Consider the following 60,948-nt stretch of genomic DNA (forward strand, 5'->3'; position numbering starts at 1 on the left):
ATCAGGCTTTGAGGGCAAGCCTGAGCTCTCCAGGTTAGCTATAGCTTTGCTTTGTTTTGTGGATGTGCACATGAACAACTCCAGCAGATCAGCTTCCTTTCCTTATCCACACCATTCTCTGCAGAGGTGCACAGGCCTGTGGCTATGGGCTTCTGGTAGAGTTCCTTCTTTTCAGCTTCTAAGACAGAAGATTCCTCGAGACACAAAAACCCAATCAATTGGGTACAAATCATTTGTTTTCCATGGAATTTGCAAAGGAAGCAAAATGTCAGTCTCTGGAATCTTTAACATGCATAGAGGTTTCTAAAGAGTCATCAGAAGGAAGCATCCATGGGGAAGGTTAAGCATTTGCCCTATAAAGTTAAGAATCACATATTTTGTAATTGCGTAGATCACATGGTTTACCTTGCCTCAGTGGTCAGAGCACATCTAGAATGAGCTTAGTGAGGGTGGTATGCATTCTGTCACGATTTGATCTTTGCTGTTCCAGCCCAGTGTCCTCAGAGTCACCCTGCGTGACTTGAAGGATTGCCTCCACAGATCAAAGGCCCTGCTTCTGGCCCTGAAAAGGCTGTTGACACTAAGCAAGTTTCAAATAAATGGCTGATAAGATCTTATCTCCGTTTCCTACTGGCTTTTGAAACACACAGGCAGACAGAGGGGTCCGGTCCCAGCATTTCTGTCTTGAAATCACAGAGGCACATACTTCACCATCCCAACAATCACACAGGTGGAGCCCTTGGATGAGTTCCTTTCTCAGCCTTTTCTTTAACTCTGCTGCATCTGTCACACACGAGGGTAGCTGCACAGCAAAGATCAAGGGCTCATTTTTCTTCTTAAAATCATCAGACTTGGGGGCCTTTCAACTTGTCAAAATGGTCTCTGGCTCTTCACAGCATTCAGTGTGGTACTATTATCTCAAGTACTGTCTGGTCTCTGTGCTGTACCATGTAAGGTCTGAAGAAGTAAGCTCTCAGTGTGGGTCCCTGGGAGCAGCTCACTGTAATGTCCTCCTGAGTAATCCCTTCGAGGCAGAGCACATCTTTCTTTGAGGAGCTGACTATGAGAGAGGATCAGGCGTGCTCTGCCATGCATGATGCAAAAACACAGGCTCTGAAGCCTGCTGTAGTTTATGTGGGGCCCATGTATCCTCCCAATAAATGGCAGCCACACCATCTCTGTGGTTTCATGTGTTCTGAAAGTAGAAACTGATGGTCAAAAAGTTCCTTACCAGACACCCCCCAAGGCAGCCATGTTCATAATATATCGGGGTCTTAGAACAGATGTCCTGGGGGTAGCACCCCCAATATATTTTGTTTGCTCTCTCATAGTCTCTGCCCACTAGGAAACCACAAGACCCTTCTATTCATGGTAGCTTGATGAATATACAAGCAGAATGTATTTAGATTACAGAACATTCAGCCTCAGAGATTTGCCTGGTTCTTAGAAACATTCCATTTATTCCTACAGCACATGCAGCCCACACCAAGGCTTTCTGAAACTAGAGGGGTTGGATGGTAACGTTAGCCTGGGTACCCTAGAGATGTATATTAACTTTGACTTTCACTGTCATCCTTGGGCACTATCTCCCCACCCTTTTGGCTGTAGGAGAAAGCAGATGGCATTTATTCAGTGTCCCCTAAGAGGAGCCGTGGGTTCTGAAGACAAGCAGAGTTTCCTCCTGCCAGGTGGCTCCTGAGAGAGTGGGACCAGTCCTGAGCCTGACTCATTTTATCAGTGACAGTCTAGTGGCAGCTCTGTAGCCTCCCTTCCGGGATGTGAGGAAGAGAATGATCTTCACAATCATGGTTGCTTTTTACCACTGACCATCATGGACAACACTGATTGGGAACCTCAGCCCTCAGACATTCAGAATGGAATGGTTGGGTCCATGCAGAAGTGGTGTGTATTGAAGAAAGAAGTTCCTCTGCCTGTGAGCCCCTCACCCAGTCTCTTCTTTACTCAGAGAACTCTTTACTAGTAGGTCAACAGTGGGCCTCCCCATGCTTTGCAACAAGGAGGATTTTGGCAGCTTGGTGTGTGTGTTGGCGGTGGCCCTGTTGACAATGGTGGCTAGCTGGACCCATTTCTGCCCACCATCCTTGGACTCCAGGGTCCCGTAAAGTAAGGGATCTGGTTTGAATTTCCCAGATCTGTCATTGCATTCAGTGTTCTGCCAGTTTTACATGGTGTCTTGGTTCTTTTAAAGACTTGTTGACTCCAGGCATGGTGACACACACCTTTAATCCCAACACCAGGGAGGCATAGGAAGGCTGATGTCTGGGATTTTAAGACATCTTTGGTTTACATAGTGAGTTCCAGGCCAGCCAGAGCTACACACCGAGACCCTGTCTGAGATAGAAAACCAAACCAAGCTAAAAACACACATTGAACACTTCCAGAAGGGACTCCAGTTCCACACAGCCCCTGCAGGATCCTCAGCTTTTAGTCTATGACTTGGGTGGGCGGAGCTACAGGAACCATCTCCCTAGCCCATCCCAGGACTATGATACTATGATACTTTGTTCAGCAGCACCCTCTCAGGTCTGGGAACCCTGAACTGTATGGTTCAAAGAAGTTCACTAGCAGCCCTGCAGTCAAACTCTCAGGCCTGCCCGACACCTTCTTCCTTACCCTCTGCCTTTCCCTCTCCCAACCTGACTTCAGAACCTCTGCCATGCTCTGTGGAGCTTGTGTTTCTAGCTGCTGTTTCACTACTGGGAGCCTCTGAAACACATGAAGATGGATGGCCATTTTACTGTGTCAATACTACTGCAGCTTTGCCATTTTAGTATTATGGGATGGGGTTTGTGCATAATTGTACTGCTAATAGTAGTCAAAATAATGAAAGATCAGAGTTGAAAACTTAAGAAAGCATTTTCAACTATTTAAAAATATGTATTTATGGTATGAAATTTTCTTTTAAAAATATTTTGTACAGATGCCAAAAATCCACATGTAGGTTAACCTTGACATTTTAAGATAGATAAGTTATCATTTGGGAGAAAGTATTCAGTACTTCATACAGTGTGTGTGGATGGCAACCTTTCAACTGTTACCAGATTCTACACCACATATAAGGATATGAGAGAAACAGCTTTTTGTTAAGAAATTGATGGCATTCTAAATGTGTGGTTTTAAAGCAAACTTTTATTGAGGGGAACACAAGATTCAAGCCTTGTGGCCCAGCATCTTCACAGTGACTCAAACACCTAGACACCTTCCTAGTTCCATTTCCCCACTTTCTGCAAGAGCCACCTCTGTTCTCTTACCACGATGCTCCAGAATATTGTGGCAGCTGCCTGGGGTTGACGTTCCCAGGTGCTTGGGACAGGGAGCAGAAATTGTCTGCTTAGAGAAATAAGGTGCAGGGCTGCTCTGTGCATCTCTGTGAATAAAATCCTGAGCTATGGTGGGACTTGGTTACTTTTCCTTTACAGAAATCTGCAAAAGTAAACAATATTGGATCCAGAGTCCTGCACCACAACCCTTAATTATCACAGGTTATTTTTAAAAAGAATCTAACACTTAAACAGCAGCATAGGCCAAGGTCCATTTGCAATGTGTACTTTGTGAGTTGCCTTTGACCTCTTAAGCACACAGCCCTCCATGGTGACTTTCTAGTGCTGGAATTCAGGAAAGCTAATGAATTTAAGATGGAAGAATGCATATTACAATAATTTTAAAATCACTGTATTCTTCCACAAATATGTGTACCAAAACAAAAACAGCTTAAATTGTTTTAATCCCCAAAGTCTATTTCACTGACAGGTCTTTCATTCCAGCAGCAGATGTCCCCAGGAAGAAGAGCATTTCCGAAGTCTGCCCACATTCTTAGCCTGGTCTCTCCATTGGTCGTGAAGAGTGGCTAGCTACAGCTGAGTGTGTCCTTTGCATCGTGAAGGGCAGCAGTTTGTATTAGCATTTACTGGTCAGGAAGCAGGGTCAGAGGGCACCCTTTACCTGTTTGCTCTGGGGCTCCGTGACAAAATAATTTGCTCTTCATTTCCAGAGCACCTTTTCATAGCGGGTCACAGGAAGCACTCCTCTGAGGAGATACCTCTTTGCAATTAGAGATCTGGGCTATCATAACAGAGCATTGAATCAGCTTTGTACTAGAGAGAAACGACACGATCCCTTGCTTTCTGGGTGACCTTGTTCACCGGTAGTTTTAATTACCTCTTGCATAATGAAAGGCCCATATCTGTTCTGTCTAGCCAGGGACTCTTAGAAGCTTGCCATCTGTTCACTGGACCCAGCATGTCTCATTCCCACACTCTAAACATCCTCCAATCACCCTCCAGCCAGAGCCTCCTGTGTGCACATGTGGGTGGCTACTTCAATATGGTTTCAATTCACATCCATCATGAAGAGGTCTCTGTCTTCTTACCATCCAAAGCCCAGGCAGAGAGATGCCATTTTCACATATAATTTTCAGGGTCACTCTACACAAGATATCAAAGCAGAGGACAAAGCAGAGAGTACAGATTTGGCCTGGAGCTACGTTACCAACTGCTACTAAACATTGTCATCTACATAAAGTCAGCAAGCTGGCCTGTCTGAGTTACTCTGTATCTCCTTTTTGAAGACCTTTGGTTCAAATACACTCAGTCTTCACAGAAAAGAAGGACTCTTCATTTAAATCTGCTAAAGGTTCTATTTACTTCAAACAGATATCAGAGAAAGAATTCACTAGATTCACTAGGTGTTCCATCATTAATGAACAAAACCATTAAGTATATATCAAGTAGTGTGGTCATTAATATTCAGTTTAAAGAGTAAGAAAGTTATGGGTTTATTAACTACAGACTTAGGGGGTACATTTAGGGCGAGCAAAACCCAATTTAGTTTAACAAATATATTTAACAGCCCAAGTGAACAGATAAAGTTTTCTAAGTAAATGTTAAGCAAATTTTGTAGTTATAAGAAATGTGTGGTTAAGGTTTACAGTGTTGTGAAAGTAAACGAAAAGTTCACAGTTGGATAGCCAAGGACCTTGAAGGACCAGGTTGCTTTCCAACAGCCGCACTATCAGCTGAGAGTAGAAGGACTTGTACCAGAGATGCATGCAGAGACTCCCCGATGTCAGCAGGCATTCCAACAGGGAGTCCGTCATGGGGAAAGACCCCAGGCTAGATTCAAAAGGTCAATAAAACATGAAGGCACAAATACTAATAGAAATCAAAGGTGATATTTACGTAGATGCTTCAGAGAGTAAGCGACACAGTGTAAAAAGATACAGAACTGTACAGATGGATAAAACAACAGAGAAGTGAAATTCATCAAAAGGAATAAAACCTCCAATGGAGTGAAAATCACTTAGCAGATTTAATCAAGTAAGAAAATCTTCCCCCACACAAGCTTTATTCCAAAAGCAAATTATTTTTAATATTTAAACTGAAAAAAAAAGAGGAAGAAGGAAGAAGAAAATGAGAAGGGAGAATGGTCCAGCTGGAGAGATCGTTCATCCTGTAAAGTGCTTGCTGTGTGAATATGGGGGCCTCAGTTCAGCTCCTGAAATCTGGGCATGGGATGAGGGCCTATAATACCAGCACTGGGGAGGCAGAGACAGGAGGCCAAATAATGTAAATGGTGTGCTGAGGAATATCACTCAAAACTGACCATTAGTCTTCTTCCCACTCATGGACACTTTTATCTGCACACCTGCAAAAACATGAACATGCATGTATGCATGCATACATCCACACATAAAAGAGGATGAGAAGAAAAATTAAGAGAGTTGGGTAATGGGAAATAAACCATCATTACTGGGGATAATGAATACACCTGGAAATCTAAGTGCAGTTGCTAAAACAACTTAGTTTCTTAAATTAAAAATGTGTGAGTCATGGTTCTATGTAGTTGATAGAAATTACATTTTAAGCAGCATCCTTTTTTTGAGATGGATGAGGGTAATCAGGGGCAAAACCAGAGCTGCCTGTATCTCTACATTTTGAGGAGCTCTCAAGTGGAATCACAGGTTATATTCTCCATACACTTTGGAGAGTAAATCAGTATAACCACTGTTGGGGCCCCTGACATTCATTCCACTCTGGAACTTCATGGCTGCCACAGCCCTGGATGGCCCAACCACGGGTCTCCAGAGCGGAGTGATTCTGCCACCAGCAAATGTCTACAGGATGGCTCCCCTATGTCACACTCTTATGTCAGTGAGCCTGGTGGTGGAAACCATGTGACAGGTGTCATAGCCACAGAAGATACTGGAGAACCAAAGCTTCTGGACTTGGGACTCTATGTGTCTAAAATATCTTTGATAAACATTACAATGTCTAGGACTCTGTGAGGAAGGATAGTATTACCAGAAGAAGTGAAAGCAAATCTACATAAATTAAGAAGTACATTATGATTAAATTCAAAGAGTTGATATTGTTAAAATGTAAAATTTCCCTGATTTGTTTAGACGTTATTATGATTCCAATAAAAATCCCAAGTAGATTTGTTTTGTCGAATTCAATAAGATGGTTTCAAAATTTGTATGGTAATTACTAAAATCAAGAAATGATCAAAATCTGAGTTGGAAATATTTCTTTTTTAAATCTTAGGCAAATGGATCCTGAGTGAGGTAATGCAGACACAAAAGAACACACATGGTGTGCACTCACTCACTGATAAGTAGATACTAGTCCAAAAGTTTGAAATACCCAAGAAACAATTCACAGACCATAAAAGCTCAATAAAAAGGAAGACCAAAATGTGGGTGCTTCAGTCCTTCTTAGAAGGGAAAAACAAAATCATCATGGGAGGAAATACAGGGACAAAGGGTGGAGCAGGGACTGAAGAAAAGCTCATACAGAGACTTCCCTACACGGGGATCCATCCCATATGCAGCCACCAAGCCCATTCACTATTACTGATGCCAAGAAGTGCTTCCTGATAGGAGCTTGATATAAATGCCTCCTGAGAGGCTTTTCCAGGGCCTTACTGATGCAGATAAAGATGTGTGCAGATAACCATCAGACTGGGCATGGGGAGCTCAGTGGAGGAGCTGGAGAGAGAACTGAAGGATCTGAGGGGGTTTGCAACCCCATAGGAAGAGCAACATTATCACCCCCTCAAAGAGCTCCTAGGGACTAAAATACCAACCAATGAGTACATATGGAAGGACCCATGGTTCTAGCTGCATATGTAACAGAGGATGGCATTGTCTGGCTTCAATAGGAGGAGAGGCCCTGGGTCTTGTGAAGGCTTGATTCCCTAGTGTAGGAGAATGCCAGTGTGATGAGGTGGGAGTGGGTGGTTAGAAGTGGGAGGATCTTCACAGCAGCAGGGGGGGTGGGGAGGAGGGATGGGAGAAAGGTGAAAGGGGATGACATTTGAAATGTAAATACACAAAATATCCAATAAAAGTAATATCCCCCCAATCAAGACTCTTTTAAAAGATATTCTGGTAGAACTAGTTTGATTTAGCAAATGGGTAACTATAAGCAACCTTCTAACTGCTATACTGGGATTCCTTTAACAACCTGTGTATGTGTGTGTGTGTGAGGGGCATATGTGTACATGTTTTTGTGTGTGGATGTGGGAACAAAAATGTAGGTGCCCATAGAAGCCAGAAGTCTAACATATGTTGCCTTCCTCAATTTCTTCCCACATTATGTTTTCAGACAGGGTCTCAATGAACCTGGAGCTCATCAATTTATTCAGACTAGCTAGCTGCCCAGGGATCTCCTGTTTCCCAGGAACTCATAGCAGTTAATCCCCAGCCCTATGCAGTTAAGGACTGAGGATTGAAAGTTCGAAGCTAGCTTGGGTTACATAGAAAGACTCTATCTCATTAAGAATGAAAACATAGTATTTGAATAATTATGGGAAACATTGCATTCTGACCACTAAAAAGATAATGATGGCAATTCTTATAGCTTAATGTTTATGCCAACTTATAATTGTGTCATTAGCATATATTCTAGAGAAGTAATGACTGTCTACATTACATGCCTATTTCCTTTCAAATTTTTACTTTGAAGACATTATATATAGAAAACCTAAATGGATAGAACAAATGCCCAAACTCCCACTAAGACTTATTTGCAAGTCTCATCTCTCTTTATAGACTGTATTCCAAAGTGTTCTGTACCATGAACACCACAACATTCTATCCCTTCCTACTGAAGCCTGCATTGCTGAAAACTCATTAGTCAGCTCATCTCAGCACCACCATCACCACAGTTAATGTGCCAACACTGACCAATGCCTGCGTTATATCCCTAACACTCCTCTCGTGGTCTCCACTTCTGGATTCTAATGAGGTTTGTTTCATTACCCTTGGTTGTTATGGTTTTTGAATGTTATGAATCCTTTAATTTAGAATATTTCTTTCACCCCTTGTTTCTTTTTATGTCTTCATTATCTGTTGTTTCTTTAAACTGGCCAGAACCAACCATAAATATCCATGTGCTGTTTCCTTTGGTTATGAGTTTGGGGATGTTTCCTTCCTCTGTCTAAGGAAGGGCCTCTTGTGATGAAAATTGGCACATGGCCTGGAGATACTGTATTGAAGGCTTGATGGGGCAGTGGCATTGCTACCAAGGTCCCTGACTCCAAAGTCTGGCAAGTTAGTTCTGACTTTGATGGGAGCTATCAGTTCTTCATGACTTGAGCCTTTCTGTGAGACTTTCAGCACTGTGATCAGCTTCTTCAACAGAAACTAATCTATGATAACGTGAATCAGCAGTCAATGTCCTTCCTACAGTCTAGCCTTGGAATAGCTCACAGACCACTCCACAGTACCCTGCTAATGCATGTAGTAGCCCTAGTCAGTGCTGGTAAAGTGTGTATAAGGCACTGAGAGGCTAGAATACAGAAACATCATCTGAGGTGTTCGCCAATAGGACACTGAAATTTTGTTAGACAAAGGGTCCTATGTCACGGGCTATGCTATGTTCTGGAGTTGTGGGGCTGCTTTATCCTAAGGAGGGTGGTGAGTGCTTCCAGCATTTCACCAGGAGATGCATAAAGTCTGCCCATCTGTTGTTGCACCTCCCTACTTAAAGTCAAGTCTAGCATGTATGGATAGCTTCTCTGTGCACAGCACAACATGGTGGACTCCCTTTTCCTAGCAGAGTTTCCTCTTCTCTGCCTGATCTGAAGAGACTGACCCCCAATCTTCTGCCTGAGAAATGTCACATAGTCCTTGGCGAACTTACAAGTTCAACTTCCTCTTTCCCAGTAAGAATTCACCCACCAAGTACCTCGGGTTCCTGAAATGCTTCTCCATATAAATGAGGCATTCACAGTATTTCATAGGCTAGGCAATGATTTCATTCATCTTGAAACTTTCTTCCCACTCTTCAAAGTTCATGTCCAGCCCTTGTCCACCTTTAGCAAAGTGTGTGTGTAAAAGCTCACTCAGAATAAAGGTAGACATTCAAGCCAATCAGACCACAGTCTCTGGTTGTGCTGCTCTGTGAAAGAGGCATAGCCTACAGTTTTTGAGTCATTATGTGTCCTCAATCCCTTAATCCCACATGCAGGGTTTATTTTGCAACTTTAATACAAACTAGAGCCATCTGCAGCCGAGAGGAGAGGCCTTCAGTTGAGAAACTGCCTCCATCAGATTGGCCTATATGCAAGTCTGTGGGGCACATTGTTGATTAATGATTGATGTTGGAGAGTTCATTCCATTGTAGATGGCACCATTTCTGAGAAGCTGGTTTTGGGTTATATAAGAAGACAGGTTAAGAAAGCCATGAGGAGCAAGCCATGGTAAACAAGCCAATAAGCAATGTTTCTTCATGGCCTCTGCTTCAGTTCCTGCCCTGCTGAACTTCCTGCCTTGGCTTCCCTCAGTGGTTGGTTTTGATCAGGATAGGCAAGCCAAACAAACCCATCTTTCACACTCTTAATCACAGCAAAAGAAAAAGTAAAGAAGGGCATCTGCTTTTTTGGTGTACTCAGGTATTGCAGGCTGGCTTCAAATTCTTGATACAGCTGAAGAAGAATTTGGGTTTGAGTTCTGATCCTTCTGTCTGGACCAAAGTGTTGGAATTATAGGCATGTACCAATAAGACCTGTTTTATAACTGTTATGGGCACTGAACGAAGGGCTTCATGCATGTATACCAGGCAAAGACTCTATCATCTGAATCACATTCCCAGCCCCACTGTGCCTTCTACACTGTCTTTCTGGGGAAATATCAGACCTGTAGGTTGGTGTCTCAGTTTGATGCCATCAAAAGGTCAGAAACTTGGAGAACTAGGGACATTATTCTCACTTTTTAAAAAATAACAAAGCCAAACTATCATCTTTCATGAAAAGTAAATGTACATGGGTTCCTCGTAGTCTGACTTCTGCTTGCTTTGGAGACGTCATCTTGCTGTCTTCAGCCCTGTCGTCTCCAGGACTGTGGGTCCATACGGTCTTAATGTAACAGTGCCCTAAACCTTAGTAGGTCCCCAGATCTTAGCACAATTGACCCCAAGATGGAAGTACCATTCATACTGTAACACACTCAACATGCAGATAGCACCACCTTGCAAAATAAAACAAAGGCCTAATCCATCAAAGCCCATAGTCCTGGGAAAGTCTCTGAATGCACTAACCTTGCCTTTTAGCTACTGTAGTTCTGCTTCTGGCTAAATGTTCTTGTTAACTGAAGTATGTCAATTCAGACCACGTTTCTTTTTTGTGCTTAAAAGTGGACCCCGAGAAAGGCACAGTGCTGCTCTGAGATCCCGAACACGCCACGTAGTCACGTCCAGCTGATAAAGGCTTTCTATTGGCTCAAACCCACATCTGAGCAGTGTTGTCTCATGAACATCCCCAGCACTAATGTGTGGTCCTTGCATGTCTCAGAAGCTCATCTCCATTAGAGCCATGCCAACCTGAGCTCAGGCTCTCCCTAAAAGTTGCTTGGGTCTGGCCTGCATTCTGAATCCATGTTTCCTTTTCACAACTGTTTTTATCAATTGCTTCCCAGACATCTAGACTTTTCTCATTTTCTTCATCACTCTAGGAAGGAAGAAAGACATGGAACTATAGTCTTGTCCTGATGAGGAAGCGCTGTAACTAGAACTCCCATGAGCATCTGAGCTTGTCTCTGCTCAGTCACCTTCTCGTTTGATTTTGTTTCCAGGCGGTATTTCTCTGCTATGTTGATTCATGAGCTCTCCTTCCTGCTTTCATGGACCCGTGGTAATCTGCTCCCTGGTGAGCAGAGTAATTAGAATGAAAGGTTTTAAATGCACTTTTAAAAGATAGAGCGGGATGTAGTGGACACTGTGGGGTTCAGGGCACCCCTCTTCCAGCCCTCCTCTGGCTAGTGTCTGAGTACCAGCTGAGCCAGGCCAGCGCACAAGGATGCACCTTTTCTTCTTCTGACATGTGCATCTAAATCCAGTAATTGGGCAGCCCAGACAGGGAATGGAAAAGAAGAATGAGAGGAACAGATTTAACCAAGAGTAGACTGTCACTGGAACTGAGCCAGACATTGTCCCTACACTACCTCATGAGAAAAGTGCACATGGCCTGAAGAAATTGCTGCAGACTGAAGGCATCCAGTATGGTGCAGGGACTGGGAAAATTCTTTTTCACAACTTTAGTTTCTGTACTTCCACTGTTCACAACGTTAGTTTGATATTTCCTGACCTGGCTTTACTATCCACTCTTCTCTGGGGCTAATAAAATTCTGTTGTGCATATGTACCATATTTTAAAACCATCCACTGATGATGAACATCTAGTTTGAACATCTCTACCTTGGCTGTTGTGCTGCCATGGGTGTGGTGACCAGGTGTCTTCTGTACTGTTGGTAAGAGTGGTGTAGCCACTATGGAAACCAGTATGGATATTCATCAAAAAGCTAAAATTAGATCTACCATATGGCCCAGACACTTGGGAATATACCCAGGGAAAGAGTTAAAAGGCTACTTATTTCCCTGCTCTGAAAGCAGTTCTTCCTCTACGGCGCCTCTTCCTTTAGGCTGGCACAAGAGACCTTCATCTCCAGCCTGTTTCTTCTCCAAATGCACTTGCCACATCATTTACTATGTGCTTAATTTTTATATTAAATATTATTACAATAAATGTGAGGCAGCTTAAGGCTGCCTTCATATTCGAATCTTTATACAGCAAACTACACGTAGCCTGTGTTTTTCATCCAAACACCTTTGTTTCAGGCAGTTGCCGAAGCTGACTCTCGATAATCCTAGCCTGGCATCTGAACTGACCATATACCATGGAAGGCAGGTGTCTCATGTCATTTGCTCCACGGAGGTAACTGTTCCAAAGCAGCGGATGGGACAGTGTGGGAACATAGTGCAAACAAAGGCACATTACACACTGCTCTCTGGTTGCTGCTCATGGTGGTGCATATCTGCAATCCCAGCACTACAGAGGCTGAAGCAGGAGGACCATAAGCTTGAGGCTAGTCTGGGCTATATAGGGAGGCACTCTGAAGATGAAAACCAGAAACAGATGACAAAAAACAAGCACCCTTCCCAAATACCCAACCAACAATAAAAAAGCAAGTGCTGTAATTATATTCAGCAGGAGAGACCACAGATGATATGTTAACACAGGAAAGAACTGTAGCAACCCTGCCTCCACTCTTGTACCTGCCCCCAGTGTCTCCCTCTCAAACATACAGAATATTTAAGTATTGTCAATGTCTATTCATGGACATTTTATGAGGCATTCTTGTACTAGTCAAGGCTATCCAGGAAAACCAAGCCATCAGGGCACACAGGAAGAAGTGGATATAAACAAGTATTCATTGTAAGAGTTGACTTATGACATTTAATTTCATTCTTAATTCTTCAATACTATTGTTTTTATATTTACCGTGTGTGTGTCCGTGTTTGCTGTAGCACATGCGTGGAACTAAGAGGTCAACTGTGGGAGTCAGTTTTTTCCTTCTATCTTGTGGGTCCTGAGGTTCAAACTCAGGTTGTCAGTTTTGCACTAAATGCCTTATCTCTTAAGTCATCTCACTGCCCCAGTTCATGACATTTTAAAGGTTATTGAGTTCCACAAAATGCCACATGTAAAAGGGCAAAAAAGGGAAGCGAGTGTCATAATCCAGGCTGGGTCAGAAGGTCTGTAACCCTGCAACTCTTAGTCCGAAGCTGAGAGAAACAGGCCTTTCTAGGAACATGAAGTTCTGATTTCCATGGGTTGGGGAAGAAAGATGTCTCAGCTCTAGACGAGAGATGCTGTCCATCCCATCTTGCCCCTTTGACTAGTGCAAGCCTCATGGATTGAGGTGGTGCCAGCCCACGTTGCCTAAAGTGGATTCTTATTCACGGCACTGGTTCGCCTGCCAGTCTTTCCGAGACGCACCCCCACAAACAAATCCAGACTATGCTTGAGCAGTGGTACAAGTGTCCAGTTATCTCAGCCAAGTCTACAGCACTGTGACAAAATACTTATATTGATTCCATTTTGTTCACATTACTTGTAAAAATGGTGGTTCAGCAACCGATACTCTTCATGTTAAAAACCATGGCTCACCTGAGTGTGAAGATCCTTCCCATGATGCAGCAAGTGTCTCACGCTGAACTGAGAGACTAAAGGCATTTCTATCATGGCAGCCATGTGGCTCTCCTCATGACGAGCTCACACCAACTTCAGATCCAGCCAGGAACACCTCAGAGGACGGGCTTCCCGAACTGCTGCCCTACAGGAGCAAGTGTAGTTGTAACTTGTTGGTAGTCGGCTAGGCAGAAGGGAGAAGTGTGTGCCTGTCTTCCTTGATTTTGATTGATGCCTAGTTGTTGGTGTGGCTTTGGGAGGTTGTAGAGCCTTGATTCATTTCCTCTTCTCTCTCTCTCTGTCTATTTGTCTGTCTCTGACTGTCTTTGTCTCACTCTCTGTCTCTGTCTCTCTCTCTGTCTCGCTCTCTGTCTCTGTCTGTCTGTCTCTCGCTCTGTCTTGTTCTCTGTCTCTGTCTGTCTTTCTCTCTGTCTGTCTGTCTGTCTCTCTCTCTCTCTCCCTCCCTCTCTTTCTCATTGTTCCTTCCCTTTCTCTCCCCCATCTCCCTAACACCCTCATCATGTATATGAATGATAATGCACTGAGTCGGCTTCCTGTTCCTGCTGCTGCCTTTCATGATGGTCTTTATCTGCCTGGGACTGGGAGCCAAAACAAACTTGATTTTAAGGACATTTTATTATAGCAACTAAAATAAGTATGAAACAGCATCTCCCTTTTTATCACCTCAGCTTTGCCTTACACCCCCACCCCCGACATCTGGGGGCGGTTGTCTGCCTCTGGACCTCTGTGATTCAGGACCCTTCTTAGCTTTGCTGCCATATCCCATGCTTACCAAGGACAGGAAAGGCCTGTAGTGTCAATCATCCGGCCTCACCCTGTACTCCTGGGTGCAATCAGACTTCTCAGTGTGAGAGAACACAGTTCAGAAATGACTAAACCCAAACTCCACAGAGTATGAGAGTACTAGTACTTCTGCCATTGAAAAAAAGCCTTGACACGTGCTCCACTATGTTCATAGCAGCCTTATTTATAATAGCCAGAAGCTGAAAAGAAGCCAGATGTCCTTCAACAAAGGAATGAATACAAAAAAATGTGGTACATTTACAAAACTCAGCTATTAGAAACAATGACTTCATGAAATTCTTAGGCAAATGGGTGGAACTAGAAAATATTATCCTGGTAACCCAGTCATAAAAGAGCAGACATGGTATGTACTCAATGATAAGCTAATACTAGCCCCAAAAGCTTGGAATACCCAAGAAACAATTCACAGACCTTATTTTATTTATTTTATTGGATATTCTCTGTATTTACATTTCAAATGTTATCCCCTCCTCTCATCCACCCTTCCCCTCTACTTGCTTCCATGAAGGTGCTCCCTCTCCCAACCACCCTTTCCTACCTCAGTGTGTTAGCATTCCCCTACACTGGGAAAATGAACCTTCACTGGACCAAAGGCCTTTTCTCCCATTGATGCCAGGCAATGCTGTCCATGAAGCTCAAAAAGAAGGAAGATCAGAATGTGGATGCCTCAGTCCTTCTTTGAAGGGAGAACAAATCACTCACAGGAGGAAATACAGGTACAAATAAGGAAAAAAAGACCGGGGACTGAAGAAAAGGTCATCCAGAGACTGCCTCACCTGGAATCCATCCCATATGCAGCCACCACACCCAGTCACTATTGCTGATGCTGAGAAGTGTTTACTGTCAGGAGCCTGATATGCATGTCTCCTCAGAGGTTCAGGATGCTTGCAGCTAACCATTGGACTGAGCATGGGGACCCCAATAGGGGAGCTAGAGAAAGGACTGAAGGAGCTGAAAGGGTTTGCAACCCCATGGGAAGAACAACATTATCAACTAACCAAACCCACCACAGCTCCCAGGGACTAAAACACCAACCAATGAGTTCACATGGAGAGACCCATGGCTCCAGGTGCATATGTAGCAGAGGATAGCATAGTCTGGCATCAGTGGGAGAAGAGGCCTTTGGTCCAGTGATGGTTTGTTTTCCTGCTATATGGAAATGCCAGAGTGATGTTGTGGGAGTAGGTGGTTGGGAGTGGGAGCATCTTCATGGAAGCAAGGGGAGGGGAGAGGGGAAAGGGAATAATATTTAAAATGCAAATACAGAGAATATCCAATAAAAATAATAAAAAGAAAAATAACCTCGATCAGTTACATAGTCCAAATGCAAGATCATGTTACAGAAATAAACAGATACTGGCCCCTTTTAGAAAAATATTTTGTTTTCAATTGCAGGTAAGTGTGTTTGTATGTGTCTGCGTTTGGGTATATGCACATGTGTACAAGTGCACATAGGGGCTAGAAGAGATGATTAGAATCCATTACAGGTGGTTGTGAGCCACTTGATGTGGGTGTTGGGAAGTGATCTCTGGTCTCTGGTCCTTCAATAATAAACAGGAGCCCCCAACCCCGGAGTTACCTCTCCAGCTGCCAGATTGCTGTTTTGAGTGGAAACATTTGGTTAGTTTGACAAAGAATTTGAATTTTGGGTGCCTGAAACATTTCCTACTACTTGAAAGGGAGATGGATATAATTTACTCAGGACTCTGCCCACGTTTCTCCTGTATACACTGTGACTTCCTCTGGCCCACCTCTCAGATGAAGTAAATGAAGAGAAATGATGATGTATCATATCTCCTTCCCATGATTCCATTGTTCCTTATCACAAGCAATTTATATGAATACTGACACTAATTAATTCCAGCTTCATTTATCATGTAGCTCAATGTTTAATCTAGTCCTTTGAATTAGATAAAAAATTTAATATTCCGAATTCTTAAGTCCTTCCCTTGAGTGATAAAGGAGGTCATAAATCAGCCCTGCAGTTTTCATTTTCCCCGGTTCTCCATCATCTCCAAGCAGGTATGATCTTCAGGAGAATCCAGGAAGACATTGGGGATTGATGAGCTCGCCATTAATGTGGAAGTGTGTATCAGCTTCATCAGTGTCTTCATCCTTAACGACCCTCCAAGTATTCAGAACAAGAAGTCTACTCTCTGGGATGTATATCAGAAATTCTAGAAGCTGTCATGTTGCCTAAGTGCTATTTTTCATATCTCTTTAAAATGTGCATATTGTATTTTTTAAAATATCTTCCTGTAAGACCACATATGTTCTGAGGTGTTCAGCCTTGCTCCTGACATTGGAAGCCACTTCTCAGTTACATCAATTAGCAGTGTTACCTGCCTATTTTCCTTTTGGACCGTATCTGACTAAGCTGACAACGGATGGTCTTCAGGTCTGTTACCTGGTCCTCAGGTGTCAGTGGTCAGCCCGGCACCCACAGGCATCTTCCAGCTGCTCTGAAGTTTGTTTGGCCATAACCATAACTCTCTGTTCTTCTAGGGAAGGAGTGGCCTCCAGACAGTGCTATCAAGGGAAGGGAGGGAAGACAGTTAGAAAGGAGAGCTGAGGCTAACTTGAGCCAGAGAATTACGGTGACATCTACACATACTAGTGTGGGATTTGGATGTTGTGACAGGATGGAGGAGTCAGGAAGGCAGAAAAGGTGAATGGCGGGTAGGAGTGGGGTGGGGGTAGGGACGAGATGAAAGTAATCAAGTAGAAGTTTGAAGTTAATTTGTATGTGCTGTATACTTGGGTTGACACCAGTTCCAAGACACCAATTTCTTGCTGTGATAATGAGACCAGAACTCCTGATGCTTCTCTCAAGCTTCTGTCACCTTCCAGTGTAGAATCATTTCTACCTTCGACTCATTGCCAGGCTAAGAAGCATTGTCTGTTTATGTCTCAACTCTAATACAGAATGAGATTCCTGTGCAAAGTCAGGAATCAATCCAGATGCAGTCTACATTTGTGTCTCCTCTTCCTCTGGTAGGGTATCAGAGTATAAGTAACAACCAGGCAGGAGCCCACCACACTTCAGATGCCTCCACACCACAGATCTCACACCACACCACAGATCTCACAGCACACCACAGATCTCACACCACACCACAGATCTCACACCACACCACAGATCTCACACCACACCACAGATCTCACACCACACCACAGATCTCACACCACACCACACCACAGTTCTCACACTACACCACAGATCTCACACCACACCACAGATCTCACACCACACAACACCACAGATCTCACACCACACCACACCACACCACAGATCTCACACCACACCACAGTTCTCACACCACACCACAGATCTCACACCACAGCACAGATACTTCACCATACTTGCTTTGGTGCACATCTTCATTCTTTTCTCTTTTTCCTCTTCTGGGGTAAATGTACTCCTCCTCTGAGTGAGTTAATATAGTAAAAGTTATCTCCAACTGAAATTAATTTTTCAACACAATATTTGGAAATGTTGACTGGTTACCAAGCTAAACATCAGACAATAATGTAAAAATTTAAGTACATAATCAGGTGTCATATTTTTTGAGAAATATTTGGAAAGTTGTTGTATGACCTTAGAAACCACTAAGGTACCAGGACACAAAGGGTCTAGAGCACATTTAGGGCTGGGAGATTCATGAACTTTGAAACTTTCCCTTCTTAATTAAGAAGAGGTGGAAGAGAGCTAACCCAGTGAATGACTTTCCTCAGTGAGTTACTTCACACTGGGATATTCTAGAAGGAGGAGGAGAAGAAGGAAGAGGAGAGTGAGTGGTGAAGGGAAAAGGGGGAGGGGGAGAGGGAGGATAGAGGGGGAGGGGGAGGGAGGGAAGGGGGGAAAATAAGAAAAGAACAGCAAGAACAACAACCATGACAACAACAAACCAATGTGGTATGATTGTAGGTCTTGATTGTCACTTGACAGGATCTGGGCTCTCCCAGAGAACATACTTCAGGACATTTCTGTGGAGATATTAATTGAGAGTATTAATGAGCGAGAAGACCCAACCTGAATGTGAGCACCAGTCTGCAGTGATCAACCTAGACATAAAGAGGTCAGAGGTACAAGCAGTGTCCCCACTGCCTTTGCTTCTTCTTCAGTGAGTTGCTCTCCATCACTATCTTCGGCTGCTGTCAGACTCCACATTCTCTGTCCACCCAGCAAGACCCAAACTACCAGTAACAACGCAGGAATCCTCCAAATTTCTCTTGCAAGCTCTTATACCATACAGACAGGGGTTAAAATGACTTATATAGTCCATCAACAGGTCATCTTGAAGGTCATCCTCCTCCTCCTCTAATTCTCCCTCTTCTCCCCCTCCTTCTCCTCCTCTAATTCTCCCTCTCCTCCTCCTCCTCCTCCTCCTCCTCCTCTACTTCTCCTCTTCCTCCTCCTCCTTCCTCTTCTCCTCCTTCTCCTCCTCTCCTCCTCTAATTCTCCCTCTCCTCCTCCTCCTCCTCCTCTAATTCTCCCTCTCCCCCTCCTTCTCCTCCTCTAATTCTCCCTCTCCTCCTCCTCCTCCTCCTCTAATTCTCCCTCTCCCCCTCCTCCTCCTTCTCTAATTCTTCCTCTCCTCCTCCTCCTCCTTCTCCTCCTCTAATTCTCCCTCTTCTCCTCCTCCTCCTCCTCCTTTTTCCTCCTCCTCCTCCTCCTCCTCCTCTAGTTCTCCCTCTCCTCCTCCTCCTCCTCCTTCTTCTCCTTCTCCTCCTCTAATTCTCCCTCTTCTCCTCTTCCTCTTCTCCTTCTTCCAGCTTTTCTCCGTCTCAGCAGTGGGCAGATGACTTAAATAAAGAAATTTATTTCCCTCAGTTTTGAAGACTAGGGAGTCTGTTGCAGTAAATATTAAATAATAGATGGGGTTTAACTCTTTACCGGCCCTGAGGTCTCACTCAGGCCTGGTTTTAGCTCTGAGTCATGTACTTCTCTGGCACCAGGTACAAGCTGCCAACACGGCCCAACTTGTCCCCGAAACTCCCTTCCCTTGATGGTTTTTTACTGCCTGTTTTCCACCTCTGTCCCGGGGTATTTCTATACTCCCAAATCCCGAACAAACACAGCTCTACAGCCCGATAGCTTTTCATACAGGTTTATATGTTCAACTCTCAGTACACAAACCCTCTACACAACAAGATTGCATCAAATAGACAAAGATACAAACTGCCCTTCATATGAGATTCCAGACCTATAAAATTCTTAATGTTCATAGCTTTAACACCAATAAATAACACCTGGGTCTAGCTGGTCCTTGGGAAGTTCCATGTTGCCAAGATCTTCCCCTTCTGTCCTAGTCCCCTCCTATGCCCTCCTCCCCACTCTCCACTTCCCTTGCCCCGCCCAGTCACTGGCTTTCCTTTATTTTACTAATTAAAATGGGAAGGTTCAGTTGGAGTCCTGTGACTGGCCAGCCCTTCTTGGGGGAAGTGGAGTTAACATTAAAATACTAACAGCTTCAGGAAAACTTACAGGAGTCTAAGACCAATACCCTTGAAGAATAGAGTTTGTGTTTGGTAGGAACCTTCCTTTTGGTATCCAGCTGACCAGCTTCTTGCATACTGAAATAGTATAGTTCCCCTGGCCCCTTGTCTTAGAGTTTCTAAGCTGTGAAGAGATACCATGACCAAAGCATTTCTTTGTTTTTCACTTTCTTTCTTTCTTTCTTTCTTTCTTTCTTTCTTTCTTTCTTTCTTTCTTTCTTTCTACTTCTCTCTTTCATAGTTCTTTTAAAAATTTTTATTGGATATATTTTATTTACATTTCAAATGTTATCCCCTTTCCCAGTTTCCTCTCCACAAACCCCCTATCCCATCCCCTATCCCCTGTTTCTATGAGACTTCCTTTGTCAGTGCAACTAATCTGATTCATTTTACCTTAGCCTTAGCACCAGCCAGACTCTTAAGACAAGGGCAAAAGGAAGCCATATCCTTCAACAAAATATCACAAAAACATTCTCTTGGCCACACACTAACATTCTTCTCCTTTGAAACCTTGAGTCAGGCCCCCACAGTTCAAATCAACCTCAACAACATATTCCTTCCATATTTCTACTAGGATAGTCTATTAAGCCCCACTTAAGTACTGCACAGATTTCCAAATACAAAGTCCCCAAATCCACATTCTTCCAAATAAAAGCATGGTCAGGCCTATCACATCAATACACCAATCCTTGGTACTAATTATGTCTTAGTTGGAGTTTCATTGCTGTGAAGAGATACCATGACCAAGGCAACTTTTATAGGAGGCATCATTTAATGGGGGCTGGCTTATAGGTTCAGAGGTTCAATCCATTACCATCAAGGCCAGAACTTGGCAGTATCTATGCATGAATGGCACTGCAGGAGCTGAGAGCTCTACATCTTGTTCTGAAGGCAAATAGAAGACTGCTCCCATGCGGCTAGGAGAATGGTCTCATACCCACCCGCACAGTGACACACTTCCTCCAACAAGGCCACAGCTCCTAATAGTGCCACTCCCTGGGCCAAGCATATTCAAACCTCTACAGACATTCATTCTATATATGAGAGTTCCTCCCTCATACTGAATTATCTCCCTGGAGATACCATTACATAGCTGTTGGTCCTTCCATGTATGGATTTTGGAGACACACATAAGTTCAGACCATTTCGCCTTTTATCAGTTGCTGTTCCACAAGCATGAAAAGACCGTGCCCCGTGCCCAACTTTATCAGGTCAGGCCTATTGTACCTGTTGTTCTTACATGATTAACAGCATCTCCCTTTCATTCCTTGAAGTATTTGTTTTGTCTAATCTTTCATTTTAGGAAGGCTAAAGTTTTGTTAATGCTGTAGAGCTACCTGGTCAGAAAATTGCATCTGTGCAGAGGGCATATCATTCCTTTTCTCTGGACTGCAGTGGGGCTGTGTTCACATGAACTATGCACATTTTTTTATCACAATAAAGATGGTAATGGGTTCCAGGTACACACAGTGGTTACCTCCATGAACTGAGTTTCCCGGAGCAGGCTGCAATTTCTTTTCACTAGGTGAAGAAGAAAGTGATAGGATCTGCAACTCTTACCCAGGAAAATGAACAGCCAAGGGAGGAGGGGGTTGAGGACGTTCGTGTCCACACCAAGATCACTTTTCCCCCATGACAATACTTTCTCAACAACCCTGGTCAGCACAGTGTGCAGCTCAGTCTGTGGCCCATTAGCTGTACAGAGCCTAATTTGGTAATTGCAATTTGGTCAAACATTAAGAGGGTTCTGTTTCTCTTCTATGTGCAATTAGAACTGTGTTGTGCCTCTATGGCTTTTAGAGGACAGTTCCCTTCTGTTTAAGGAGTGCTCAGGAAGAGTCCCCTCTGAGACACTCCAATTGGGCATCACAGCAAGGTAGGTCTGATGTGCAGGGAACAAAAATGCTTGGAGACAATGTAAACAGATACAGATATATTGTGAGATTTTGCACTTTGGGCTTTCCTAAGTAGTCCCAAGTCACATCCTAAGGGACAGATGTCTTACGACTTCAGTGTGAACACCAGCTGTGCAGTCAGGTGTGATTTCTTTGCTCAATGACCAGGGAGGGTGAGAGCCACAGGGAGCCCCGCCTTCTCACTGAGTTAGAGGTACTTTCATGTGTGAATGCAGGGAAATTACTTAATTTGAATTCCCGTTTTCCTCTGCCTCTATGAAATTGTCACCCAATTAGCTAATTACTGAAAGAATCGGGATGATAATGGGTTCAAAGCATCAGTGCGAGCCTGGCCCACACAAGCAGCAAGCACCAGTGCTGATTCAGTCACGGAGGCCCTCCTTGACCCAAGCTCACAGCACAGCCGGTTGTCATTACCGCCAGCTTGCCCACAGCTGTGGCTGGAGACCAAGCCAGTCGCTTGGCCAGTGGGAAAGCCACGCCTTTCCTTTGTGTGTGCTTTAGAGAGATTCGGAGGCTGTCCTCTGAGCGTGGCCCATGTGTGATCACGTCTGTCAAACACCTGTCAGCCATCTTACGGTGCCCACTGCAGGTGAGCTGTCATTGGAACTGTGAGGTGAAGTCTCTGACTTGGCACAAAGCACACACGAGTCTCAGACCTGCAGCTGGTGTTGAGAAATCTCTCTCCAAGCTGGCTTGCTTGCTGAATTGGCACACTGGCTCTGTTGCTGGCCTGACTTCAAGGGAAATTAGCTACCAGGCACAATCTGGCCTGGCCCGAGAGCTTTACAACCAGCTAGCCAATTTCCAGCTTATAACTTAATGACCGTGGAAGACACAGCCCCCGTGACCATGCACATGCTAAGGACCCTTGGAAACATAGGATTTCCCCACAGGCAACACTGAGCAGTGTCACTGGGTATTCTTTATAACTTTATATCTATACACAGTTTAATTTATATCTACGCCTTCAAAATCCTTCCTCCCATACATGTGTGGTATGTGCACACGCATGTGTGTGGAGGCCTGAGGTGGTTGTGGGCAATCATCTTCATCAGCCTTCTACTGTATTCACTGGGGCAGGGCTTCCCAATCAAATGCAGAGCTCCCTGCAGATACGGCTAGTGTTACTAGTCAGCTTGCTTTGGGGATCCCTGGAATGAGACAGGAAGGTTGCCATGCCTACCTGGAATGCATATGGCTTTCTGGGGAATCCAAACTTTGGTCCTCTTGTTTGCCAGAAAATCATTAAGCTATGTCCTTAGGCCTCTTTCATAGTCTCTAAAAGTCCACCTTTCATATGTCCATATTTATCGCTTACATTTTTATAGCTAACCTATATCCCTTATGTAATAATTCCTAATGTTTAAAAATCTTTCCGTGTTACATACTGGAAGAGAAGCTGAATAAGCTTAATAAAGTCTTCAGTTTGAGAATTAAATGTAGTGTCCCTCAGAAAACTGCAGTTTGAAAAAGATATATTTAGCCACCGAATCTATTTGCTATATCTGCTGAGTGAATCTTTTACACTTACTGTTCTGCCACTGTACACACTCAGTGGCAAATGCCTAGTAAAACACACACTAAACTTGTACTTTCAGGACACCCCCCTCCCCCGACAAATATCCCTCTTGGGAAGGTGGGCACTTCATTCACCCAATGCTTAGGGACCTGTCTTGGGGGTTAGAAGTCAGTTCATAAAACACACCGGAAAACAGCCTCTCCTGACATTCAGGCCTTAGTGGCATGTACTGAGCTTTAGCAGGGCGTCAGTGATGGCCCTGCCATAAGCTAATAATGCTTCTGAAAATGTGACTATTTCTCCACTTCTGTTTCCATTGCTAGTGTGTAGAAAAACATTTAGTTTCTGCATACAGATATTTGCATGATTCAACTCGACCAAATGTAATGTACTATTGTAGTTTATTAGTTCTAATGTTTGTGTGCTTTCGGGTTTTTCTCTTCCCAAAGATGTGTTATCTGTGAGGAGAGAGCTAGCTTTAAATCTTCATTTCTAATGCTGAGGCTTTTATTTCTTTTTCTTGCCTTATTGCTATAGAGGGGACTTCTAGTGCAGTGCTGACTGAGGGTGGGAATAATGTACCTAATCCTAAAGGGACAGATGGTTTTCACTGTAGTGTACCGTGTCGGCTGGGATCCTGTTATATGGGGTGTTGTCAAATTGTAGCACTCTCTTCACATTCCTATATGACAAAGGTGCTAAGAAGATGGAGAAAGGAAAGGATCTTCAACGGTGGGAAGACTGGGTATCTATATGTAAAATGGTGATATTAGATCCCTATATAATATTAATAAGCATATATATGTACTATAAATAATGTTATGTGTTGCCAGTTTTTCTTTTAAAAATTATTATTTTATAATTTTATACATGAATACACATTTGGATCAATTCTACGTCTGACTTACTCCCTTCCCACTCCTCCCATGCAGCTCCAACTGCTCTTTGCATTCCAGCTTAATGTTCTCCTTTTTAAATCCACTGAACTCATTTAGTGCTGTCTTAGTGTAAGGTGGTTGTAGAGCCATCCATTGGCGCATAGGTAGTCCATAGTGGCTGCATCCCTGAAGAAAACTATCTCAGTAGCTGTCAAATGCCAATAGTCACTCAGATAGGCTTGAGGTTTTGTGACTCCTCCCCCCATCCATGCTGGAATTTTGGACAAGTTAACATAAATGGTTTTGTTATGGTGTTTTTACACATACATGCAGTTATCTTGTTCTCATTTGTATGTTTGTGTGCCTCCCTCATTGTTCCCTACTTGCTGGTCCTTTGCTGCCCCAAATCAACCATTTGTTGGTTTTTTTTTTTTTTTTGTGTCATTTATATTCTGTCTTGCACTTCTCAAAGAGCTCTTCGTCACTGTCACTGCTGTCCTTCATGTTTTAATAACCTCTCCACAATTAAAGCTAGAGTCTGCACACAACAGAAAACATGCGGTATTTGTCTTTCCATATCTGGTTTATTTCATGTAACACCATAAGCTCTAGCTCCACCCACATTCCTGCAAATATTCTTTCACTTTGTTTTATGGCTGCATAAAATTCTATTGTATATAAGCATTTCATTTTCATGTTCACTCTTCTGTTGATAGACACCTAGGCTGATTCCACTTCCTAGGTGTTGTGAATAATGCAGTACTAAATACATATGAACATATATTTCTGTGGTGTGATGGCTTAGAGTTTATTGAGTGCATACTCAGGAATAGTGTAGCTGGGGCATAGGGGAAGTTCTGATGCTAAGGTCCTGTTTTCTAATTGGTTCTTGATCGGTCAGTAAAGAAGCCATGTGCCAATTGTTGGGCAGAAGGAATAGACAGGACTGCCAGGTCTTTAGAGGAAAAGAAACAGATACAAAGGAGGAGGATTTTCCATGCACTGGAGAGAGAAGAACCAAGAACCAAGCACCATGTGAGGTCTTTGGAGGAGTAGGGGCTTGTGGCCGTTCCTATAGGTGGGTGGTCAGGGGTGTTTAGCAGGAATTAGATGCATCTTAGCAACTAAAGTTTAAGATAGGTGGGGGTGTGGAAAAATATTGTTAAGGGCACACTTTTCAGGTGGGATATAGTAGCACCCAGGAATAGTGTCCAAAGGTAAATTGAAAAGAACCAACTCTCTCTGTGTGTGTTTCATCCATGGACTCAAGGAAAGCTGAGTGGGTGCTGGAGAGTAGCCACTTCCTGGAGCTTAGGTGGGGTAGCTAAGGTTACATGCAACACTGGGACATATGGTTATCCTATTTTTAGTTTTTTTGAGGGACTTCCACATTGGCTTACAGTATGGATATCTACAGTGAATGAATGTTTTCTCATATCCTCCCCAGCACTTGTGAGCATTTATTTTCTAGAAGATAGTCATTTTGACTGGGGTGAGATAGAATCTCAGAGCAGCTTTAATTTGTATTTCCTTGTGTCTATGAATATTGAACAATTTTTTCCAAACATTTATTGGTAATTGCACTTCAACTTTTAAAGATTTTATGTTTAGTTATCTTGTGCATTGATGAAATAGTTTAGGCCTTTCTTGTTTAATTTTGTTTTTCTAGATATGAATTCCTTCTCTGATCCATAAGTTAGCAAAATTTCTCCTCATTTGTAGTCTGTGTCTTTGCATGATGGTTGTTTGTGTGTGTGTGTGTGTGTGTGTGTGTGTGTGTGTGTGTGTGTGTGTAGAATCTTTATAATTTTATCGAATCAAGCTTGTTAGTATCTGAGATTACTTGCTAATCTTTTGAAGGCTTTTCAGAATGTCCTTGCTTATGCCTGTATCTTAAAGTATTTCACCCAGCAGACTCAAAACTTAAAGTCTTAAGGTCTTTGATCTACTTTCAATTGATTTGTGTGCAAGTTGAGAGGGATGGATCTTGTCTTGCATGTAGCCATTCAGTTTGCCTAGCACCATTTGTTAAATAGGCTTTTATTAAACAAATGTGTTTTACATCTTTGATTAAAATTAGGTGGTTAAAGCTATATTGGTTTACTTCTTGGTCCTCTTTTATAGTCTATGTAAATTTTGCATAAATACTGTTTTTGTTACTCCTCTGTGGTAACAAAATTAGGTATTGGGACCTCCAACATCATCCTTTCTATTTATGGTTACTTTGGCTACTTGTAGTATTTTGTACTTCTACATACATTTTAAGATTACTTTCTAGGTCTGTTGATCTTTTTCCTTGATTAGGTTTAATCATTTGCACGCATAAATTTTATAGGAATTATGAAGCTATTAGATATTTTTCTCATTTCTCTTGGAAATCTTATTATTAGTCTGTAGAAAGGCTATTTGTCATGTGTTGATTTTGTATGCTACTATTTTTCTGAAGGTGTGCATCAGGTATAAGAGTTTTTGGCAGTCTTCAGCATCATTCAAGAATAGAATCATGTCATCTGTAAACAAAAATATGTTGACTTCATTTTTTATGTGTCTTTCTATTTTTTCTATTGTTACATTGCTTTAACAGAAACTTTAAGCATTATACAGAATAACAGTGATCCAGGTCGCACTCTGTCTCAGTCCACATTTTAGAGGAGGTAATCTCATTTTTCTCTAAAGTTAGCATAATGCTTGCTAATGGTTTGACATTTATAGCTTTTATGTTGAGGTATGTTTATTCTATTTCTGTTTTTTATGGGGGGTTAACAGAAAGGATGTTAAACTTTGGTAAAGAACTGTTCTTTAACTGTTGATATGAAAATGTGATCCTGTTCTTTTATTTATATGCTATATTACATTCATTAAATTGTACATGATGAATTAACCTTGCATCCCTAGGACAAAAACAACTTGGTCATAATGTATAATTGTCTTAATATATTTTTACCATCAGCCTAGCCAAGAACCAGTTTTTCTCTCTGGATAGGCAGTGACAGCAGACATGGTGGTGGTAGTGGTAGTGTGGTGGTGGTGGTGGTGGTGGCAAACCTTGGTTTTGTGGAAGTGGGAGTTGCTTATTATTAAATTGTGTGTGTGTGTGTGTGTGTGTGTGTGTGTGTGTGTGTGTGACTACTCATGACTTTAAATTACTCTGAAGCCAGAAGCTGCAGACACACCCAATTGTTTAACAGTGGAGGATTAAGTAAATTCTTTGTCTCCCACCAGGTCCTTTGCTTCTTCTGGGGGAGTCAGAGTCAGGCAGTTCATTAATGCCTTGCCAGCTAGAGAAGTTAAGTTTGCAGTAAGGAAATATCCACCTTAAAAAAAAGAATTTAATCTTTATTTCTAAGAGAAAAGCAGAAACAAGCTTTATGTTGTCACTAGGAGAAAAACCTGTCCCATGGTAAGAAAAGCCTGCTTGCGGCTCTTGGCTCTGCCTTCCTTCTGCCTTCTCTGCTCTGCTCTGCTTCTGCCTTGCTCTGCCACACTCTGCTCTACTTCTATCCTGCTCCTCTTCTGCTCTTCCTTTCGTGGTTCCTAGTTCTTGTACATTTTTAGGATACATGATCACATGGTATATTCCAAGCATCTTTTTTCCCAAAGGTCACATCAAGTTTAATCATAAATTCAAATCACAAATTAAATAGTTACAACAGAGATGTTTACATGTGTTTCTATTAAGACTAGTTATCTAACTAAACATTCATTATCTGCCACTAGCTCCACAGGTTTATTAAGCATTTGAAACAATTATTCTTATGTCTAAGTTAGCATGATTTTGTTAAAAGGCAAAGTATCTGCCTACTGTCTCATTTCACTAATGCCTAGTAAAGTTTTGTATAGATAAATCCAGTAAATATTTTATTTTTTGTCCTTGCACTTACAATAGAGTCTCAGGTCATTCTTAGTTTATAAGTTTTAGTTATCAGATGATGGGTTTACATCCAGCCTAAAAGGAATGTTTTCCCTGATCATAAATCTCCTTCAAGCCTATTTTCTATCTTAGTGCAATTAACTTATGTCACATGAACATTTACAGAACCCCAATTGCAGCCTTTATACTTAGAGGACTCAAAATTACTTGTATAGATTTAAGATTTTTATAGAATTGTTATTAGGAAATTATCTATTCATCTACATAGCATTATTACATCTTCATTGATTTGCAGAAAATCTGGCCAATAAGGTAGGCTAATGCTAAGGCACCATTGTTGTTGGGATTCTGTAAACCCCACTCCTCAGTTACCTAGCAACAGCCAGGTATACCCAACCCCTCAATTACCCAGCAGTAGCCAGGTATGCTCTGCCCCAGTGACCTGACACTATAAAAGGAGCTGCTTGACCCCTCCTCTCTCTCTTGCTCTTGTGCTCTCGCAGCCTTGCTCTCCCACCCCTACCTTCCTCTTTCCTTCCCCCCCCCCCCCCCCCCCGTCTCCCTCCACATGCTCATGGCCAGCCTCTACTCCTCTATTCTCTCTCTGCCTCTACCACCCTCATAACTTTCCCATGACCTGAATAAATTCTATTCTCTACTATACCATTGTGTGGCTGGGCCCTCAGGGGGAAGGGATTCCCAACATGGGCCCCCCCAGAGGCATCTCCTTTGCCCCCACTTTCTTCATTCTCCCCCTAACAATTGTGCTATTTGATACTAATAGGAAAGACATAACAAGAATCAGTTCTGAGATGAGCTCTCTAAAAGCCTTGCCATTTTAGAGTTTATCCATCACACCCATGCAAAAATGATATGTCATCTTGCTAATCATTCCTCTACTAGATGGCTCCTGACCTAGTCTTCAGTTTGCAAATGTAAAACCCAGGACTTTTTCAATCAGCACAATAAAGACTTCATAAAATAAATACATAAATAAAGACACACACAAAAAAGACTTTGTTATTAGACTTTTGATTTATATTTTGAGCAGTAGTTAGAGGAGTATTAGTCCTAGCTTTTTCTTAAATGTTTCCTAGAGTTTAGCAATAAATCCATGGTCACAGACTTTTCTATTGATTTGGTTTTGTGACTGATACTGTCATTTTTGTCTACTGTGTATGTTTCTTTCAGTATATTTTGTGTGATGGTCATGAAATTCCTTAGTTTGTGCTTGTTTTGTTATACCTTTATTTGAACAGGTGGATTTGCTGGGTGTAACAATCATAGTTGGTAGTTATTTACTTGAGACTCTTGAAATACATAATTACGCATTTTCTGTGCGTTCAGGCTGCAAAGCTTGCTGGTGAGAGACTTGCTGTTATTTTGACTTGTTTGCCTTTATGAGTAGGTATTACCCATTTATAGCCTTTAAAATGATTTCCTTGCTTTGTAATTTTGGCATTCTGACTACAATGTGTTGTGGGGAGGTCAGTTTTTGGTCATGTTTATTTTTGGTTGTAAATGCCTCTTGTTCTTGTATGCCCGTTATTTCTTTAGATTTAGGGAGATTTCTGCTATAATTTCATTGAATTAACTCTCTCTATGCCTTTAGTTTGTAACCCACTGCCTTTTGGTTCATGGATATTTTGGGATTTTGTTGTTTTTTTTTTTTCCATTTTCTTTTTGAGATTATAATTATAACATTTCTTATCTCCCCTTTCTTTGTCCAAACCCTTCCATATGCTCCTCCATGTTGTCTTTTAAATTCACAGCCTATATTTTATTATTTGTTATTGTATGTATATATAGATTTATTACATATTTCCCAAGTATAACATGCCCAGTCTGTGTTATGTTACTTGTATGTATGTTTCCAAGGCTGACCTTTTGGCACTGGACAACCAATTAGTGTGCTCTTCCCTGGGAGGACCATCTCTCCCCATCCCAGATTAATCCAGTTCCCATCCATCGTTCTTTGTGTAGGACTGATGCCTCATGGATCTTTCCCTGTTGGTTTGATTTCTTGGTCACAACTAACATTCTCGGATACTGTCATGCTCACTTTGTTTTTGTTTATTTGTGTATGAATGTGGTGTTTCCTCATCCTCTATTCTGCTGTTTTATGCCATGTTCAAGTGTCAACTCAAAATGGACTAAACTTAAATATGTGCTATCTAAAGCTAAAAGACTCCTAAAGAAAAATGTGTTTATGGGATAAAGGAGTTTCATTGGCATGAACAATCATTTCCCTGACATAAATATAAAAAATGCCAACAGCAGAAGCAAAATTGATAAGAAAGATGATATAAAACAAAATTATTTGCAGACCAAAGGAATCGAAGTGAATAAATAGGCCATGGAACAGGAACAATGTTCTGTAAACCATGTATCCCAGGAGGGTTAATGTCTGTTAACAGTAAAGAGCTGGACAAGGGACTAAGCTCTGGAGTGCTGGCACACAGTATAGTAACAAGAAATAATAATTATTGCATATATGTCAAAATAGAATAAAAAATTCTGAATGGTCTTAATACAAAGAAATGAGACTTTGAGTGATAGTTATGTTTGGTAATTGCCCTGATCACCTAAAACTGTATATACATATGTGTAAAATTACTGTTTTTCAAACATAAACTGACATCTAATTTTAAAGAAAACTCCCACAAGTCAATTGCAAAGCCAAAATTAAAACCAAACCCAAACCCAGAAACCCCCAAATTTAGAGAGAAACACACACACACACACACACACACACACACAGAGAGAGAGAGAGAGAGAGAGAGAGAGAGAGAGAGAGAGAGAGAGAGAGAATATACTTTATTTTGTTTGGCTTAGCAGTTATTATGAAACACCACAGACTTTGTGCCTTAAAAAAAAAAAAAAAAAAAAAAAACCACACACACACACAGACATTCGTTTCTCAAAGTGGCAGATTTTAAAGAGTCCATGATCCAGACACTGCAGTTTGGCATTTGGTGAGATCCAGCTCTCCTTCATAGCTGACTCCTCTCACATGAGCTACCGAGGCAGAGCAGGCAGTGAGCTCTCAGAGGCTTCAGTCTATAACTGTGACATTTTTTGTCACTGGTTCTTTACCCCTGTGAGCTATTTGCTTCCCCCAGAGTCTCCTCTGCATCCATTTACACTGGGAACTGGGCTTCCACACATAGGAGTGTATAAATATTCAGTCTACAGCTGAACTTGAATACATGTACAAAAGGGCAACAGCGTTCCAAAATGGTGCTCAGAACCACTGACGGTTAGGTAAATTCAAATAGAAGCCACATCCCATCTTTTAGGATGGTGGTTGTTATAAAAAGGTTGAAATTGCAACCCCTGGCCAGTGTTAGCAAGAAGGGGTGCAGGCTGGAGTGACAGCACTGTGCTGGACTAAAATCATGCAGCCACTTTGACACACAGCATGACAGTTCCCAAAACACTAAGAATGGAGTCAGCATTTGAAATTCATCTAACTGCCTAGTGGTATTGGATCGTTTGGATACAACAGATGTTTTCACATCTGGGCCATTTTGAGCAGTACCACCGCAGACATGGGAGTGCTCATAAATCAGTGAGATCTTGACTTCAGCTCCTCTTGCTGAACTCTTAAAACTGCAATTTCTTGGTTACGGTGTCAGTTCCATGCGTGAAAATGTAGGCTACTCCTCCTTACATAGGAATGAAGTCTCACAAAGGATCATGGAGGACGTTATGCCATGTGAAAAAGTCCAGTCACAGAAAGTCACGTGCTGCATGAGCCAGTGTAAGAGGAATCCAAAGAAATCACTCCCCAAAGCCAAGCGTATGGTCACGGAGAGAAGGCAGCTAGCTCATGCTCGCTTGGGGGGGGGGTAAAGGAAGGGTTGGGGTTTTACACGTGGAAGTTTCCTAGGGCTATGCTCTACGACACTGAGCTCATACTTGTCTGAGCACAAGACACAGTTTAAAGCCTGCTCCTCTGAGTCTGGTGTGGTAGCAATTTTGCTTCAGGAAGTAGAGGAGGAGGGAGGGTAAGAAGTTCAAGGTCAGCCTTAGCTACATGCCAAATTCAAAGCCAGCTTGGACTATATGAGGTCCTGTCTTAATATCCTCCTCACCTTGAACAATTTAAATAGTTCTGATTTTAGTTCTTTTTTTTTTCCCTTGAATATGGCTGGCTTTAATTTGTTAAGGAAAAATTGTTAGTCTTTTGTGACTATCTATGTCCCAAACATGTCTCTGACAAGGTGTGTGTGCAAGTGTGTGTGTGCATGTGTTTCGTGATCCATGGTGGCCAAAATGCTGGATGACCACCTATGTCAGTCACTCAGAAATCTGCAACTGAACTTGAGGTCCCGTGAAGACTGAGGGTTTCCTAGAGAAGAAACTTCTCCAAATGGAGGCATCCAAGGAAGGCCACTGGAGGAGGATGGCTGAGAAGCATCTTTGTAGAGACTGTTGAGTCTGTCAAGTAGGACGTGAGCCATCTCTGCACTGTCTGAAGAGAGCTGTGTGTTAAAGCTCAGCGCTAGTGGCCTGAGACCATTCCCTGGAGTATGAACATTCCTGGATGCTCTAGCTCACCCCACTTACCCCTGTTTCCTGGGATACCGGGTCCTCCCCCAAAACCTAAGGGCACAGGAAAGGGTCCGGTCATCACACGTACATGCCAGGACCTGGAGCACCAGGCTGAGAAAATGAAGGGAGGCTGCCTTCCTTCTGCTTCTATTTGCTGAGACACACAGGCCGTTAGCACTAAGAGACAGGGATGGTTGGAGGGGTAGGGTCACCCTCTTGACAAGCAAGTCATGACTCCCCCATTTTCAAAGCTGGCATCACAGGGAACCTCTATGTTTGGTGTTTGGAGAGAGGAAGCAGAGGACAGAGCCACATCTGCGTAAGCAGGTCAGCCTCAACCTCTTCCCAGAGCCTAGACAGCCGATGCAGTGCAAGGAGCCTGAGGGCTCTGACAGACTGAGGTGTGGATTTTGAAGTTGTCTAAGTGAGATTATCTGCCCTGAGTCACCCACACCCATAATAATTTCCCGAGTGGGTCTCTAATATCAGACTCAGACGTCTGCAACTGGAACACTGGGAAGTTACATTTAAAAGGAATGCCCCATAAGGTAACTAGGTCACTAAGCTTTCAGCCCAGCCTGAATTTCTCCCACTGCAGGGCAGTGATCTTGTAATTAATGCTAAGCTGGCAACACACCGGGTGCCCCTGGGTCTGCCTCCCGGGAAGCCCTGTGGGGAGCTGAGGTAACTGTCCTGTTTCCCTGTGGATCACTGGCATGTAAAGCACTTAATAACTTGGTGCGCCTCCATCATTTTTCCCCAGGTCTGCAGGGGCAGAGTGAGGTGCTGACAGGCTCTCTTACCTACCTCTGAACTAGCAGCTCTTTGAACTCAGCCAGTCAGTTCAGTTCTTTGTGTTTCAGTTTCTTACTACACAAACATATTATAGTACCTATTTCAAGAATTTTGAGAGGGTTAGATATGATAATGCACACCAACCATTTAGCACCGTGACTAGTGCAAAGAAAACACCCTCAAGCTTTTGCTGATACCAGTCTGTCAACAGACTGACCTCCTATAAGGTGGGCATCATGGTTCTCCTGCTGGACCATACTCAGAATCTGCAGAAAACAGTGTAATGTGCATGTGTGTTATTTGTGTGTTGTGTATGTGTGGTGTGTTTCGTGTGTAATTTCTCGTGTATATGTAGTGTGTGTCTGGTATATATGCATGTGGTTTGCATATGTGTGGTGTTATGTTGGTTATATATATGCATAGCATATGGTGTGTATATGCACATGGTCTGTGTGTTTGGTGTATATTTGGTGTGAATGGTATGCATTTGGTGTATACATTGTAGTATATAAGGATATAGTTTTTGGCGTAGTATATTCATGTTGTGCAGGAAAAGTTGAGGGAAGTCCCTGGAAGTCACTCACCTTCAGTACTGCAGATTTTGATCTTTCAGCCCAAGGTAATCAAAAGAGATCTCTTTCCCCGGTGCTTTCAAGGAAGAGGCAACATCAGTAACAGGTCAAGGTGGCAGGAAAACAGTATCTTATGAGTAGGGCTTGACTTTTGCCCCAGCCAATTGGAATCCAGTGCCTAAACTGCCATTAGGGCTGTCTGCAGGTTTGCAGCGGTGGTCGTGTGAGTTCAGCAGCTGTGGGATGCAGTGTGAGCGGGTTAATGCACAGCACCGACAGCAGCTCCACTCTGGTCATTTCCCAGGCTTGCTCCTGGGCCCACCGAGCTGATGCAGGCTAGAGAGCACCTCCCTGGACAGGCACAGCAGTCCTGGCAGCAGCTGGCACTGCGCCCTGCAACTCTTCACTGAGGCAGCGTTTTGAAGCATCCTGGAAGCAGCGCCCAGTGTTCCAGAGGGCGGAAAGGATCCTCTTGTACTCCCGGCGGAAGTTCTGGTTCAGAAGCCCGTAAACAATGGCATTAAGGCAGCTGTTGAAGTAAGCTAGGAAGTAACTGGTGACAAAGAGCCCTTCTGGGACCTGGAGAGCCATTGCCTCTGGGTTGATGGCCACTGCAAGGCCGATACAGTTGAGGGGGGCCCAGCATATGGCGAAAACCACAAACACTGCGAACATGGTTAGGAAACTGCGCAGGTCACCGGGTCTCAGACGCAACTTCCTCTCAGCCTTGGCCTTCCTTCGGGTCTGGAGCACCAGTACCCATATTCGCAGGTAGCAGAAAGACACCACAGAGATTGGAAGGAGGAAGTGGATGGCCACCACAGCTGCAGTGTACTGGGTGCTGGCTGTCTGAATGAAGGTGCAGGAATAGATGCGTGGATCATACTCGAGAGACCCCACGAAGAAATTGGGCACCAAGGCCACCAGAGTGAGGAGCCAGACAAGGCTGATGTAGAGGGGAACATGCCAGCGACTGCAGACCCGGTGGTAGGTTGCACTGTGGCAGATGCACCAGTAGCGGTTGATGGCGATGGCCGTGATGTTGAAGACAGAGCCAATGACACTCAGACCCATCACAAAGGCACTGGCCTTGCAGTGGGCCTCCCCAAGGGCCCAGCCATCATGGATAATGGCCACAAGGATGAGTGGGTAAGGGTACAGGGCTACCACCAGGTCAGCCAAGGCCAGACTCGCCACAAACAAATTACCTGAAGCAGGAAACACAGATCGGTAGTCAGTAGGGGCCCTGCAACTCCTGATCCTTTCTTTAGATGGGAGACATAGCCTAGTGGGCAAAATGCTTGCAACTCAAGCATGAGGACCCGATTTGATTCCCAGAACTTTAAAAAGAAAAAGGAGTCAGGCATAGCAATAAATCTTAAAATTCCAGGGAAAGACAGGCAGATCCCTGGGGCTCACCAACTAGCCACTATAGTGAGTTCCACTATAATAAGAGATTCTGTCTGAAAATATAAAGTAACTGATATCTGAGAATACAGGAATGATACCCAAGGTTTATTTCTGGCTTCTATATCCATACTTACCTTTGCATCCACACACACACACACACTACACAGACATGCACACAGCATTTTGTCTTTCTCTGAATCATTTTTATCAGCACTGGAAGTGAAAATCACATGTCATTTAGAGACAAAATCGAGGGATTGAGGGCTCAAATTGTATCAGTTTGTCTACTCAGGTTCTCGTGGGCTTCTGTTGGTAACTTGCAAAGCACTGAGAATCACCCTACCTTGTGGTAGGTGTGGTGAGAGCAACGGCTACTGGAGTGGGTACTCTCAAGTAACCGCTTCCAGGATGGGCACAGAGGGATGGTGTCCTGGTTGGCTTTTGTCAACTCGACACAAACGCAGGCATATCTGGGTAGAGGGAGTCTTGATTGAGAAAGTGCTTCCACAAGATTGACCTGTAGGCTAGTCTGTGGGGCATTTTCTTGGCTCATGAATGAGGGCTCAGCAAGAGCAGGATGTGAGCAGAGACTGAGGGAAGCCAGCCAATGACTGCCACTACTTAAGACTTGTCCAGTGTAAGGGAGCCAACCTTTGACACTGTTAACGATACTCTGCCATGCTTGCAGACAGGAGTCTAGCATAACTGTCTCCTCCTCCATCAGCAAGAGACCCACATCTAAACATCAGGCAGAGCTTGGAGAGTCTTGTACGAGTGTTGGGGATAGAAGTGAACAAGGTGGAGAGGTCATGTACACCATAGAAGACCCCTAGAGTAGACTAACTTGGAACCATGGAGGCTCACAGAGCCTGGGCCACCAACCAGGGAGCATGCAGGAGCTGGACCTAGACCCCCTACACGTTTGTAACAAATGTACAGCTTGGTCTTTAAGTGCTTCCACTAATAAGTGGAATGGTGGGTATCTCTGTCTCTTTTCCCTGCCATTGGATCCCCTTCCCCACTACGAAGTTGTGCCTCCATGAGATAGGATATGCCTAAAAATGCTGGGACTAGATGCCCCAGAGTGGGGTGGTGTCCAAGAAGGGGTTCTCCTTCTCTGAGGAGAAGGGATGAGGACAATGGTGGGGGGGGGATCTGTAAGGATGGGACTGGGAACAGAGGGAGGAGGTTGTAACCATGGTGTAAGGTGAATAAAAATAATTTTAAAGTATTTAAACAAAGAAACAAAAAGAGAGAAAACCACCCAAACAAAGCAGACTGAACCATGGGGAGCAAGCCAGAAATCAGCATCATTCCTTGATGGTTTCTGGTGTCCTTCCTGTCTCCAGGATCCTACCTGCAGTTTCTGCTTTGATGTCCCTTCATCAAGAACTGTGAACAGAGCCTGGGATCTAAATACTCCCCTCCCCACGCTGCTTTTGGTTATAGCATTTTACCAAAGCAAAAGAAACCATAAGTAAGACACACAGAGATCCAACTGTTTTCTTGACTCAAAGCACCGGAGGAAAGGGGTGGTGGCGAGATTTGCCTGCACATTCCCTGGCTTTGCTCCCGGAATGGAGCTTTTCTCAGTGTCATCAGCCCAACCATCCAGAGCCTCAGGAAGCCACATAGTTATCCAGGGACAGCTAGAAGGTCAGCCTCTGTTCCTTCAGCCTTGCTGTCTGAGAACAGCAGGGTACGGTGAGCAAAGCACCAGGAGCCTGAAGGGCTTCAACAGGAAGCTGAGGGCATGAGCTTCCCACCTTCCCCACCCCACCCCACCCCCACACTGGCATCAGAGCCAGGGCAGGATCCAAAATGGCCAGGGCCTATGACAGGATGGTAAAGGGGAGCCCTGATAATGGCATGGGATGAGAGGAAGCATGGTGCTGGCGTCTAAGAACCACCTAGAGTAGATGTCCTGGGATGGTGTTTCCTGCATAGGCTGCTGGGCGAGAGGGGCAGGCATTCATCCTACTCTGTTGTTTAAGGGTCTTACTTACTTTGTCGGCTAAAACTCCCATTTCCTTTCCAGTTGTTACTACAAGGTGAGAAACACAACTGAGGGGTTGTGTGGCATGGAGCAGAGGATCTGGTTGATGTCTTTGAGGTTTATTCTCAGTCTTGGTGGTTGAGTCCACCGGTAGCAGCCACTGGCTTTCTGGTTGTGACATCTTCATTGTCAACCCGACAGATTTAGAATCTCCTCAGAGACAGACATGTCTAGGCATGTCTTGAGAGTGTTTCTAGATTGGGGTGACTGAGTGGGGAAGACATACCGTCAATATGGGCAGCACCATCCCCTTGGCTTGGATCTTAGACTGGATAGGAGAGAAGGCCGCATTCACCACTCTCTGCTTTCTGGCTGTCACTACAGTTTCTTTGTCATGGTCCTACCTCTATGCCTTCTCCTCTGTAATGAGCTGCACTGAGTCCCCAGAAAGCAGGGACCATGTCCTATTCCACATTTCTTGGTGTCTGCTTAGGATCACAACTAAGTTCTGTTCTGGGATTTTAAGGCTCCTTTATAAGTTTGGAGGAAGGGTTGGAGGTTAGAGCCACCCAAGATATACTTAGCTCTGCTCATTTCTGGTCGTGGGCATTTGGGCAATTATTGAACTTTCTCTGTGACCTCTTCATTAACCCCACCCCCCTCTACTGAAGACCACACCCACACTCCTCAGTGTTGGTTTTGTAAAGAACATGTCTTTAACATAGGAAGGTTGGTTGCTACAGGTCCTGACAGTTTCAGGATGGACAGCAAACACGCTCTTGGCATGTACAAACGTGAGCAGAAAAGTCAAAACGGGCTAGAAGTTGGTGCCAGCTCTACCAGCTGTTTCCTGGGAAAGCTAAGGCAGGCACTGCTGCGTTAATGTGCCTTGTCCCCTAATAATGCCCCAGAGGCTGCAAACAGCTTGTAAATAGCGAGCAGAACGCATTAGCTCCACGTGGAAAGTGATTCAATTACTCTCCCCTCTTAAGCCGGCTGTTCCTAAAAGGCTGAAACCCACCAGTCTCTGCTGGAGAGTCATCTGCCCAGTGGTCCTACTGTCTTCTAGCTTTCTTGGCATGAATCCCAATGAGGTGACTACGAATCTTATGTTGTTGCCCATCTGTGAGATGCTGAGATCCTGGGGTTGAGCTGGATGAGATTCAGGAGGAGACCCCCCTGCTACAGCAATTTCCTCCCCGCACAGGTGAGAAATCAATCAGCCGGCATGTAGCTCTGCTCCTTACCTGTGCAATGGCTTGGAATGAGCATTTGTTTCCAAGTTTTGGAGTGGCTCATTCTGCCTGTCTTTGTCAGACAAGGTTTGCCAGTGGCGGTTCCAAAGGACAGTGAGAGAAGGCTACAGATGGCTATGCTTGCGAGGTTAACCACCTTCAGAGTAGTCTTCCTCCATCATTGGTCTAAATAGACCATACGGTATGCTCTCTCTCATATGCATGAAGGACATGAGAGGCTCAGAGATAACCTGTCATGATGAACCAACACAGAGGAACACTGGCCAGAGGAGCTCATGCCAGAGTAAGGAGATTGGAAGAGTGGAGGCTCCTAAGTCAGACAATGAATACCAATGGCGCTGCTCAGGCAGAACAACTCCCTCAAATCTGTCAACAGGACTGCTTCCATCAAAGAATGGCAGTGCACCACAAACAGGATCTTACCAGGAAAGGTTATTAACAATGGTGATGTCAACATGGATCACATTCTAATAACACTTTAGGTATAAGCAGTTTTGAAAAGATCGAACAAACACTTTATGAATAACTGGGTTTCCTTACAAGAACCGAAGCGATGGATGAGTTTAAGGTAATCTCCTAATTAGGTTCTCAAATTTCTGAAGGGCAAAAATTGTTTTCCTTCAATGTCCTGTTATTTGTGAAAACCCTCATGGTGTCAGGATTATTTCTAGAAAGGCTAAGATAAAACTGTTTTTGCTCCGGTTAAACAAATTCATAGTGTCCTGGAATAAACCAAATCGGATATTTCAAATCCTTAAAGAAAGAAGAAAAATTTAGAGTATGTGAAGCATGCATTTGAAAGAATGGCTGCTAGGATGTCAGCGAACATTCTTCTACAGTGATGGGATCATCTGGGGACCAGGATGAGTGCCATCTTATTACTTTAACAAATGCAACAGTAGCAACAGCCCAAGAACAAATATGCTGCCAGACTCTGTGGTGTTCACTTGGCGCTTCTCCTAAGAATCCTGTACGTTTAATCAGATAATTTTTCATCTCCTAGGTAAAAGAACAGGTACCAGGTCATATGCATCTACAACAGAGAAAGAACCAGAAGACAAGAAAGCTAGGGTAGAAATAGAAGTTGACAAGGGTGTAGAGAATTAATGTTCATCATGAGTGAAGGGCAGCAATAGGACCCAGCAGGACTTGGCAGTGAGGTGGTCAGCCAGCAAGGTAAATTCTGCTCTTTGAAGAAGAATAAAATGGTGGTCTGTTGCCTGTTCTCACAATCAGTTTTGACTTTAAGGAATGAAAGATGGACTTATATTTGCTCTGGGATGTCCATTGGATGAGGGATTGTAGAAATTTATAGTTTTATCAGTATTTCCCATTTTCCTTATTTTTATTAGTGTATTTTTGTATCTACTTGATGGTTTCATGTGTAGATTTTTATCGAAGTGTATCATGTGCATTCAACCCTCTTCTTTCTCCCCTCCTCCCATCCATTCATCCTCCTCCTTTTTCTGTTTCTCAGATGAAGATTTTTGTCTAAGAGACATACTTAGTTGCTGCTTTATTTGCCTTTCTGTTTCTGTGATAAAATAGACAGAGGTCTGTTCTAACTTCCACTTCCGAGGTCTAGTCTATAACTGTAGGAGAGTCGTGGTAGCAGGAACTTGAAGCAATGGGTCACATTCCGTTCTCAGTCGGGAAGCTAATAGAGGATGAGTTCAGGCCACTTTTCATTTCCAGCCCATGAAACAAAGCCATCCACAGATGGATCTTGACGCTTCAATGAACCCAATCAAGAAAGTCCCTCACAGGTCTGCCCAGAGGCTTGTCTTCGTGATTCTGCCTAGTTGTCAATGTGAACCATGCCAACTATCATTGATGAGTGTTGTTTTTTGTCTTATTACCAGTTGTATTGAAAGAGCTGAGCATTTGGCTCATGGGTCAAAGTAGGATTCCCCATGAGGTAAGACATGGGGCATAAAGCCATATGCCAGATCTTGATGGGAATGTGTTCTAACACATATGAAGTTAGCTGAGTTAATCCTCCTGGGAACTTCACAGGGTGTCCTTACATGAGTAAGACATTGCAGCCTGTTCTCACCTGCAATAGTCCCAATGACTAAAAACAACAAAGACGGTATAAAACCCCCCAAGCATTTTCTCCCTGACTTTTACCTGTTTAGCTATTCACATTTTACTCTATGAGTTTCAGATGCCACAGTCATGGCAGACCATATCCTGTAGGACTTAGCGTCTAAGTACGGAAGCCAATGCTTTGGAAATGAAACCAGTTAGAAGACTCTGTGTGTCCCCAGTAAGCTGAGAATGCCTCAGAGCAAACAAGCGAAGACTAAGAGTTCTCTCCCTTATGCAGTCAAAGACACAATTATAGATTTTAAAAAAAGCATGAATTTTTGTTCACTGAAAAGATAACAAGGGGCTCACATCTGAAATATGAAGATGGAAACCTTACACACATGAAGAAGGGAGGCCAAGGCAGCCTGGCTTGCTCTTCAGTTGATGCCAAACACCTAACACCTGGTCCACGAGCTTAGCAACAGAGCCAGGTGACATCAAGTGGCATCTTGGTGAATGGCTAATGGCAGGTTAAGTCCTGATTGGAGTGAGTTTCTCTTTCTCTCTCCTCTTGGAGGCAGGGACCACAAGCCTACTAGTCATTTCCTCCCAGACCTTCAAAGTGCCTTTGTACAGGGCCACGCACCTTTTTCTGGTATTAAGTGCTATACTTCCTTACAGGGAGGGGCATGGCAGCCATCTCTGCACAGTATCAGTGGTAGATGTCGGTACCTCCTAGGAAGGCCCTGGATCTGGGTCAAGGATGAAGAAAGCCTTGAGTACCATTGGGCCTTGAGAGAAGCAGTGGTGTGTGTGTAAGAACAGACCTTGCATGTGGAACGAGGAAAATGTCAGCCACTGAGGCCCTTCTGATTTACAAACAACAACCTTTTTCAGACATGGCAGTGTCTGCTCACTGGCAACACCTTCTAAATGCTCTGTTTACCACAGCTGAGCACAAAACTCCACTGTCAGATCACGGCTCTTGACTGGATCTCAGGGTGTATGCTGACAAAGCAAGGGGTGAGAAACATTGCTGTGCATTCCTAAATGCTGCTTGAGAGGAGATAATGGTGGGATGCACAGAGGACAGTGTCATTCCCTAGGCTTTTGTGTTGAGGAGTGATGGTGGTAGCAAGAACACCATGTTTTATAGGCAGTGTGTGTGTGTGTGTGGTGTGTATGTGTGTGTGTGGTGTGGTGTGTGTGTGTATGTGTGTGTGTGTGGTGTGTGTGTGTGTGTGGTGTGTGGTGTGTGGTGTGTGTGTGTGTGTGTGTGTGTGTGTGTGTGTGTAGAGGCAAAAGCGTGACATCAGTGTCTTTGATTGCTTTCCACATTCCATACTGAGGTAAGGTAACTTGCTGAACTTAGAGTTTATTGATTCAGCTAGTCTGGCTAAACAGCTTGCTTCAAGGATCCTGTCTCTGCTCTCAGAGTGCTGGTATCACAAGTAAGCCACCATGCCCACCAAGTGTTTATGTAGATGCTAGAGATCTGAACTCTGTTCCTTTACATTTGCATATCATGCACCTTATACATGGAACCATCTACCCCGGCTTTTGAGACAGCTTATGGCGGTTCAAGACAGAGTATCAAGGAGGCACAGCGAGGCGACAGTGAGGAAGTGTTAGAGACTGTGGTACGACTGAGGCTGCTGAGGGATTCCAGCCACCTAGGAGCTAGAGCAGACAGGTCTTTGTGACTACTCCAGATGTGGGCTTCCAAGGACAGCATGAGGTATATTGCCCCCGGAAGCATAATGTGAGGTGGCCAGGCACTGTGGGTCAGGCTATTGCGTATAGAAAAACCGATGCATATATGACTGTTTTCTCAGTGGTCAGTTTCCTGAATCTATGCCCTTGTCCCCAAGTCCCACCCTGCAACAGCTCCCACGATGGGCTGGTCTCATGACAGTCAGTAAGGAGTCCTCACGTCTCCTGGGAAACATGATGGAACCTCAGGGCATTGCCTCTTAGTTATTGGAAATAAATGTTCTTTATATGCATAATCAGAATGTTCTGATGGTAGATTTTGACTGTCAACTTGACAAGATCTAGAGTTACCCAAGAGACAGAGCTCTGGTCATGTCTGCAGGATACATGGTTTTAGACTGAGGTGACCGCTGTGGGAAGGCTCACTTTAAATGTGGGCAGTACCGATCTGTGGAGTGATTCTTACACTAAATGCAGAAGGGCATTTGAGCTGAGAACCAGTACTCACCTCTTCCTGGTTCCTGACTGGGGTCTCTGTGCCCACCTGGCTCAGGCTCCTGCTGCCATCCCCTCCCCACCATGGTGGACTGCACCTCAAACTATAGAAATACAACAGTATTGACAGATTGAGGGAGCAGAGTCTTACAGAGAGTCCGAGAGAAGTTGTTTTTGAGATAAAGATAACATCTTCGGTTTTAAAATGACTAATAGTGAATAATAGGTGCTGAGCTTTCAAATCGATGAAGGTCTTCAGAGCAGTTTGAAATATCACTTTGTCGTGGTCATTGAGTTTAAGACAATACTTCATTTTTAAAAAACGACTGTCATCAATAAAGCCAGCAGTCATTAAACAAGGGCAGGGTATAGGACACATAGTGTTTGCCTGACATGGATGTGATTCTTTGCTGTGTTCCTAGTACAAAAGAAGATGGAGGAGGAGGAGGGGGAGGGGGAGGGGAAGGAGGAGAAGGAGGAGGAAGAGGAGGAGGAGGAGGAGGAGGGGGAGGGGGAGGGGGAGGGGAAGGAGGAGAAGAAGGAGGAGGAGGAGGAGGAGAAGGAGGAGGAGGAGGAGAAGGAGGAGGAGGAGGAGAAGGAGGAGGAGGAGGAGAAGGAGGAGGGGAAGGGGGAGGGGAGGGGAAGGAGGAGAAGAAGGAGGAGGAGGAGGAGGAGAAGGAGGAGGAGGAGGGGGAGGGGGAGGAGGAGGGGGAGGGGAAGGAGGAGAAGAAGGAGGAGGAGGAGGGGGGGGAGGGGAAGGAGGAGAAGAAGGAGGAGGAGGAAGAAAGAAAAGCCAGCAAGCATAAGTAAGGGCAAGGAAACACTGATTAAATTGCAAGTTGCCAGCAGGACAGGAATAAATGCTCTTAGCACGTTAATTTGTTTCTCTAGTGCTGGGAACCAGGGCACAGGCACCAGGGGGCAGGAGGAACAGGATAAACAGCAGCAACTCCTCATTCTCCCAGGCCTGGCTGCACACTCAGGTCCAGACGTTTCCTTGGGACGGTGGCGAGCAGAGTTGAACAGTCCTGCGTGGGATGGAAAGGGGCAGGATTCTGATCTTCCTCAGGCAAAACGCAGCAGTGGCCACTTCCTCAACCATCTGTCTCATGGCAGACAACCTAAGGGCTGAACAGGCTTCTCTGGGCACCCAGCATGTCCAGGACCAAAGTATGAGGACCTGGAGGGCTAGGGCCTTTGCCCAGGGACAAAGGGGTTTGATATATGTGTGTGTGAGTGCGTGTGCTTCATATACACATACATATGTGCTCATGTGTGTTTGATATGTGTGTGTGTGTGTGTGTGTGTGTGTGTGTGTGTGTGTATCACAGTTTTGTAACAGTAACTAACTTTTTGCTATTACAGGTTTATTTTCCAAAGCGACAGCGATGTCTTGAAAAGGTGTTCCAGGAAGCATGAGCCCTAGTGACTGGTGCCTGTGTGAGGTTTGTGCTCCTTAGTAATACTAGGTTTCCCACAGGATGACTGAAAACTCACACTTTGCTCCTAGATTCTTGAGTAGATAAAAATGCTCAGCACTCTCTTTCCCCAAGACATTTATACAATGTAGGAAGAATAGCTTTGCCCAGAGTCTGACATCTTAGGAAGGCAGTTTCAAGCTTTCCCCCTGTTTCTTTTCACACCATTTTCCGATTTAGTTGGCCTTAGCATGCAAGCTAAGAATCACAAAATTAGCCAGTGTGTCACTGAGGTCTCCCTCAGGTCACCTGGTCACACACTGTAACACCCTGTCAGGAGGTGAGATTGCACACCCCATCCTCTGGTTTTGTTACCCTGCAGGAAAAAGTTGAAATGGGAGTAAATTGGAAAGGAAGAGCAGTTTAAGGAATGCCACACAATTTAGCCAAATCATTGCTTAGGCTCTCACAGTTTCCCTGTCTTCATTCAGAAAAGCCTGTGTTGCTGGAAGCCGCACCTGCACTGTCTGAATTACACTCGTACTTGGAATTGGATCTTCTAGTGACTAGACGAATTTCTGACACAAAGCTTAGCAAAATGCTTGCGTCCATCTGTTGCTCAAATCCATACATTGTCCAGTCACTCTTCCAGCAAGGGCTTTTCGTGACCTAGCGTATGGAGTCGGTTTGGCAGGTGGGGAGAGGGCAGCTTGTCACAGGCCAGGAGCTTCCGGGGCCAAAGGGGGCCTCGTCTAGCAGAAGCAGTTGAAATTCCCTGGGTAGCCACAGAGAGCTCTAAGGCGCTCACATCCTGCCACAAACGCGTGCTCAAGAAAAGCCTGGTTCATTCATATCGGTACTAATGTGTCAAGTGTGTCCTTCAGCTTCCAGACTAAAGTCACAGGAAACCAGGACTTCCCCTAACTTCTTCCAAAAGCCAAAGTCAGGGACTAGGATGGACTGGATGGACAAAGACACCTGCCGCTAAGAAGAGAACGGGGACTTGGGTGCAGGGTGTGTGAGGCGATCTAAGGTTCTGGGGGGTCGGAACCAGTAGCAGGGCACGGTGGGATTGCAGCCCAAGGAAGCTGACACTGACCTGCATTCCGCAGCTTGCGGTTCCTGAGCACTGAGAGGATGACGAGCAGGTTCCCCACGAAGTCCACAGCTGTGGTGACAACAACTACTGTAGATAGCATGGGAGCCACCCAGGGTGCCCGGGAAGTCCCAGGAGGCTCCGCCTCTGCTGACCCGGGCCAAGTTGGGCGAGCTGCCAGCCCGCTGGCCGTGCAGCAGTTGGCCACAGATCTGTTCTCAGGCATCCCGATGCTGCCCCTGGGTTAGATGCACAAGGTGTGCACTCCTTGGGGGCGCTTCCGCTGTCCTCTCCCCGCACAGCGAGTGCTAAGAAGAGGCTGTGGGGAGGGACCTAGAAGAGACAAATTAATTGAACGTGGGCAGAGGGGCGGAGAGAAATAAAAGATCCAGACGAGGGCTGGGGCTCAGGTGTTGTAGAGAGGAACGCGTCGGTCCCTCAGTGGCATGCTCAGGAACAGCACTATAGCGTCTCTGTCTCTGTGTCTCTGCTCTGCTGCCAGAGATCAGCTAGTGTCTGACCCATCAATAGGTGGCCTACAGTGTCTGGCCCGACTTGGGTGGCCTAGTTGCTAAGGCCTGTGCCCCTAAAAACCAGGAATAGCTAGATCCTTTACTACGTGGAGAAGCTGTGTCCATTTGGGGACTGGAGCAGGTGCTGGTGGTTCGTGCTGTCTGGTCATCAGAAGGATGGGCTTTGAGATCCCCTCTGCCAGGCACTGCTGCTCTAAAGAGCAGATGACGCCCGAGGACTGGGGATCAACCCCAGAGTTATGAAGCCAAAAGTGCTGAGCTCTGGGAGGTAACAGGGAACAACATTGTGAATTGCCGAGAGGTCAGTGCTGGGAAACAAATACATCTGTGGATATTGGGTGAAGAATGGCGCTTATGTGGGTCCACGGTCCATGGTGGAGGTTATTATAATGTGGGCCTGGGGGAGGGCAAGAAGCCTGAGCAGAGGATGGAGGAAATTTGGCCACCCACGATGTTCCTTGACCTCGCTTGTGCCGCTTACGCTGGCCCCACTGGGACCACTAACACCACATGACCAGGAAAGCTGAGCTTAACGAGCGACTGCAAATGGAATCTCATATTGCTCCAAGGACAAGGCAAATGGGGTGGTTTTGAGGATAGGGATCTGTGCCTGCCTTACACAGTTAAACCTGTGCCCACAATCAAAGGATGGACAACTGAGATTACGCAGAAATTCAGAACGAAACTCAACCAACACGATAACAAAAGGCTGTCTTTTCCAAACCATCTATCCCACATTCTCCACAGCAGCATTGTGTGTGTCAGCCCAAACTCAAAACCGAGCAGCCCTCTACCAACAGAAGACTGGGTGAGTCAACTTCACACCCTGGGTTGAAAACCCCCTGTAAACACAACTGCGTGGATTAATCTCAAGAGTACCACACAATGCCAGAGGTATAACACATATATACCCAACACACACACACACACACACACACACACACACACACACACACACACAAACACACACACATACACACACACAAACACACACACATAGACACAAACACACACACATACACACAAACACATACACATACACACACACTGACACATACACACATACACACACATATACACACATACACATACACACACACACACACATACACACACACATACACACAGGCACATGCGCATGTACACACATATACACACCCCTTTCAAGTGCATATGTATATTAAGTGGAATAAAAGAATAGTATAATCCAAATGCTATGCAGACAGAAAGTATATAGTATTTTGTTCAATTCATGAGGTCTAACATTTATCTGTGATAGATTTTAGTTTATCTGATAGAAATTAGAACTAGCTTGATGATAGAGATTTAGTTAATAAGTAATTAATCTGTAAGTTCTGGGGCTCTGGATTCTGCAACAGCGAAATGCTCTTTGTATACATTTGACTTTATGTAAGTTCTGCTCTCCCTAGAAATCAGCAGAAGAAAGGCAGAGGAAGGAGGGGTCATGAGGACAAGGACACTGTGCACCAGTGAAGTGAGGACATCTACATTCTGGGAGGGACGATGCTGTGAGGAAGGTGGCATTTCCCTGGACACAGGGAAGGCTGAGGCCAGATGCTAGTTCAGGTGCTCTCTCTGTTTCCTGAAGATTCTTAATTCTTCATCTTAATACCAACTCATTCAGAGACAGGCCGAAGACAGTTTTTCATTTACTAAAGCTTCATTATCAAGGCATAATTATCAAGAATTCTTAAACTTACAAAAACTCTCTAATCCCAGATCAACAGTCCCAGGCAGAGAGCAGCAGCACTCTTCCTTACGGTCCCCACGGCCCGTTCTTCACGGCAGCTGGGCACAGCTCTTCTAGAGTCCCGTACAGCAGACGGCAGTCGTGTAAGTATAGAAAAGCGGCAGACGACTAAAAGTAAAATGATTCATTCCTTAGGAAGCTCTGAATTTCTGTAAGTGAAACAGTAAGACAGTCAGCTCTCCCTAATATCCTTCCAGGCATTATCTTCAATTCTTCAGTCAGCTAGAAAACCAGCACTGACTTTTACGTGCTTCTGCACCATCGTTTACTTCTCTAATCTTCAGTCCTGTTTCTAGCAACTCCATAGCACCTTGGACTCTCATCCTGATACTATTTATTCCTATTTCTATTCTTACACCCTTCTTCCTGAAACCACTTTCTACCCTGGATCTCTCCAAGTTCACCCTGGATAGTCAATGCGACAGGAAAATAAGAGGACAGAGGATAAGGGGAGGAATGAGAGGAGGAGAGGAGGAGGCAGAGAAGAAGAGAGAACAAGGAGAAGGAGAAGGGACAGCTGGGGTATCAGGGAAAAGGAAGGTGAAGGGGAGGAGGGAACAGGAGATACAGACAAGAGGACGGTGAAGGTCGGCTTTCACAGGGAGAGGCGATGGAGTATCCCGTTCTCCCACATGCAGGCATCCAGTGAGGTTTTTCAGTCCTTTAGCTGCACAGCACGAGGCATGTGCAATACCAGCTATGCTGCCTCTATTCGAACATACGCTAATGGCAACACGGGGCTAATAGAATGAGAAGTACAGCAATCAGCCCTGTGCTGCCTTGGAATATAATTTTTGACCTTGCTTCCATTCACAGTTGTGCGTCCAGACCTTTGGAATTAGGGTGCTTGAAGTCAGTGTGGGATCCACACAGCTGCCTCCTTGGGTCTTGAAGGCATAGGGTAACTGTAACGTCAATTTGAATGTCAAAATGAAATACAGTTACATGCTTCAATAGTTTTTATTCATACCATTTTTAAAAATCTGTGTTCACTGTTTTGATTTATGTATTTGTGTGTGAAACTGAGTTGGGTTTATAAGTACCATGTATTTGCAAATTTGGGGAGTACAACAGGGGTTGGATCCCTAGAACTGGAGTTACAGATGTTTGTGAGCTGGAAAATGAAGCCAATTCCTCTGGAAAATCAGTAAACATGCCCAAGTATCATGCTCTCCCTGAGTCTTCTCTCTTTACATTTAGCCGAGTGCTATAAAAATGTTTATCTGCACAAAGACAAGTGTGGTGGCACACTTCTGTAATCTTATCATTTCAAAAATTGGGAAGTCTGAGGCTAGCCTGGGCTACAGGATAAGACTTTGTCTTGAAGATAAAAACAAATGACCACAATTTCCTATGCCTTCACATAGGTAGTGTCTTAAGTTACTGTTCTGTTGCTGTGACGAAACATCATGATCTAAGTTGTAGAGGAAAGGGTTAATGTAGCTCATACTTCCGCATTGTAGTCCATCGCTGTAGGAAGTCAGGACAGGAGACGAAACAGGGCAGGAACTTGGAGGCAGAAACTGATACAGAGGACAAGGAGGGGTGTTGCTTACTGGATTTTTATCATGGCTTGCTTCACCTGCTTTCTCATAGAAGCAAAGACCACACCATCCCAGGCCTGGCACCGCCCACAGTGGGCTAACCCCTCCTCCAGCAATTACCAATTAAGGGAATGCCTTATATCTAACATTTTCTCAATTGAGGGTTCTTCCCTTTAGATGATCCTTGCCTATTTCAAGTTGGCATAAAACTAGTTAACCTCATGATTGCCTCATAAAAGGAAGCATTTGGTTGGGGGCTTGCTTAGAGTTTCAGAACCATCAAGGAAGAAAGCACAAGCAGGGAAGGCAGGTTACTGGAGTAGCCGAGAGCTCACATCTGATTTGTAAGTTGCAAAGACACAGGCCAGAGCAGACTGAGCCTGGCATGGGCTTTTAAAACCTTAAGGCCCACTCCACAGTGACATACATTCTCCAAAGCAATACATGCTAATGCTTCCCAGACAGTTCCTAACTGTGAACCAACATTCAAGAAGATTACCAGGAACTGAAGGGAAGGAAGAGTCTCTTCTACATGATCATGAAGGGTTTGATAGTAATCTGCTTCTATTTCATGACAGTGAACTCTGTTCAAACCCATAGTACATGTACCAAAGGCAAAGGTTAATGTAAGCAGTGGCGTTTGTGTGACAAGAATGGGCTAATATGGTGTCACAGACAGTGCCACATATCTTACTTATTGTAGAAACTTGACAGAAAAGTTATGTGTGTATGAGAACAAGGGTTCTGTGGCAACTATTCATGTGCTGGTTTAATTTTACTATGACTCTAAAATAAAGCTCTTTCTAAAAGAAAGAGATTTTGTATGGGAGGAAGAAAATACCCATGCATCCTCAACCCAATAGAATTTACTCAAATACCAACTAAAGTCCATCCAGAGAAGTGGTCCTGATAGGAGGCTGGGGGTTTGGCATCAGACCGACAGTGGGTTTCATGCTCAAAGGAGACATTCTAACCCTCCTATGCCACCCAGTCTCCAGTTGGTAGCCTATTTTCATTATTATTGTTTCCTATCTATCTATCTATCTATCTATCTATCTATCTATCTATCTATCTATCATCTATCTATCTATCTATCTATCTATCTATCTATCTATCATCTATCTATCTATGTGTAATTTAGGTATGTATGTATGTGTATATATAAATACATAAATGCAGCCTGATGAGCAAGCTTATGTTCTTGCTTGTACACACACACACACACACACACACACACACACACACACACATGATTTCAGAGATTACCATTTTGCACTGGACAATTATTTCTGGGAGAAGTCAATTCCCCTCCCAGCAGTCATTCGTTGTCTACAGTTCTTTGTCTAGGAGCAGGGCTGTCCAAAATATAACGGTGGATGATCTTCTCATGGATGTGATAACTTAATCCAATTGTGTACAAATGTTGTATTCTGATTAAATAGGAGAATCATCAAATTGATGAAAAAAAAAACCTCATTAAATAAAGTCATTTCCATCTAATGAAGTAAGTCACACAGAAATGTGAAAACATGAGTTGTATACCTAAGATAGATTTAAAACATATGGTTTCACCCTGATCGAAATGCATCTTGACCCAGCCTGCCCACTGGCATCACCTAGGGAGGTCCTGTTACCTACACATGCTGTGCTGGGCTCACATCTGCTGTAACAGTACAACCACTCTCTGTACTTCAATCTGCCTCCTCTGTGATTCCTATATTCCCCTGGCCATGATTCTCCACTTTTCTGCCACATCACCCAAGAGTCAAAATGGCCTTATTTAATTCAGCTAAACATTTCCCACTTGTCAAGAAAGCACCTTGCCTTTTACAATAGACTTGCACATTATTATGGGCACTTTGCCCCCTAGTGGTAGCAAAGAAAAATACAACTGAACTTGGAAAATCAGGGTGTGTGTGTGTGTGTGTGTGTGTGTGTGTGTGTGTTTTGCGGGGTGAAAAGGGGGTGGTAGTGGTGGTGGTAGCAGATTTCTTCCCTTTCCTCTGTTTCAAATAGGAATGTTATGCCCTTTGAGACCCATGACCCAGCACTGTGTTTTTAAAATATGGTATGTACTCACTGATAAGCAGATATTACTAAAAATAACAGAATACTCATGATACATTCCACAGACCCTAAAAAGTTAAACAAGAAGGCCCAAGTGAGGATGCTCCAATCTCACTTAGAAGGGGAAACAAAATAAACATGGGGGGGGCAGAGGTCTAGGTGGGAGAGAAAAGGGAAAAGAAAAGGGGGGCACGATCAGATATGGGGGGTTGGCAGGAGAGAAATCCAAAGGCCAGGAGGATGAATGGAAATATGCAGCTGCTGGGGGTTAGGATCGGGGGTCCTCTAGAAAGTCTGAGAGACCTGGGATAGGAGAGACTCTCAGGACTCTAAGCAGGTGATCTGAGCTGGACGCCCAACAGTGGGGAGATGGAACCTGAAGACACCTCCAGGAGACAGACATGCCCCCTAGTGGAGGGATGGGGACACCAACCCGTGGTCAAAATTTCTGACTTGTTCTAAAAGAAATGCAGGGACAAAAATAGAGCAGCCTGAAGGAATGGCTGACCAGTGACTGGTCCAACTTGGAATGCATCCCATGAGCAGGTACAGATCCCTGACACCATTACTGATGCTATGTTGTGCTTGCAGACAGGAGCCTGGCAGAGCTGTCTTCTGAGAAGCTCTACCAGCAGCTGACTGAGACAGATGCAGATACTCACAGTCCCTCAGTCAGGGATCCCTGTAAAAGAGTTAGGGGACGGAGAAAAGAAACTGAGGGGCATGGCAACTCCGTAGGAAGGCCAACTGTGTCAGCTAACGGGGACCCCTGGGAGGTCCCAGAGACTCAGCCACCAACCAAAGAGACTTTAGATCTGGAATGTTGGTCTTTATGGTGGCCCTGGTGGGAGGTCGTGACACTTATAAGAGTAGAGCCAAGTGTGAAGTCTCAGGCCATGTGAGACTGTTCCAAATTTAGATATCTCTCCCCCTCCCTTCTCTTCCCTCTCTCTTCATCCCTTTTCCCTCCCTCTTCTTTTACCTCTCTCTCCCTCTCTTCTGCCCCTCCTCCTCCTCCCTCTTCCCCTTTCTTCCCTCTCAGGACATCATTCATGCTAGACAAAGGTCCTCAGACTGAGTTAATGTTCTCTTTTCCCCTTTCTTTTGCTCCTTGATCATGTTCCCTGCCATTGAGTATCCCTTTCTGAGACCTAAAATAGCAAAGAATTTGGACAATCAGAAACTAGAACCTCAAAACTGTAAGCTCAAAGAAACCTTTTATCTTAATCCCATCAAATATTTCTCAGGCTAACAAGAAGCTGAGTAACACATTTATCCTTTGCCTGAGTTGGAAACATACATTAGGTATTTTGAAACAGCCGATTGTGTCAACCTCAGTACCATATTAGCACATTATTAGAAGTTACGTCTCCTATCAGACGCCCATTTTTCCCATTGCTATCTGTAAAAGCAGCGTGAAACTCTCAGAAGCACTGGGAATCACAATGCCAGTGTGTTACGAGCTGCCAAGTGCTTTGAACACTGCTCAGGTTTGTTGGGACACTTCTGTGTGGCAGGGAGAGAGCAGGTATCTGGATTATGCCCACATTTACCACACAGTGGCTCTCTGGTCTCGAGAGAATGGCATGTCTGTGGAAGAGTGTTACAGGGACATCACAGATCACTGTGGTGACCAACTGTTGTGACTAAGCATGCCATGGATACTCAATGCACAGCTCAGTGTCAGAAAGTGGCAAGCCTCATGAATTCTTGGTGACAGCTTTAATAAATGTACCTAAACAAACCAAACCAAACAAATAAAAACCCAAAAGAAAAGAAATGGACAAAGATCCCAACTTGGCAAGCAGGCAGCTTGATGTTCACTAGCCAAGAGACCTTGGGCAAGGCACTTCACATCTTTGGCCCCTAGTTTGTTTTTCAAATAAAGGTGAAAATAATAAACATCTCAGAAAGTGATGAAGATAAAATGGTGGACATAAGACAGAATCATGACTGAGTTCCATAATACTGAGTCTCTGGTCAGCGTCTGTGCACAGTTGGCTGCCTTTTCTTACAATCAGGGAAACAGGAGTAAAGAGGGCTCCTTTCGGGGCTGACCACAGGTTCCCTCTGGGAGTAGTCAGTCTAGAATTTGAGGCTGGATTCCTTCAGAGCAGACTCAGTAGCCTTTGTATGGTTTCCATATGAGAGTGAGCACAGCACACCTTGTGGTAACTGATTTTTTTGTAAAGCTCTGGGTCCCTCCAGCCAGCCCACCAAGGTCGATGTTCACCATACTCCAAATTCAAACAGCAAAGTCTCTCCAACTAACAACTTGTAGCTCATGAGAAAACACATTATTGCTTCCTGGAGATACCTGATAATAGATGACTGTTTGAGCCCCATGACTCTTACACAGTTTCTTAGTAACATAAAATGAATTTCTCAATTGCCTGAAGATGCCGAAGGGAGGCAGTGCCATTGTTCTGATAACTTACATTAAAATTAAACACACTATAGATCACCATCTCCGTGTCTGTAAGAAACCAGGTCCGTAGAACCTACACCACTGGCCCACTTCTGCATCTCGTTCATCTTTTCCTTTCGGTAACTAGACACTTGCTCATTGGCTCGAGTCAAACAGGCTTCCTGCTTTCATCTATGACGTCATTTTTTACCCTGCAAGTTTAGCTTCGCCATATTATGTGATTTTCCAGCTCCCTGATGCTAACTAGCATGGAGTTAGTGAGGACTCACAGATTAAGGGTCCAGCTTTGTAAGTTCACTGCTAACATTTCAGACATTAGTTGTTAGTCTCAGGCTGTGACCTGTACTTCCTACACCTCCTTCAGGCTCTTCCATATGGTAAGCAACTCAAGCCTCCAGCCCTTTCCTTTTGGGATTTTATGGAAGCATAGATAATTAATTAATTGGTCACCAATGATGATTAGTTCCGTCTCTGTTGCTGGAGGTTAGGACCATTTAGTAATAAGGTTAGTTTCCTTGGCAACCAGCCCCCCTCACCTCAAAGCTATTGGGGTTGCAAACATAAGTTATTTCATGTAATATAAAGCATGTCCCTTATTTTGGAGATCACAAGGACTTTAACGAAAGGCAGGGAGGGAAAGATATATTATTATTATTATTAGTTATATAAAAACATCATGCCCACCGATTAACATGGTCACCACTTACCCTCTGCCATCCTGTGTCAAATATTTTGTGTTTCTTTTTTTTTCCTCTGCAAAACTTTGAAGGTCCCTCATTTTTACCCTCTCATAGTCTGTCTAGGTGTTCGGGGTCCTGTAACTATCTTCCTCATAGACCAGAGCACAGTTCCATCAATTGCACATACTTTATACCTGAGTTTATTTTTACAAAGTGGTCCAAGCCATTGGTGTGAGCACACAGGCCTGAGGCATGCTGTGGGATGGTTCTAAGCCTAGGGTGTGGCTTGTATAAATAAGCTGAGACACCCTTACTTCTGTGTGCATGGGACAGACTGAGGTAGAGCATTTTTGTGTGCAGGGATGCAGGTTACAGAGCTGAACCCAGGACAGGAGAAGGTGTGAGACATGGGTGGGGGCTGAGCCAGCAATCACGCTGTCATCTTGGACTTACAACTCTGAGAGTCCCAAGAAGGCTACAGTCCAACCTAGCCTTGCAGGATACTTTAGAGTGAATTTACTGAAGTATGGCAAAACACTGAATGTGGTGCTTTGTTATTGTAACTTGCATTTTTTAACTGTTTAGAACTTCATTTGTAGTTCAGAATCTGATAATGAGAACTTATTGAAAGAGAAAGTTGATTCCCACATCTTCGTATTTACCACATGGAGCGAGTGGATGGGAAAATGGCCGCCGTTTACTGCAAATCAATCTTCAGAACAATCAAAGCTTGTGCTCTAAGGGAAGCTCTAGTTGCTGAGTAAATAACCTGCCTGTGCCTACAGAGGCTGCAGTGCTTTGTCTCAGGGCAGCTCTGCCTTGGAAACTACTTCCTGTAACTCAAGAGCAAGTGCCTATAAATAACAGTCATAGCTCTTCTTACTGAGCATGTGCCTGGGACTTTAAATGCCGTTCTGTGCAATATTTTATTGAGTACTTATAATACCACGCTTTCTCCATTTTATGGATAAGAAAACCGAGACTCAGTCCTGGACTACAAAGCTAGAGTCAAATCTCTGCCCTGTGCATTTTCTAACATGTGCAGGAGCCAAAGCCCCCTGTGTTTTCCCTTGGGGGTCATGAGTGTTGGGGTCTGCATATGAGGGTCTTATTCTGTAACACGGCCTTTAGTGGGTAAGAACAGGCATGAAATTTGGAGTTGAGAGCACAATGACTGACGCCCCCACAGGAGAGCACCCCGTCCAGGTTTCACAGTCCTGCGGAGGGGAGAAGGGCTCTCACACTAAGGACTTGCTGGATTTTCATTGACTGAGGTCCTGAAGAACAAAATAAATGTCACCTTCACATGCTGTACAGTCCAATTAAAAAGAATGTTTTCTCTGGATATTCTACTTCCTCCAAGCTGTTCTCTGCTGTGAGGTTAGGAAAGAGCATCTTGGATACAGCAAGAGCTTCCACCAGCTGCTCTTGGCCACCAGATCACCAAATGGAGCCTGTGGCAGGAGCTCCAGAGGTGACCGAGGTTGGGGCTTCTTAAACTATCCTCAGCTGCTCTGGTCACATGAGAAAAGTGCAGGCCTGGACACAGAGGGGTTGAAGTAGTTATATAAGCCAAGTATTTGTTGAGAACAACCACAAAGAAATGTTTTTCAAACAATTCTTTGGTATACATATAACCTTACCATTTATTAAAGATTCAAGACAATTTGCACACTGAGAGTATTGTGACTATTTTGTAACAAGAACTAAATTTTGGCCAGATATCTGAGACTACAGGCTATAGAGCACCCTTAATGGTTTGAAAGCCATTTGTACTTTGATTTTAGAATCATCAATCTTAAGAATACCATTTTGGATAATTATATAGTACAAATGTCAGAAGAATGTTTAGGGTCATTTCAGAAACTGTTGTAAATTCTTTCTTGAGACCAGCTCAAAATTTATTTAATAATTCTTTTCAAAATTAAGTGAGCAATTCTTGAAGTCAGACAACACATTAAAATCAAAAGATGTGCTGATTTGATACACAGTGAGAAATGACCATAGGAAAATAGTAAAACTTAATTTCCACAGCACAGTATAATCCGTAGGTACACTGATTTGATACATACTGAGGTTGTTATTGAAGTATTAAGTCTGTTTCTGGTGATTCATCCGATACATTTCTATAAGAGCAGACAACTTTGTACATACAGCAAAAACATATCAATATGCTTTTATATATACTGTTCTGGAATCACATAAGAGTCTGGACTCAGAGCTGTGGCTGTTAAGCCACCATTTGATGATATTTTGAAGAACAGTGCCATGCAAGGGGCACTGTCACATCGTGCCCGGGTTGCAGCATGAACAAGCACCTGAGAGACATCGCAGATTCCTTATACCTTTGATTTTGAATTGATTTTTTGGTCAGAAGCCTTTTACTGTTGCTATTATTATTATTTTCATGTAACCTCACTGTTTTGTTATGGGCCCTGTCTAGGCTTGCTACCAACAACTTCAGAAGCTGGAGCATGTGCTGGAGTGAAGGCTCTCTCTGGCCTTACACCTGTGAGAACTGAAATTTCTATCCCAAGAACCCATGGTAACACTGTATAACCAGGGCGGTCAAAGGCAGAGAGGATCCGGAGCTGATTAGACTAGTGTATGACTGAGCTTTGGGTTCAATAAAGAGACCTTGTCTCAAATCACAAGGAGTCTAAACACCCCCCCCACACACACACACAGCAAAAATGAGAAGAAACTGGGTCCCAAGTCAAGTCAAAATTTGAAACTGAATAAAGAGATGGTGGAGCAAAAGAGAAATGGCTGGACATAAACGCATATGTATGGAGTCTGAAGTGACCTGTTCCAATTTCCAGGTCTTCCTGTGTGTATGGAGAGGGTAGGGCTATTTCTAGGGTCAGTTTATTGACAAAGTAACAGATGTCAATCTCTCAGGACTTTTGGAAACCACTAATAGGATATGCAACATAGTTTCAAACAATGCCTACATCAATCATTTTTTATAAATATTTTTAAATAAAATTATTTTCAGTTTAATATTATTTGCTATTTTGCTCTCAATGGTAAAAATATAAGAAAGACGTCTAGAGGCCCCCAGAAGTTGGCTTGGTGGTTTGTATTTCAACTTTCTAGGTTTATTATTCTTATTATTTTATCAGAATAGTGGCCCTGAGATCTCCATATCTGGTCACTTTGTACCATGAAATCCCACCTGCCTCAGGCTAATGGGGAGGATGGGAAAGAATATTGTGTGAAACTGACTAACTTCCAGGCTTAGAAAAGGTCACCATGTGTCCTTTATGATGGTGATTTTATGAGTACAGATATCTCCTGGGTGATCAAGTAACTGTCTTTGTGGCTCTGTGAAACCAGACTACTGCTTTCTCTATCTGTCATCGGAATAGGATAGAAATATGACACTTTTATCACCCAACTAGGGCCAGGATGGCTGTGTGTTCTGTGAAACCCACAGACCTGCTCAGGCATAGCACATGTTCAGCCAACTGTCACAGACAGGGCAGTGGTTTGTGTTTTAATGATGTGAAAAATTGATAGTAATAACTCCATAAAACACCGTATTTCCATGTACAATCAATAATAGCTAAAGGTGTCGTATACACATTCCAGGGAAACTCAGACTAGCAAGAATATGTGGCAGTGGTTTTTCAGACATCTGAACAGGCACATGAACTGAACTCTTAATATTGCTAACTGCCTAAGATAGGCAAGAATGGGGTTTATCTCTTCTCAGAAAATATGAGCGCATGGGGACATCCATTCCATTTTGTTTTTCTGTTCTTTAAACTTACATGTTCCAGCCTATCCCATAGTCTGCTAGTTTCACAAGGTGTTAATAATATGTCTCTAAAAATGGGCTCTGCAGTTTTAAGTACATGTGTGACCTCTAAGATGAGCTTTGCCTATTGGCCAGGTTCCTGGGGAAACTCAAATGTGGGTGGCTATGTTCACACCACTGATGAGGCTCTGGCTCTGCCAGTTGAAGGCAGATGCAGCTCTCCTGGGATTACATTTTTATTGGCTTCTCCGACACAACGTGTGCAGATTATAGCTCCGTTGGGGTTATTTCTTCAGAACATTAAGTTCAGCAATTACAAGTAAATTTTCTCATAATTTCTTTTTTTTCCTTCCTCAGTTTCATTCCCCAGTGTTTAGAAGAATAGATGTCTAGGTGCTGGCGGTTCCCCACTTCACTCACACACGAGGCCCTTGGTCTTCTCCATCTCTGCCAAGTCATGTGAATTCCTCTGTGCTCCCCCAGATGCCTTGACCTCTTCTAGTTCATGGCCAGCCCACACTTCTGCAGCTCTTCCAGCAGAAGTCTGCTGGTGTGTGTGAGCTCTGTGGAAATGCCACCTCCTTATTTCATTCAGCCGAGGAGCCTTGAGCACCTGTTTTGAGCTGCGAGTTGTGGCAGCATCTTAGGGAAAATAATGCATGGCGAGGCATGTTGATCTTTTAGGGAGAAAAGTGCTCTATGAATCAGAGCACTATGAAAATATTTGCATGCTGGTCTAATAAGAAATGATTAAAATAGTTTTCCCTATAATAGGGATTTTGATAATTTGCATTTACATAGCACATTATTGGCAAAACAATGGTATCCCTTTGAGTACCTCATTTAAAGGGGCTTTGCTTAATTATCTCTCACAGAACAGCTATATAATGACAGTAAAACAACTTCCATAAAGGGTAAATAACGTTCAAATTGTGACCACATTTCACTAGAATCTGATGTGCATCAGGCTAATTATTGAAGTTGTTTTTCTGACATCAGCGAAACTCTTTTACCCCTTAACTTTTCCTCCCATTGTTTCTTTTGTCCTAATACCTCCCACGTATTAATTAAATGATTTCTGAAGTACTAAGATGTTCATGAGCTCATGTGTGTTCACAAGTTAGTGTTTAAGTTCAGGTCTGTGCGATGCTGTATTTTCTGATAATTTGTCACATCACAGACATCTGCCCATTTCACTACAACCTTCAGTAATAGGAGTTGCCCTTTTTGCAAGTTACTGTGAATGTTGCCTTGGAAACTGTGAATTAGCCAGTCAAGAGTTCCAGGGGGAGGGGCCTCCTGGGGACATAACCGTGTCATATCACTTTTCTCTTTCCAACCCCTCTGATCAGGCATGGTTGCTCTGTTTATTCCTCATGTAGCCCAATGGCTTTGCTTTCAAACTGGTTTCTGACTCTTCTATGGTCTGGCAGAATTAGTTAACCATCTCTCTTGTAAGGGGAAGTCTCACAATTTAGAGACTTGGTGACTTATTCAAAGTCATATGGAGATAGAATCTGAACTTAGATTTCTAGAGTCAAGTGAGGGAGAAACTCTAATAAGTGAACAATAAAGTCCAGGTCTGTTTTATTGCTTCGTATGGTTCACAGTTAAAAGATTAGGACTGAAAATATGCAGCTCCCATCAATGATCCTTGAATGAATGAGTTCATGAACAAACAAATTGTCTGCTGACCTTTTAGACTTTCAAAAGGCAAATGCAGAGGCATTTAGCTGCCACTAAGTCCTCTTTCCCTTCTTTAGCATCTTTCCCTTCATCTCCTCATTTCAAGCTGTGTCCTCTCTTTCTCTGCTGAAGCAGAGGAAAGGATCACTCTGCTGCCCAGGTTTCCTCTGGAACAGTGCTTTGAGCAAACACTAGAGATGTGAGATCTTTACCCACTTTTACCCCCTGTCCTCCTTTATTCTGCCTCTACTGAGGTGTAGTGTCCATGTGATCCAAATTTGTGATTCAAGTCAGATAAAGATTAGGATGTGTAAAATGAATGCTGCAGTTCTGGAAGAAAGATGTTGCCTCTGGAGACTGGGGAGAAAGGGGTCATTTAAGCATTGCTGGGGGGCTTCTCTTTTTGGGCAGTCCTTAGTAGAGGGTACCATGGTTCTTGAATGCTTAGCCTGTCTCCTTAGCTGTCCTGGGTCTTTCTGCAAGTAACAATCATTCTTGCATTGGTCTAACACTGTTTGCAGGGTCAACTCACTTTGCTCCTGACTTTCTTACATCTCTAAGATGTAGATAGAGTAGAAAAAGGGTGGAGAAGGATGGTTTAGAGACATCTAAGGAAAGAGCATTGGTGGGGAGGCAATGAAGTGAAAATTTCTGGTTGCATCATGTAATGCAGACTTGTGATGTTTTGCTGTCCGTGAGAAGACGTGTGATGTTTGAAGAGAGTATAAGTAATGTCCAACAGACAGAAATGAGGCACTTGCATTTCTAGCTGTGCAACACTTGGTTGGTCTCTCATCTTTGCTGATCTTCACTTTGTTTCGAGAGGCACAGCAGAGAATTTCTGGATCTCTGGCTGGTTTTGGCTGCTCCCACTGAGTCATGCCGATTTGGTGGAGGATTCTGCTGGATCATGCCACTACTGCTGCTTCCTGTTTGGTGACACTCCTTGGACTGGACTGATGGTATCCAGAAACTACTGAAGCATGGCTGGTATGCTGGAAACAGAGATTGGAATCACCCCCAAACTATTTCTAAACAGGTCCACATCCCCTTGTCTTATTTACCATCTTTTCTCCCCTACCTCTGAAAAGTGGGCAAAAAAGGGGGTTGAAGCATTTGAGAACCCTCATTCAAATTGA

General features: G+C 43.9%; 1 protein-coding gene across 1 annotated transcript; it reads right to left on the minus strand.

Annotated features, from left to right (window-relative positions):
* Positions 1–34,258: 34,258 nt before the first annotated feature.
* Positions 34,259–45,563, minus strand: MTNR1B (melatonin receptor 1B; the record flags this gene model as incomplete). Its single annotated transcript, XM_080929947.1, has 2 exons — positions 34,259–35,130; positions 45,341–45,563. The coding sequence occupies 2 exons, from the start codon at positions 45,561–45,563 to the stop codon at positions 34,259–34,261; spliced, it is 1,095 nt and encodes a 364-aa protein (XP_080786073.1).
* Positions 45,564–60,948: the final 15,385 nt, after the last annotated feature.

This window comes from Micromys minutus (assembly GCF_963924665.1).
Source record: "Micromys minutus genome assembly, chromosome: 16".
Lineage (NCBI taxonomy): Eukaryota > Metazoa > Chordata > Mammalia > Rodentia > Muridae > Micromys > Micromys minutus.